Genomic DNA, 72089 nt, shown 5'->3' on the forward strand with positions numbered 1-72089 from the left:
TCTATGAGGGTACGTGGACAGCACTCTCCCCTCTCATTGCTATGCATCACCATGATCTTGTGTGTGCGTAGGAAATTTTTTAAAATTACTATGTTCCCCAACAAAATGGTGGTCCTGTTCATTGGGAGAGGTGTGGAGTACCGCAAAACGGGACTCCACGGGATACTGTTCATCTCCACCGTCGACCTCCTCCAGCCTCCATGGGCTCCTGTTCATCCAGCCTCCACCGCACGCTACTCTACCGGCTACTGTTCAACCACCCCTCCACCGTCTATTGTTCATCTAGCCCTCCACACCACGGGGTCCTGTTCAACCACCCCTCCATGGGCACCCATCCACCGTCTACTGTTCATCCAGCCCTCCACCATACCACGGGTTCCTGTTCATCCAAAGGCAACACCATTGCTCATTGTTCATCCAACCCCCCACCCCCTACAACGCTCACTGTTCATCCCAGAGGCAGCATCGATCGGCTTCAGTTAGAAGCAGTAGCGAAGGAATAGCTCGATCGGGTTCAGTTAATAGCCATCAATCGATCGCTCGGGTTCAGTAACGCGTAGCCTGCATTGCGATCGCTTGAGTTCAGTTAGAGCCCAATGCCTCGCTCGGGTTCAGTTAGAGCCAACGCCTTGCACACACGCGCGTACGTGTACGAGAGAAACGCACATCGCTCGGCCCTCGACCTCCCACCGTAACTAGGAACTCCCCGAAATTTTCCTCCCCCTCGCTTCTACCACAGTTTTTTCTATCATGGACGGCCCAAAGAATGTCATGTAGTTGCGTCTCCGGCCCACCCAGGACGAAAAGCCCATTTATGTCATGATTTTTTTGTCATAGAAGTAGGATCCCACCACATCTATGATGATACCGGGTTTTGTCACAATTATCGTCATAGAAGTGTCATATGTATGACAGAAAAAAAAATTCATTCGGCCAAAAATGTCACGGATGTGTCTTTTTTTTTGTAGTGCACCTCCATAAACGAGAAACATATCCTTGGTCCTTTTCAGGTACTTTAGGATGTTCTTGACCGCTGTCCAGTGATCCACTCCTGGATTACTTTGGTACCTCCCTGCTAGGCTAATAGCAAGGCACACATCAGGTCTGGTACACAGCATTGCATACATGATAGAGCCTATGGTTGAAGCATAGGGAACACTTTTCATTTTCTCTCTATCTTCTGCAGTGGTCGGGCATTGAGTCTTACTCAACTTCACACCTTGTAACACAGGCAAGAACCCTTTCTTAGCTTGATCCATTTTGAACTTCTTCAAAACTTTATCAAGGTATGTGCTTTGTTAAAGTCCAATTAAGCGTCTTGATCTATCTCTATAGATCTTGATGCCCAATATATAAGCAGCTTCACCGAGGTCTTTCATTGAAAAACTTTTATTCAAGTATCCTTTTATGTTGTCCAGAAATTCTATATCATTTCCAATCAACAATATGTCATCCACATATAATATTAGAAATGCTACAGAGCTCCCACTCACTTTCTTGTAAATACAGGCTTCTCCAAAAGTATGTATAAAACCATATGCTTTGATCACACTATCAAAACGTTTATTCCAACTTTGAGATGCTTGCACCAGTCCATAAATGGATCGCTGGAGCTTGCACACTTTGTTAGCTCCCTTTGGATTGATAAAACCTTCAGGTTGCATCAAATACAACTCTTCTTCCAGAAATCCATTCAGGAATGTAGTCTTTACATCCATTTACCAAATTTCATAATCATAAAATGCGGCAATTGCTAACATGATTCAGACGAACTTAAGCATCGCTACGGGTGACAAGGTCTCATCGTAGTCAACTCCTTGAACTTGTCAAAAACCTTTTGCAACAAGTTTAGCTTCGTAGACAGTAACATTACCGTCGGCATATGTCTTCTTCTTGAAGATCCATTTGTTCTTGATGGGTTGTCGATCATCGGGCAAGTCAACCAAAGTCCACACTTTGTTCTCATACATGGATCCCATCTCAGACTTCATGGCCTCAAGCCATTTTACGGAATCTGGGCTCATCATCGCTTCTTCATAGTTTGTAGGTCTGTCATGGTCAAGTAACATGACCTCCAGAACTGGATTACCGTACCACTCTGGCGCGGATCTTGCTCTGGTTGACCTACGAGGTTCGGTGGTAACTTGATCTGAAGTTTCATGATCATCATCATTAGCTTCCTCACTAATTCGTGTAGATGTCATAGGAACCGGTTTCTGTGATGAACTACTTTCCAATAAGGGAGTAGGTACAGTTACCTCATCAAGTTCTACTTTCCTCCCACTCACTTCTTTCAGAGAAACTCCTTCTCTAGAAAGGATCCATTCTTAGCAACGAATATCTTGCCTTCGGATCTGTGATAGAAGGTGTACCCAATAGTTTCCTTTGGATATCCTATGAAGACACATTTCTCCGAATTGGGTTCGAGCTTATCAGGTTGAAGCTTTTTCACATAAGCATCGCAGCCTCAAACTTTAAGAAACGACAACTTTGGCTTCTTGCCAAACCATAGTTCATAAGGTGTCGTCTCAACGGATTTTGATGGTGCCCTATTTAATGTGAATGCAGCCATCTCTAAAGCATAACCCCAAAATGATAGCGGTAAATCAGAAAGAGACATCATAGATCGCACCATATCTAGTAAAGTACGATTACGATGTTCGGACACACCATTACGATGTGGTGTTCCGGGTGACGTGAGTTGCGAAACTATTCCGCATTGTTTCAAATGTAGGCCAAACTCGTAACTCAAATATTCTCCTCCACGATCAGATCGGAGAAACTTTATTTTCTTGTTACGATGATTTTCCACTTCACTCTGAAATTCTTTGAACTTTTCAAATGTTTTAGACTTATGTTTCATTAAATAGATATACCCATATCTGCTCAAATCATCTGTGAAGGTGAGAAAATAACGATACCCGCTGCGAGCCTCAATATTCATCGGACCACATACATCAGTATGTATGATTTCCAACAATTCTGTTGCTCGCTCCATAGTTCCGGAGAATGGTGTTTTAGTCATCTTGCCCATAATCAAGTGATTCCAAAAATCCATCAGTATGGAGTTTCTTCATGCGCTTTATACCAATATGACCCAAACGGCAGTGCCACAAATAAGTTGCACTATCATTATCAACTCTGCATCTTTTGGCTTCAACATTATGAATATGTGTATCACTACTATCGAGATTCAACATGAATAGACCACTCTTTAAGGGTGCATGACCATAAAAGATATTACTCATATAAATAGAACAGCCATTATTCTCAGATTTAAATGAATAACCGTGTCGCATCAAACAAGATCTAGATATAATGTTCATGTTTAACACTGGCACCAAATAACAATTATTTAGGTCTAAAACTAATCCCGAAGGTAGATGTAGAGGTAGCATGCCGATGGCGATCACATCGACTTTGGAACCATTTCCCATGCGCATCGTCACCTTGTCCTTAGCTAGTCTTTGCTTAATCCTAGTCCCCGTTCAAGTTGCAAATATTAGCAACAGAACCAGTATCAAATACCCAGGTGCTACTGCGAGCTCTGGTAAGGTACACATCAATAACATGTACATCACATATACCTTTGTTCACTTTGCCATCCTTCTTATCCGCCAAATACTTGGGGTAGTTCCGCTTCCAGTGACCAGTCTGTTTGCAGTAGAAGCACTCAGTCTCGGGCTTAGGTCCAGACTTGGGTTTCTTCTCCTGAGCAGCAACTTGTTTGCCGTTCTTCTTGAAGTTCCCCTTCTTCTTCCCTTTGCCCTTTTTCTTGAAACTGGTGATCTTATTGACCATCAACACTTGATGATCCTTCTTGATTTCTACCTCCGCAGCCTTTAGCATCGCGAAGAGCTTGGGAATAGTCTTATTCATCCCTTGCATATCATAGTTCATCACGAAGCTTTTGTAGCTTGGTGGCAGTGATTGAATAACTCTGTCGATGACACTATCAACAGGAAGATTAACTCCCAGTTGAGTCAAGTGATTATGATACCCAGACATTTTGAGTATATGCTCACTGACAGAACTATTCTCCTCCATCTTGCAGCTATAGAACTTATTGGAGACTTCATATCTCTCAATCTGGGCATTTTCTTGAAATGTTAACCTCAACTCCTGGAACATCTCATATGCTCCATGACGTTCAAAACGTCATTGACGTCCCGGTTCTAAGCCGTAAAGCATGGCACACTGAACTATCGAGTAGTCATCAGCTTTACTCTGCCAAACGTTCTTAACGTTGTCAGCAGCATCTGCAGCAGGCCTAGCACCCAGCGGTGCTTCCAGGATGTAATTCTTCTGTGCAGCAATGAGGATAACCCTAAAGTTATGGACCCAGTCCGTGTAATTGCTACCATCATCTTTCAACTTTGCTTTCTCAAGGAACGCATTAAAATTAACCGGAACAACAACACGGGCCATCTATCTACAACAACATAGATAAGCAAAATACTATTAGGTACTAAGTTCATGATAAATTCAAGTTCAACTAATCATATTTCTTAAGAACTCCCACTTAGATAGACATCCCTCTAATCATCTAAGTGATCACGTGATCCATATCAACTAAACCATAATCGATCATCACGTGAAATGGAGTAGAGTAGTTTTCAATGGTGAACATCACTATGTAGATCATATCTACTATATGATTCACGCTCGACCTTTCGGTCTCAGTGTTCCGAGGCCATATCTTCATATGCTAGGCTCGTCAAGTTTAACCCGAGTATTCTGTGTGTGCAAAACTGTCTTGCACCCGTTGTAGATGGACGTAGAGCTTATCACACCCGATCATCATGTGGTATCTCGGCACGACGAACTTTGGCAATGGTGCATACTCAGGGAGAACACTTTTATCTTGACATTTAGTGAGAGATCATCTTATAATGCTACCGTCAAACAAAGCAGAATAAGATGCATAAAGGATAAACATCACATGCAATCAATATAAGTGATTTTGATATGGCCATCATCATCTTGTGCTTATGATCTCCATCTCCGAAGCACCGTCATGATCACCATCGTCACCGGCGCGACACCTTGATCTCCATTGTAGAATCGTTGTCGTCTCACCAACTATTGCTTCTATGACTATCACTACCACTTAGTGATAAAGTAAAGCAATTACAGGGTGATTGCATTGCATACAATAAAGCAACAACCATATGGCTCCTGCCAGTTGCCGATAACTCTGTTACAAAACATGATCATCTCATACAAAAAATATAGAGAAACTGACACCCGCCAGCCACCTGTGTGCAAAGCACGTCGGTAGAACCAGTCTCGCGTAAGCGTACGCGTAATGTCGGTCTGGGCCGCTTCATCCAACAATACCGCCGAACCAAAGTATGACATGCTGATAAGTAGTATGACTTGTATCGCCCACAACTCACTTATGTTCTACTCATGCATATAACATCAACGCATAAAACCTGGCTCGGATGCCACTGTTGGGGAACGTAGTAATTTCAAAGAAAATCCTACGCACACGCAGGATCATGGTGATGCATAGAAACGAGAGGGGAGAGTGTTGTCCACGTACCCTCATAGACCATTAAGCGGAAGCGTTATGACAACGCGGTTGATGTAGTCGTACGTCTTCACGATCGGCCGATCCTTAGTACCGAACGTATGGCACCTCCGTGTTCAGCACACGTTCAGCTCAGTGACGTCCCGCGAACTCACGATCCAGTAGAGCTCGGGGAAGAGTTTCGTCAGCACGATGGCGTGGTGACGATGTTGATGAACCTACCGCAGCAGGGCTTCGCCTAAACACCGCTATAGTATTACCGAGGTGGATTATGGTGGAGGGGGGCACCGCACACGGCTGGGAGAGATCTTTGCGATCAACTTGTGTGTCTAGAGGTGCCCCCTGCCCCCGTATATAAAGGAGCAAGGGGGAAGAGGCGGCCGTCCAGGAGGAGGCGCGCTAGGGAGGAGTCCTACTCCCACCGGGAGTAGGACTCCCTCATTTCCTAGTTGGAATAGGAGAAGGGGGAGGAGGAGGGAGAGAAGAAGGAAAGGGGGCGCCACCCCCCCCCTCCTTGTCCAATTCGGACTAGAGGGAGATGAAAGTGCGTTATATCGACTAGAGGGGGTGAATAGGTGATTTTTATGAATTCTTCACTAAGGAATTTGCAGGTGAGGAAATTCCTTAGCGAAGAACCACTAGCAGCGGAATAAGTACTCAAAAGTAAACATATCAGAGCACAAGCATAGTCATCATGATGAAATGAAGACAAGCACAGAGTACAGAAAGCGTAAACACAGGATAACACAGGATGAAGACAAACAGACTGAAGAAATTGAACTGAGGGATTTGAGAAAGTCTTCAGTCAAAGTCTTCAAACACAAATATGAACAAGCACTCAACACAGTTATGAGGAAATGAAAGAGTTGAGGAAATAGAACCAGTGAGCTTGGTGAAGACAATGATTTGGTAGACCAGTTCCAACTGCTGTCTCAGTTGTACGTCTGGTTGGAGCGGCTAGGTATTTAAACTTGAGGAGACACAGTCCTGGACACACAATCCTCACTGTATTCTCCTTGAGCTAAGGTCACATAGACCTCGCCCAATCACTCGTGGTAAGTCTTCAGGTGACTTCCGAACCTTCACAAACTTGGTCACTCGGCGATCCATAATTCCTGTTGGATGCTCTAGACCTTGACGCCTAACCGTCTGGAAGAAGCACAGTCTTCAAAGGTAACAAGCGTCGGATCCACGCAGGATCAATCTCTTCAGTGATGCTCAATCACTAGGGGTTTGTAGGTGTTTGGGTTTTGGTTTTCCACACTTGATGATTTTCACTCAAAGTCCTCGGAGGATGGGATGCTCTCAAATGACAAGTGTCAGTTCCTCTCGGAGCAGCCAACCAGCTAGTGGTTGTAGGGGGCGGCTATTTATAACCTAGGGAGCAGCCCGACATGATAAAACATAAATGCCCTTCAATGATATGACCGTTAGGTGGGTAGATATTTTGGGACAGCTGGCACAAAGCACAACAATGGTCAGAAATTTGAGTATCAAATTCCTCAGGACTATCATGTTCCTCACTATGTAGGCAATCCGCACTGGTGAATTCCTAACTCCTCAGTCAGAACAAATTCCTCAGAGACCAGAAGAACTTCGTCTCTGTCACTGAAGAATATGACTGAACTGTATGAGATTTCCAATGGCTTCACTCGAAGGGATTGGTAGGTATAGGATTTTGAGTTGAGCATCACATGGAAATTTTTCCTTAGTATTTCCTCGACCCCCTTTAACAGTACGGTGTTTCCTATGACTGAAGAAAGAGAAAATGAGACTATAAAAACAAAAGTCTTCATGCTTCATGTTCCTCGAATGAATACCAAGTCTTCAGGATTGCACCAATTTCTTCACTTTCAAAGTCTTTAGAAAGTCTTCAGAAATCCAAAGTCTTCAGTCGAGGAACCTCATTTTTAGGGGTCGACTTTCTCTGTAAATATCAAACTCCTCATAGACTTATAGACCTGTGTACACTCAGAAACACATTAGTCCCTTAACCTATAAGTCTTCAATACACCAAAATCACTAAGGGGCACTAGATGCACTTACAATCTCCCCTTTTTTGGTGATTGATGACAATATAGGTTAAGTTTTCAACGGGGATAAACATATGAAGTGTAAATACTGATATTGAGGAATTTGATTGCAAGATATAGAAGAACTCCCCCTGAAGATGTGCATGATGAGGAATTTGCTTTTGAAGCATTGCACACTTGAAGAGTAGAATCATGGAGATCTCCCCCTATATCTTGTAATTCATACACGCATTCGACATATCAAATGAAGAATTTGGAATGCATGATGAAATATGGTGACTGATGTAATTCAGCATGCGTGCATTAACATATATGAGGAATAAGCATGCAGAAAAACACATCAAAAATATTAGAGCACCATCGGGTTTAAGTTTACAACTCGATCCAATAAGGTTTTAGAAGAACGAGAGTTGTAACTTAGCAAAAAAATGCCCATATAGACAGACCCGCTTGAAGACTAACTCAAATTTCTCCCCCTTTGTCATCGAATGACCAAAAGGATCGAAAATGAGGACTAACGCCCCTGAAGAATATCAAGTTGATGAAGGAGCACCAGCGTTGTTGGGGTCGTTTGTCATGGAAGGGCCTGCGGCAGTGTCATCCAGGTCTTCATGCTCGTCGGTGTCGCGCGATGAAGAATAGGAGTTGGACACCAAAGGAGGAACCTTGACCTTCTTGTATTTCTTCGGTGGAGGTGCAGACCAGTCAAAATCTTCCTTGAGACCCATTGCCTTAAGATCTTCATCACCATACAGATGTGACAGAATGGCCCAGGTGCGACCAAAAACTTCATGGAGGTAGTAATGGTTTTTCTTCACTGCATTGTGTGTGGCAGTCATGTTGTGAAGAAATGAACCAAACTGACGCTTAACCCATTTATGGTTTCGATCCACCTTCTGGTGAAGACTAAGCAAAAGCTCACGGTTAGTCATCACACAAGTAGCAGTCGCTTGAGGAGTAGACTTGGGTGCATTGGCAGCAGAGTCATGTGTGGCAGAGTCATCATTGGTGGAATAAGATGCGGCTTTGTGAAACTGACCATCCAATGGATGAATGCCTTCATCAATGACAGCAGGAGCCTTGCCCTTTTCATCAGTTGAAGTAAAAGTCTGCTTGAGGACTTCAATCGGGGGCAAGTAGCTGAGGTGATTCTGAAAATCAGCCTTGTAGTTGAGTGAAGACCTTGTCCTGAGGAATCTCATAATCCAAGGTGCATAAGGCTTCAGATCAAACGGAGAAAGTGCAGCATTTTCCAGAGTCCTCATAAAGAAATCGTGATAGTTGATAGGAATGCTATTATGATGTTGAATAGCAGATTCTTCATGATGCCAACTATTTCCTCATCAGATGAGTCGTGGCCTTTGATGGGACTCATTGTCCTCGTCAGAATGCGATAGACAGTCCGAGGCACATATAGTAATTCCTTCACGAGGAATTTGGTTCGTGGGGCCTAACCTGGCTTCAAAGGCTTCATCAGAACTTGCATGTAGTGATTTGTAAGCTCAGGTTCACTGTAGATGGAACAAGCAGCTTCAAGGGGAGGACTGAGTGGTGAAGCACAAAGCAATTCAGTAGCTGGTGCCGTGTAGTGAGTGTTTTTAGGCATCCAGTCCAGCACCCATGAATTCACATCTTCAGAATTTCCTGTGGTGTGTAGCGTCGCATAAAATTGAAGAATGAGTTCTTCATTCCAATCACATATGTCAGTGCAGAAATTTAACAGTCCAGCGTCGTGAAGAACACTAAGGACTGGCTCGAAGCACGGCAGAGATTCCATATCCACGTGAGGAATGTGCTCATGGTAGAAGATTTTGTCGTTGTTAAACAGCATTGAGGAATAGAAAGTAGCATGGCTAGCAGTCCAGAAACGCCTTTTCCTAATGCGAGCAGAGTCATAGGGGTTGTAGCCTGTGAAGAATACGTGCTCGCCAAAGAAATCATCAGCCTTGAATTTTTGCTTCCTGGAGAATGGATCCTTTTGGCTTGGGTAGAGGAGTGTCAGTGAGTTGCATCACAACCTCAGGAATCACAATCTCAGGTTCTTCAGGCTGAGGAATTTCTGGTTCCTCTTCAGTGGCAGTCTGCGTCTTCAGATGTTCAGTAGCAGTAGTTTCTTCAGCACTAGTGGCTGGAATTTCTTCACGGACATACAAAGTGGGGTGAGTTTCTTTAGAGCCCATTTGAACAGTTTGTGCAGGGGATTGAGGTATTTGCTGTAAAGGTGTGAACAGTGGAGAGTTGGGTGCTGACTTTCCCAAAATTCATCACTTAGCACAGGTGTGGTGCAGCCAATGTCCACATCTTCATCTTCCATTTCTTCAACGCCAGCCTCTTCAGCTGTGAACTCAGGCATAGGCAAGGAAACAACTGGTGTTGAAGGGATTTGATTCGCTTCAATTTCTTCATCCATCTGCTCTGACGAAGCAGCAGAAGGATTTTCTTCATCAGATCCGCTAGGGATCACATATTCTTTATCAAAAGGAATAAGGTCCTTTGATGGCATGGTTGAGATCGGAACAACATCAATGGGATTTGCGAACGAACTTGTCATAGACTTCATTTTCTTCAGAGCTGAAGAATCTGAAGTAGCTGATGCTTTCCTTTTCTTCATAGCTGCATGCTCTGCAGCCTTGGTCTTCTTCACATCTCATGCAGATGGAAGGATCGGAGTTGGTGTAGGCGCAGGAGGAGCAGAGGAATCTGGTTGATTTTCTTCACGCACAACTGATGCAGTTGCCCTGACTTCTTCATTTTCTTCAGGCGCACCACTAGTGGATGCCCTGGCAATTTCTTCAACGGCTGGAATGCAGTCATCGGCCCTGGAACTCACATTTTCTTCAGCAGCCTGAAAGTCATCAGCGGTGCTGGCATGTTCTTTAGTTGGCTGAGCAGATGCTTCAGCCTGAGGAATTTCCTGTTGCATTGGGGCTGCAACATTTGAGGTGAAATTATCAGCAAGTCTCAAAAAACGAACCTTGGCTCCAAGGCAATCAGTGCGGTATGCGTCAAATTCATCACTGAGTTTCTTGATCTCAGTTTGAATAGTGACAAGTTCTTCAGTTGTCATAGAGACAACGTTTTTCTTCAGATAGCGCTCCTTCTTGTACTGCGCTTTCTTGATTTGCCTGACCTTCTCAAACTTCCATTTTTCTTCTTGGATGAAATGGGTCAGCATGTGACTTTGGCCAGGAGTCAACTTGAAATCAGGCATAGGAGTGTTTGGGTCCTTGTGCCAAAGATCAATATAGTCGAGGATCAACGTTGGATCCAAAAGCAGTGGCACATTTGTGCCTTTGGCGCTGGCGGCCCTGACTTGCCTATCTCTGATGATCTCAGCAAGTTCTTCATCATCAGCTTCGTCTTCTTCAGACGACACTTAGAAGGCGACCTGCTTCTTTTGAGGACTAGGGCGAGGACCTCGTCCAGCAGTGTCCTTTGTCTTCAGCGGAGAGGGTCCTGTTGAAGAATTGGGTGCAGCTGAGGAACTAGCTGAAGCTCCTGAGGCAATAGAGATGCATGTAGTCCTTTGGCACGTGGCAAGATGCACAGGTGCAGAGGACTTTGTCGGAGCAGCTGAGGACTTTGGAGGAGCTGAGGATTTTGGAGGAGCAGGAGCGGCATGAGGAATTGGCCTTGAGGGCTTTGAAGATTCTGGCCGTGAGGGCATTGCTGAGGAACTTGGCCTTGAGGGCACTGAAGGTGAAGCACTTGGCTTGCGTGTAGGCTTATTTAACATGGCCTTCTTAGGCTTGACAGAGGCCTCAGCGGTAGCAGCATCAGAGTCTTCATTGAATTTCCTCACAGCTTCTCTGGCTTGTCTAGCCAACTTGTCCTGGCTCTTGGCCCATTCATCAGGATAATCCTCACCACGCTTGAGGCTGGTGGGATCAGCTATTTGGCCAGGTGGCAATGGAGGTCTTGGGCATGGAGGATTGAGTGCGAATTTCTTCATGTATTTGGGAGTAACATATCTGTATTCCCTCCACTCTCTTGCCCATCTCCTCTCTATCCTCTGTATGTGCACCTTGCGTTGATTTTTGTCCTCTTTTCCAAACTTGGCCTCATCAGGAGTGCGGTAATCTTTGTATATGTCATCATGGATTTCAAACGCTGTGTTGACCTTTGGCTTCTTTCCTCCTTTCTGTGGCTTCTTACCATCAGCCATTTTCTTCAGTTGAGGAATTCGAACAATCGAATTCTCTGAAGAAGTATGCAATTTTTCTTCGAGGAACGCTATAAATGAGTTAAGTTGATGAGAACATAGTGATTCAGCAGCGGACATGAGTACCTGTGAATAGAGTATAGTTGCGAGGAATTTGGAGAGGTCATATGCGTTCTCAGAAGGTTTTGTAAAAAGAACAAGTTTGAGGAATTTGACCAGTCTAGTCTTGAAGAATTTCACTGAGCGTTCTTAGTCTTAGGTTCCAGAGTTGTACAGATCAGAAATCTGCACAATTGAGGAATCTTGAAGAGAAATTTGCAGCTTAGAGAAATGAATCAAGAACAGATGACATGTGAGGTGTTTTAGTGTGTGAAGATATAAAGAAAAACACCTTTGAAGATTTTATAGAAATCATTTGAATCAACTTGGGCAGTAAAAGTAACTTTTAATTACCCTGGATGAAGAACACGACGAACTGGAATGTGGAGATGTGAAGTTCGTCAGTGCATATCTTCCACGCCCTAACTCGGTGGAGGAAGACGGCTACGGCGACGGCGGAGTGAAGATTTCCGCGGCCGACGCGAGTACGGCGGCGACGAGGTCGAGGTAGTGAAGCTGTTCCTCACCGGCGACGATGAAGTAGCGGCGGCGCTAGGGTTTGAGAAGCTCGAGCTGGAGACGGAGGTCAAGCGAAGTAAAGGAAGTGAGGAAGGGAAGAGGGGGTATTTATAACCACGGTGAAAAATTGTTCGCCCAAAGAATTTGGACGAACGTGCCCCTGACCCTTCTCATTCGTATGACATGTGTCACCCACGTACTGAGAAGTGGAGATCGTGTTAGATCGTGGGTGAATAGATAAGTATATTGTGGGATGCGGAACGGTTTGAGCGGCAAAGCCGAAAATTTGGATAAGATAAGTTTCAATGTTTCGTTCGCAAATTCTTCAGCTAACAAGGACACAGTGAAGATTTTGAACGAGTTTCAAATAGAATGCACATGAAGAATTTGTGAATAGATTGGCTTGAGTTTAGCAAAGAGGGGGAAGGGTCCGATCACATTCACTTAGCAGAAAAACCAACTTGAAGAATTAGCAATAACTGAATGTTGTAGAGGACATAAACTCATATATATATATAGCCAATGAAGAAAAACGACGGAAACAGTGAAGACAATGCAAAGTTGAAGAATTTGAACAACTGAGGAATTTCAACTTTTGGTGGTGGCGTGACCCACCGTATAAGACTGATGATTTCAGACACCGCGTACAATTGTCGTAGGGTTCTGAGAATCAAATTCTTCATTAATTTCTTCACACTTAGACTGTTATTCTTCATTGATTGAAGAAAAACGTTTCTTCATGTGTTGCACATCTAAGTCATCAATTTTGCATAAGTGTTAGGATGAGTGTCCTTTTCAGAGAACATTCGAAGATTCTAGGATATTTAGCTCACACCACAACTTGCTAAATCTCTTCTCATCCAAGGGCTTTGTGAAGATATCGGCTAGCTGTTCTTCAGTCTTCACATGTTCAATAGAAACGTCGCCCTTCAACACAGGATCATGAAGAAAATGATGACGAATCTGAATGTGCTTTGTCTTCGAGTGCTGAACTGGGTTGTGAGCAATCTTGATGGCACTCTCATTGTCATAGAAGAGAGGCACATTCTTCATGTTTACGCCGTAGTCCTAGAGAGTTTGCTTCATCCATAGCAATTGAGCACAGCAAGAACCAGCGGCAATGTACTCAGCTTCAGCGGTGGATAGTGATACGCAGTTCTGTTTCTTCGAGGACCAACAGACCAAAGATCGTCCGAGGAAATGACATGTACCAGATGTTGACTTGCGGTCCACACGATCACCAACATAGTCAAAGTCAGAATATCCGATGAGATCAAAAGCCGAGCCCTTGGGGTACCATAATCCAAGTGTTGGTGTGTGAGCTAGATATCGAAGAATATGCTTCACAGCCTTATGGTGTGATTCCTTCGGTGTAGCTTGAAATCAGGCACACATGCAAACACTAAGCATAATATCTAGCCTAGATGCACATAAGTACAATAAAGAACCAATCATGGAGCGGTATACCTTATGATCGAAATCGATACCATTTTCATCAGTGCACAGATGGCCATTTGTGGGCATAGGAATTTTGACGCCTTGCAGTCTTGCATGCCGAATTTCCTCAGTACATCCTTGAGGTATTTCTCCTGAGATATGAATATGCCATTGCTTTGTTGACGAATTTGAAGACCTAAGAAGAATTTCAATTCTCCCATCATAGACATTTGATATTCTTCACTCATCATATAGGCAAATTCATAACTATAACGTTGGTCAGTACAGCCAAAGATAATATCATCAACATATATTTGGCACAAACAATTCACGATCATAAGATTTAGTGAAAATAGTAGGGTTGAGTGAACCGGGTTTGAAGCCTTTCTTCATAAGGAATTCCTTCAAAGTATCATACCACGCCTGTGGGGCCTGCTTGAGGCCATAGAGGGCCTTATTGAGTCTGAAGACTTTGTCGGGATGCTTTGGATCTTCAAGACCTGGGGGTTGAGCAACATATACTTCTTCCTCAAGCTTACCATTGAGGAATGCACGTTTCACATCCATTTGATATAGAGTGATATCATGATGGTTAGCATAACCAAGTAATATGTGAATAGCCTCAAGTCTAGCAACAGGTGCAAAAGTTTCATCGAAATCAATTCCTTCAACCTGTGTGTAGCCTTGAGCTACAAGTCGTGCCTCATTCCTTACCACGAGGCCATTTTCGTCTTGCTTGTTGCGATAGATCCATTTTGTGCCAATGATATTGTGCTTGCGAGGATCTGGACGTTTGACCAGTTCCCAGACGTTGTTGAGCTCGAACTGATGTAATTCTTCTTGCATGGCCTAAATCTACTCAGGCTCCAGAAATGCTTCATCTACCTTAGTGGGCTCTGTGATAGAGACAAAAGCATAGTGCCCACAAAATTTAGATAAATGTGAAGCTTTTGAGCGTGTGAGAGGACCTAGTGCTTTGATGTCATTGATGACCTTTTCAACTTGCACTTCTTTTGCAATGCGAGGATGAGCTAGTTGTTGTTGAGGAATTTGACCAGCATTTTCTTCAGCACCATTTTCTTCAGTATTTTCTTCAGGTGCATTAGCTCGACGTTCTTCATGTTCTGGAATGAATTCTTCAACAGATTCTTTAGTAGGAATGACATCCTCAGTAGCCTTGAACTTGATAGTTTCCTCAGGTGCTAGTTCATCTATCACAGAAGGTAGGTGCTCTCTTTGTGAGCCATTAGTTTCATCGAACTGCACATCTACAGTTTCAACAACCTTGTGAAGAACGTTGTTGAAGACTCTGTAGGTGTGCGAGTCCTTTCCGTAACCAAGCATGAAACCTTCATGTGCTTTCGGTGCAAATTTTGAGTTGTGATGAGGATCTCTAATCCAACATTTAGCACCGAAGACTTTGAAATAACTTACATTGGGTTTCCTGTCAGTGAGGAGTTCATAGGCAGTCTTTTTGAAGAATTTGTGAAGATATACTATGTTGATGATGTGGCACGCAGTATCAATTGCATGAATCCAGAAACGACGAGGTGTCTTGTATTCATCAAGCATAGTGCGAGCCATCTCAACAAGAGTTATGTTCTTACGCTCCATGATGCCATTCTGCTGAGGAGTATAAGGAGAAGATAACTCATGAGTGATACCAAGTTCATCAAGATAGTCATCAAGACCAGAATTCTTAAACTCAGTTCCATTGTCACTTCTGATGTTCTTGATCTTCACACCAAAGTTGGTTGAAGCCCTCGAGGAAAATCATTTGAAGACTTCCTGCACTTCATGTCTGTAAGTGACAATGTGTACCCATGTGTAACAAGAGTAATCATCAACAATAACAAAGCCATATAGAGATGCATCATTTGTAACAGCAGAATAATGGTTAGGGCCAAAAAGATCCATATGAAGCAATTCAAATGGTCGAGTGGTAGTCATGATTGTCTTCGCTGGATGCTTGGCCTTGGTCATCTTTCCAGCTCCACAGGCTCCGCATAAGTGATCCTTGAGGGATTTGACATTCTCAATGCCAATGACATGCTTCTTCTTCGCAAGCGTGTGCAAATTCCTCATGCCTGCATGACCAAGTCATCGATGCCAGAGCTAGCCTTCTAAAGCTTTTGCAAGTAGGCACACGGCTGGTTGTGGTCATGTAGAGAAATCAACAATATACAAGTCTCCTCTCCTAAAGCCTTCGAAGACTTTGGAATTGTCAGCTTCCATGATCACAACACAACGATACTTGCCAAAGACAACTACCATATCAAGATCGCAAAGCATTGAGACAGACATGAGGTTGTATCCTAAGGACTCGACAAGCATGACTTTGTCCATGTGTCGATCCTTTGAGATCGCAACCTTACCTAGACCCAATACCTGACTTTTGCCTTTGTCAGCGAAGATGATATGCTTCAGATGCGACAGAGATAATGGACCATCCATCAATAGATTCTTGTCACCAGTCATGTGATTTGTACATCCACTATCGAGGACCCACTCAGTGGCTTTGGGTTAATCATCCTGCAGATGAATTAGTGCAACTTACGAACTCATATACTTCATCAGTGAAGAATATGACATCAAATCATCAGATCAATTTCATCAAGCGATAGAACAGATAAAGCAGTATGAGGACATGAGAAATGAAAGTTCATTTCTTCATGGTTAGCCTGCGTCCTATCAGGCACATTCAGGTCTCCAGCAAATTCTTCAGACGATTACGTACGTCCGGAGACCTGACCTTGCAGAAGAGATTAGTTCTTTTTCTTCACCACCTCATGGTCTGTGATGTCAGTTGCACCAAGTGCTTGAAGCTCATTTGAGATGTCAGTGAGGCGATCAAATGTTTGTTGAACATTTTCATTGCCGAGTCTTTTGAAGCGATTGAAGAGATTGCGAAGAACATCAACTCGAGAGTCACGCTGTGTTGATACTCCTTCATTGACTTTGGACAGCCTATCCCACATAATCTTAGCAGTTTCCAAAGCACTCACTCTTCCATACTGTCCTTTGCTCAGATGGCCACATATGATATTCTTCGCTTGAGAGTCGAGTTGCTTGAATCTCTTCACATCAGCAGCATTCAGAGAAGGTGTGACTGAGGGAGCACCATTTTCCACAACATACCAGAGATCATTATCAATTGCCTCAAGATGCATTCGCATCTTATTCTTCCAGTAGGGGTAGTCTGTCCCATCGAAGGTAGGACACCCAGTAGAGACCTTGATCATACTCGTGGTCGACATAACTAAAACTCCAGGCGGTTAAACCAAAATCACACAGAACAAGGGAGTACCTTGCTTTGATACCAATTGAAAGTGCGTTATATCGACTAGAGGGGGGTGAATAGGCGATTTTTATGAATTCTTCACTGAGGAATTTGCAGGTGAGGAAATTCCTTAGCGAAGAACCACTAGCAGCGGAATAAGTACTCAAAAGTAAACATATCAGAGCACAAGCATAGTCATCATGATGAAATGAAGACAAGCACAGAGTACAGAAAGCGTAAACACAGGATAACACAGGATGAAGACAAACAGACTGAAGAAATTGAACTGAGGGATTTGAGAAAGTCTTCAGTCAAAGTCTTCAAACACAGATATGAACAAGCACTCAACACAGTTATGAGGAAATGAAAGAGTTGAGGAAATAGAACCAGTGAGCTTGGTGAAGACAATGATTTGGTAGACCAGTTCCAACTGTTGTCTCAGTTGTACGTCTGGTTGGAGCGGCTAGGTATTTAAACCTGAGGACACACAGTCCCGGACACACAGTCATCACCGTATTCTCCTTGAGATAAGGTCACATAGACCTCTCCCAATCATTCGTGGTAAGTCTTCAGGTGACTTCCGAACCTTCACAAACTTGGTCACTCGGCGATCCACAATTCCTCTTGGATGCTTTAGACCTTGACGCCTAACCGTCTGGAAGAAGCACAATCTTCAAAGGTAACAAGCGTCGGATCCACGCAGGATCAATCTCTTCAGTGATGCTCAATCACTAGGGGTTTGTAGGTGTTTGGGTTTGGATTTTGGTTTTCCACACTTGATGATTTTCACTCAAAGTCCTCGGAGGATGGGATGCTCTCAAATGACAATTGTCAGTTTCTCTCGGAGCAGCCAACCAGCTAGTGGTTGTAGGGGGCGGCTATTTATAGCCTAGGGCGCAGCCCGACATGATAAGACATAAATGCCCTTCAATGATATGACCGTTAGGTGGGTGGATATTTTGGGACAGCTGGCACAAAGCACAGCAACAGTCGGAAATTTGAGTATCAAATTCCTCAGGGCTATCATGTTCCTCACTATGTAGGCAATCCGCACTGGCGAATTCCTAACTCCTCAGTCAGAACAAATTCCTCAGAGACCAGAAGAACTCCATCTTTGTCACTGAAGAATATGACTGAACTATATGAGATTTCTAATGGCTTCACTCGAAGGGATTGGTAGGTGTAGGATTTTGAGTTGAGCATCACATGGAAATTTTTCCTTAGTATTTCCTCGACCCCCTTTAACAGTACGGTGTTTCCTATGACTCAAGAAAGAGAAAATGAAACTATAAAAACAAAAGTCTGCATGCTTCATGTTCCTCGAATGAATACCAAGTCTTCAGGATTGCACCAATTTCTTCACTTTCAAAGTCTTCAGAAAGTCTTCAGAAATCCAAAGTCTTCAGTCGAGGAACCTCATTTTTAGGGTTCGACTTTCTCTGTAAATATCAAACTCATCATAGACTTATAGACCTGTGTACACTCAGAAACACAGTAGTCCCTTAACCTATAAGTCTTCAATACACCAAAATCACTAAGGGGCACTAGATGCACTTACAGGAGAGGGGGAGCGGCCTACCCTGGCCGCCCCTCCTCTTCTCCACTAAGGCCCATCTTGGCCCATTAAACCTCCGAGGGGTTCCGGTAACCCCCGGTACTCCGGTAAAATCCCGATTTCACCCGGAACACTTCCGATATCCAAATATAGGCTTCCAATATATCAATCTTTATGTCTCGACCATTTCGAGACTCCTCGTCATGTACGTGATCACATCCGGGAGTCCGAACTTCCTTCGGTACATCACAACACATAAACTCATAATATAACCGTCATCGAACTTTAAGCGTGCGGACCCTACGGGTTTGAGAACTATGTAGACATGACCGAGACATGTCTCCGGTCAATAACCAATAGCGGAACTTGGATGCTCATATTGCTTCCTACATATTCTACGAAGATCTTTATCGGTCAAACCGCACAACACTATACGTTGTTCTCTTTGTCATCGGTATGTTACTTGCCCGAGATTCGATTGTCGGTATCCAATACCTAGTTCAATATCGTTACCGGCAAGTCTCTTTACTCGTTTCGTAATACATCACCTCGTAACTAACTCATTAGTTATCATGCTTGCAAGGCTTATAGTGATGTGTATTACCGAGAGGGCCCAGAGATACCTCTCTGAGAATCGGAGTGACAAATCCTAATCTTGATCTATGCCAACTCAACAAGTACCATCGGAGACACCTGTAGAGCACCTTTATAATCACCCAGTTACGTTGTGACGTTTGGTAGCACACAATGTGTTCCTCCGGTATTCGGGATTTGCATAATCTCATAGTCATAAGAACATGTATAAGTCATGAAGAAAGCAATAGCAGTAAACAAACGATCAAGTGCTAAGCTAACGGAATGGGTCAAGTCAATCACATCATTATCCTAATGATGTGATCCCATTGATCAAATAACAACTCATGTCTATGGTTAGGAAACTTAACCATCTTTGATCAATGAGCTAGTCAAGTAGAGGCATACTAGTGACACTATGTTTGTCTATGTATTCACACATGTATTATGTTTCCGGTTAATACAATTCTAGCATGAATAATAAACATTTATCATGAAATAAGGAAATAAATGATAACTTTATTATTGCCTCTAGGGCATATTTCCTTCACTTAGACCATGAGAATATCACAGAGTCGGATACCGGATTGTTACTTTGGGGATGCCAAACTTTACTCCATAACTGGCTAATAATAAAGGCAACTTTCAGATACACCAGAAAAGTATGGCGTGGTGTTCGATATGTTAAGATCGAGATTTTCCCATCCGGCGATGGAGAGATACATTCCAGGCCCACTCGATATTACGATGTCCAGCATTGCCTAGCCAGTTATAGTGACTAAGTTGTTAGTCATGGGGATATTGGAATATGAAAACAAGAAAAGAGTATAGACCCGTAACGAGGATAAGTATGTATAGTTATCAAGGTGTTGATTGCGGTGAAACCGTAAAAGTCTCACATTTGGTTTTGTAGTGTAACGTGAAGCAAAGAGAGTTGTGTGTGGTAACAAAAGGTTCGCTCAATAATGATCGTCGTTGATATATGATTGTCCAAAACCCGCTAATAATTATTGGCCAGAAGGTGGTCTGGACATGTCCACATATTACCGAACCTATAGGATCACATGTTTAACGACTAGCAACGTGTAGGAGTACTATGATATGATGGAGAATGAGAAGGGTTCCGAAAGAGTTTCAGATGATCCTAGAGGTGTTTCGGAGGTTCCGGAAGGTCCTCGTATGTATCGGGAGCTTACGAAAGGTTCCGGAAACTTATGGAGTGTATTTGAGTTCCCATTGGGGCACCCTCAGATTGTGTGGGGGCAAGAAGCCCAAAGGGGCCCAAGTCGACCGGTCCCCTAGCTTGGAGCGCAAACCAACCTGAGAGGGCTCCCTAAAATAAACAAAGAGGGGTCCTAGGAGGACTCCATCTCCTGGTCAGCCGACCCCCTCCCTCCTTGCATATTTAGGTGGGGATGGGCACACCAATGGATACCCAAGCCTATGGCCCACCCCCTTGCATATTGATGCCCCCTTTCTCCTCGGTCTAGGTTAGATCTAGATCGGTTTGCTGCTAGGCTGCTTCTCGCTCTAGTTCTTCGTTTAGAAATGCCTATGGGTAGCAAAATTCCAACATTGCAAATGCAGCCTAAGAGGGTGAAGAATACCACCCGTAGGTGCGAAAGTCCCCTTCTACTCCCGAGCTCATCTGAGCTCGGGATGAACAGTGGATTCCCCAAAAAATAAAAATAAAGATTTTTTTTCTTTTGATGCAAACTTAGACAAATGTTCTCACTGCTTGCAAATTTTTGTCCCGTAACCATATTCATAGAAGTCTTGGCAAAAAAATCAGCACTCTAAAATGCTTTCAGAAATAGCATTTTGGGAGCATCGATATTTTTTACCACGACTTCCAGAAATGCCATCTTATGATAAATTTGTGTAAGTATGGAAAACATTTGTCAAAGTTTGCACCAAAAAATTCGGACTTTTTGGATTCTTTTTACTATTTTTTGATTTTACTATTTATTAGAGAGCACTTGAGCTCGAGAGTACCTGTATTTTCTAAAGAGATGATGATCCATTGATTATTGGTGCCGAAGAATGGCACGGGAAGCTGAGGCACTTCTTGGAGGAGGTTGCATGCTGGCAGTCGGGCTCGGCAGGGCCGCAGTGGAGTGGGTAGGAGGAGATGATTGCATCTATAGTCCTCGTACTCGCTGGCGACGTCTAGTTTAGTCCTGGAACTTGTGTATTGCACCGATACGGTCCCGGTACATGAAAATACGTTGTCAATACAGTCCCTGAGCTTGAAACGCCAGTCCTGGCTCTACACGTGCACTACGTACAGCGTACTCTGCTGTATGCCACGTCAGCCTGGGCCCCGTATGTCAGGATGGACCCACCAGTCAGCTCTAGCCCCACACGGGAGTGGATAAGGCGATGTAGTTGTTTCGTCCTGGGGCAAAAAATCCCCAATTCCGCTCCCGCAATCCCTAGATTCTCATCACCCAACTCCGCCGATGGGCGGCGCGAGCGTCACCTCCACCACCCTGTCCGCCATCTCAGAGAGCGAAGATGGTGGCACCTTCTCTGCGGCGCTCGTCCCCGGAGATGGATCGAGTCGCAGCTTGCTGGTGTTGGCTTATCCGCAGGAGGTTTGGCGTCGGGGCGAGCCGTGTCTTCGGCCGGAAAGGAGCCATGTCATGCTAACGTGCACTCCATCCATGAATGCATTTGAGGCTCGCTACCGCGGGCTCGTCCTATTGGCCACTGCTGTAGGAGCCGGTGAGGAGGCTATGACACCGGCCGCTCTGCTGGCCACCATCCAGGAGCACTTTGACGTGCTGCCGTCGGACGTGAGCATCGAGGTTGCTTGCCCCCCTCATGACCTGTGGTTGTTGTTCTCAACGGAGGATAAGTTCACGGTGGTGCTCCAATCGTCGATGAAGTTGAGGTGTTGTCACCGGTGGATCAAGTTTGAGCGCTGGGTAAGAGAGATTCGTGACACTCTAGTTGCTCTGGAGTACAAGTGCAAGCTCAGTTTCGAAGGCCTTCCCGATCAGGCGTGGTCGATGTAGTTAGTGAAAGGCCTGCTGAAGGACTTGGGCGGAGAGCTGATAGAGATCATACCGCCGAAGAATCGACGCGAGCTGGAGGTAATGGCGTGGCTTCGTGACCCGTCTAAAGTTGGCAAAGTGGTGGGCGTGGAGATACCCGAGCCTAAGCTGGCATTGTGCACAGATCCTCCTCCACAGTCGCTTGAAGAGTTCGTCGAGCGTGAAATGGCATCGGCGTACGGTCCTTCATCACTGAGGAAGAAGAAAACACCGGTGTATCATGTGATTTGTCACATGAAGGAGGTGACTGATCGTGGTCCGCTGCTCGTCGAAGGCCTGCCGGATGCATGGCTACCGAACGAAGGGGAGGACCTAACTCGCAAGCACCGATTCAGCACTGTGCTTGGCCAAATCGATGGCACTATCTTTGATTTCTGAGGTGTAAAGGAGTCTAAACCACTATCTATGTCTCAAATGTAGTCTGTGAACCACTATCTATTTTAAGTGTGTATTTTGTGAACATGGTATGTAATATTCAGTAATTGTGAGACTATGTAATATTGAGTAATTGCAAGACTATGTAAGACTATCTATGTATGGTTGAGATGATCTTCTAATATGGTTGTACCTGCTATGTTATTATGTCTTGTGTGAATTATGAGATGATCATTATCGTACAACGCTCATCAGACAACTAGATTGCATACATGATCTGGAGTACACACTCTGTTGTATCTTACAAGTACATTCCATACTAAAAGTTACTGATCTGGTGGTATCTTGATAACCCACAAGTATACGGGATCGCAACAGTTTTCGATAAGTAAGAGTGTCGAACCCAACGAGGAGCTAAAGGTAGAACAAATATTCCCTCAAGTTCTATCTACCACCGATACAACTCTACGCACGCTTGACGTTCGCTTTACCTAGAACAAGTATGAAACTAGAAGTACTTTGTAGGTGTTGTTGGATAGGTTTGCAAGATAATAAAGATTACGTAAATGAAAAGTAGGGGCTGTTTAGATAAAAGAAACAATAAAGTAAATATAGCGATTGTGGAAAAGTGGTGGTAGGAGTTGTGAAATTGCCCCTAAGCAATTGACTACTTTACTAGACCGATAGCAAGTATTATATGGGAGAGGCCACTGCTAGCATGTCATCCCTGACTTGGAATTCTATGCACTTATGATTGGAACTATTAGCAAGCATCCGTAACTACTAATGTTCATTAAGGTAAAACCCAACCATAGCATTAAGATATATTGGTCCCCCTTCAATCCCGTATGCATCAATTTCTATGCTAGGTTGAAGCTTCTGTCACTCTTGCCCTCCAATACATAGTCCTATCAACATACAACTAACCCTATGGTGTGATCCACGCGCGCAATCATATGATGGGCACCAAAGGACAGCAACATAACCACAAGCAAATTAAATCAATCATAGCAATTCATCAACCACCTATAGGACAGCGAAAATCTACTCAGACATCATAGGATGGCAACACATCATTGGATAATAATATGAAGCATAAAGCACCATGTTCAAGTAGAGGGTACAGAGGGTTGCGGGAGAGTGGACCTCTTTAGATAAAGGGGGGAAGGTGATGGAGATGTTGGTGAAGATGGCGGAGGTGTTGGTGTAGATCGCGGTGATGATGATGGCCCCCGGTGGCACTCCGGTGCCACCGGAAGCGAGGGGGAGAGAGCCCCCCTCCTTCTTATTCTTCCTTGACCTCCTCCCTAGATGGGAGAAGGGTTTCCCCTCTGGTCCATGGCCTCCATGGCGTGGGAGGGGCGAGAGCCCCTCCGAGATTGGATCTATCTCTCTCTGTTTCTGCGTTCTCAGATTCTTCCCTTTCACTGTTTCTTATATTCCCGGAGATCCGTAACTCCGATTGGGCTGAAATTTTAACATGATCTCTATCCGGATATTAGATATCTTGCGGCGAAAGAAGGGCTCCAACCGCCTTACAGGGTGGCCACGAGGGTCAGGGGCGCGCCTGACACCCTGGGGCACGCCCCCCTACCTCGTGCCCCCCTCGGGCACCGTCTCGCGATGATTCCACTTCCCAAAATTCATAAATATTCCAAAATAAATCTTCGTCAGTTTTTATTCCGTTTGGACTCCGTTTGGTATGGGTTTTCTGCGAAACAAAAAACATGCAACAAACAGGAACTGGCACTGGGCACTGGATCAATATGTTAGTCCAAAAAATAGTATAAAAAGTAGCCAAAAAGTATATGAAAGTTGAATAATATTGGCATGGAACAAACAAAAATTATAGATACGACGGAGACGTATCAGCATCCCCAAGCTTAATTCATGCTCGTCCTCGAGTAGGTAAATGATAAAAAGATATTTTTTTATGTGGAATGCTACCTAGCATAATCTTGATCACATATCTAATCATGGCATGAATATTAAGGCACGAGTGATTCAAAGCAATAGTCTATCATTTGACATAAAAACAATAATACTTCAAGCCTACTAATAAAGCAATCATGTATTTTCAAAATAACGTGGCCAAAGAAAGTTATCCCTACAAAATCATATAGTCTGGCTATGCTCCATCTTCACCACACAAAATATTCGCATCATGCACAACCCCGATGACAAGCCAAGCTTTCATACTTTTGACGTTCTCAAACCTTTTCAACTTTCATGCAATACATGAGCATGAGCCATGGACATAGCACTATAGGTGGAATAGAATATGATGGTGGAGAAGACAAAAAGGAGTAGTCTCACATCAACTAGGCGTATCAACGGGCTATGGAGATGCCCATCAATAGATATCAATGTGAGTGAGTAGGGATTGCCATGCAACGGATGCACTAGAGCTATAAGTGTATGAAAGCTCTAACTGAAACTAAGTGGGTGTGCATCCAACTTGCTTGCTCATGAAGACCTCGGGCATTTGAGGAAGCCCATCACCGAAATATACAAGCCAAGTTCTATAATGAAAATTCCCACTAGTATATGAAAGTGATAACTCAAGAGACTCTCTATATGAAGAACATGATGCTACTTTAAAGCACAAGTGTGGAAAAAGGATAGTAGCACTACCCCTTCTCTCTTTTTCTCTCATTTTTATGTTTTTTTTTATTTTTTGGTGGGCTTCTTTGGCCTCTTTTTTTAATTTGGGCTTCTTTGGCCTCTTTTTTTTGTAAAGTCCGGAGTCTCATCCCGACTTGTGGGGGAATCATAGTCTCTATCATCCTTTCCTCACTGGGGCAATGCTCTAATATTGATGATCATCACACTTTTATTACTTACAACTCGATATCTAGAACAAAGATATGACTCTATATGAATGCCTTCGACGGTGTACCGGGATGTGCAATGATCTAGCGTAGCAATTGTTGGGTTTCGTAGTAATTTCAAAAAAAATCCTACACACACGCAAGATCATGGTGATGCATAGCAACGAGAGGGGAGAGTGTGATCTACGTACCCTTGTAGATCGACAACGGAAGCGTTAGCACAACGTGGTTGATGTAGTCGTACGTCTTCACGGCCCGACCGATCAAGCACCGAAACTACGGCACCTCCGAGTTCTAGCACACGTTCAGCTCGATGACGATCCCCGGACTCCGATCCAGCAAAGTGTCGGGGAAGAGTTCCGTCAGCACGATGGCGTGGTGACGATCTTGATGTACTACCGTCGCAGGGCTTCGCCTAAGCACCGTTATAATATTATCGAGGACTATGGTGGAAGGGGGCACCGCACACGGCTAAGAATATGATCACGTGGATCAACTTGTGTCTATGCGGTGCCCCCTGCCCCCGTATATAAAGCAGCAAGGGGGAGGCCGGCCGGCCCTTGTGGGCGCGCCAAGGAGGAGTAGGATTCCTACTCCTAGTTGGAGTAGGTTTCCACCTTTCCTAGTCCAACTAGGAGAAGGGGGGAAAGGGGGAAAGAGGGGAAGGAAGGGAGAGAGGGGCCGCGCCCCAAATCCCTTGTCCAATTCGGACTGGGCTTGGGAGGGGCGCGCGCCACCTCCTGGTCCTTCCCACTAAGGCCCATTGCTTCTTCCTCGTATTCCCGTAACTCCCCGGTACCTCCGAAAATACCCGAATCACTCGGAACCTTTCCGATGTCCGAATATAGTCGTCCAATATATCGATCTTTACGTCTTGACCATTTCGAGACTCCTCGTCATGTCCCCGATCTCATCCGGGACTCTGAACTCCTTCGTTACATCAAAACTCATAAACTCATAATATAACTGTCATCGAAACCTTAAGCGTGCGGACCCTACGGGTTCGAGAACAATGTAGACATGACCGAGACACGTCTCCGGTCAATAACCAATAGCGGAACCTGGATGCTCATATTGGCTCCTACATATTCTACGAAGATCTTTATCGGTCAGACCGCATAACAACATACGTTGTTCCCTTTGTCATCGGTATGTTACTTGCCCGAGATTCGATCGTCGATATCTTAATACCTAGTTCAATCTCGTTACCGACAAGTCTCTTTACTCGTTCCGAAATACATCATCTCGCAACTAACTCATTAGTTGCAATGCTTGCAAGGCTTAGGTGATGTGCATTACCGAGAGGGCCCAGAGATACCTCTCCGACAATCGAAGTGACAAATCCTAATCTCGAAATACGCCAACCCAACATGTACCTTTGGAGACACCTGTAGAGCTCCTTTATAATCACCCAGTTACGTTGTGACGTTTGGTAGCACACAAAGTGTTCCTCCGGTAAACGGGAGTTGCATAATCTCATAGTTATAGGAATATGTATAAGTCATGAAGAAAGCAATAGCAACATACTAAACGATCGAGTGCTAAGCTAATGGAATGTGTCAAGTCAATCACATCATTCTCCTAATGATGTGATCCCATTAATCAAATAACAACTCTTTGTCTATGGTTAGGAAACATAACCATCTTTGATTAACGAGCTAGTCAAGTAGAGGCATACTAGTGACACTCTTTTTGTCTATGTATTCACACATGTATTATGTTTCCGGTTAATACAATTCTAGCATGAATAATAAACATTTATCATGAAATAAGGAAATAAATAATAACTTTATTATTGCCTCTAGGGCATATTTCCTTCAGTCTCCCACTTGCACTAGAGTCAATAATCTAGTTCACATCGCCATGTGATCTAACATCAATAGTTCACATCTTTATGTGGTTAACACCCATAGTTCACATTGATATGTGACCAACACCCAAAGGGTTTACTAGAGTCAGTAATCTAGTTCACATTGCTATGTGATTAACACCCAAAGAGTACTAAGGTGTGATCATGTTTTGCCTGTGAGAGAAGTTTAGTCAACGGGTCTGCCATATTCAGATCCGTAAGTATTTTGCAATTTTCTATGTCTACAATGCTCTGCACAGAGCTACTTTAGCTAATTGCTCCCACTTTCAATATGTATCTAGATGAAGACTAAGGGTCATCCAGATCAGTGCCAAAACTTGTATCGACGTAACCCTTTTACGACGAACCTTTTGTCACCTCCATAATCGAGAAACATATCCTTATTCCACCAAGGATAATTTTGACCGTTGTCCAGTGATCTACTCCTAGATCACTATTGTACTCTCTTGCCAAAATTAGTGTAGGGTATACAATAGGTCTGGTACATAGCATGGCATACTTTATAGAACATATGGCCAAGGCATAGGGAATGATTTTCATTCTTATTCTATTTTCTGCCGTGGTCGGGCTTTGAGTCTTACTCAACTTCACACTTTGTAACACAGGCAAGAATTCTTTCTTTGACTGTTCCATTTTGAACTACTTCAAAATCTTGTCAAGGTATGTACTCATTGAAAAAACTTATCAAGCATCTTGATCTATCTCTATAGATCTTGATGCTCAATATGTAAGCAGCTTCACCGAGGTCTTTCTTTGAAAAACTTCTTTCAAAACACTCCTTTATGCTTTGCAGAATAATTCTACATTATTTCCGATCAACAATATGTCATTCACATATACTTATCAGAAATGTTGTAGTGCTCCCACTCAATTTCTTGTAAATACAGGCTTCACCGCAAGTCTGTATAAAACTATATGCTTTGATCAACTTATCAAAACGTATATTCCAACTCCGAGATGCTTGCACCAGTCCATAGATGGATCGCTGGAGCTTGCATATTTTGTTAGCACCTTTAGGATTGACAAAACCTTCTGATTGCATCATACACAACTCTTCTTTAAATCCATCAAGGAATATAGTTTTGTTTATCCATTTGCCAGATTTCATAAAAATGCGGCAATTGCTAACATGATTTGGACAGACTTAAGCATCGCTACGAGTGAGAAAATTTCATCGTAGTCAACACCTTGAACTTTGTCAAAAACCTTTTTCGACAAGTCTAGCTTTGTAGATAGTATCACTACTATCAGCGTCCGTCTTCCTCTTGAAGATCCATTTATTTTCTATGGCTTGCCGATCATCGGGAAAATCCATCAAAGTCCGTACTTTGTTCTCATACATGGATCATATCTCAGATTTCATGGCCTCAAACCATTTCGCGGAATCTGGGCTCATCATCGCTTCCTCATAGTTCGCAAGTTCGTCATGGTCTAGTAACATGACTTCCAGAACAGGATTACCGTACCACTCTGGTGCGGATCTCACTCTGGTTTACCTACGAGATTCGGTAGTAACTTGATCTGAACTTACATGATCATCATCATTAGCTTCCTCACTAATTGGTGTGGTAGTCACAAGAACATATTTCTGTGATGAACTACTTTCCAATAAGGGAGAAGGTACAATTACCTTATCAAGTTTTCTACTTTCCTCCCACTCACTTCTTTCGAGAGAAGCTCCTTCTCTAGAAAGTTTTCGAATTTAGCAACAAAAGTCTTGCCTTCGGATCTGTGATAGAAGGTGTATCCAATAGTTTCCTTTGGATATCCTATGAAGATGCACTTCTCCGATTTAGGTTTGAGCTTATCAAGTTGAAACTTTTTCACATAAGCATTGCAACCTCAAACTTTAAGAAATGACAGCTTAGGTTTCTTGCTAAACCATAGTTCATACGGTGTCATCTCAAACGGATTTAGATGGTGCCCTATTTAACATGAATGTAGCTGTCTCTAATGCATAACCCCAAAACAATAGCGGTAAATCTGTAAGAGACATCATAGATCGCACCATATCAAATAAAGTATGATTACGATGTTCGAACACACCATTACACTGTGGTGTTCTAGGTGGCGTGAGTAGTGAAACTATTTCACATTGTTTTAACTGAAGACCAAACTCGTAATTCAAATACTCTTCTCCATGATCAGATCGTAGAAACTTTATTTTCTTGTTACGATGATTTTCCACTTCACTCTGAAATTCTTTGAACTTTTCAAATGTTTCAGACTTATGTTTCATCAAGTAGATATACTCACATCTGCTCAAATTATTTGTGAAGGTCAGAAAATAACGATACCTGCCGCGAGCCTCAACACTCATCGGATCACATACATCAGTATGTATTATTTCCAATAAGTCAGTTGCTCGCTCCATTGTTCCGGAGAACGGAGTCTTAGTCATCTTGCCCATAAGGTATGGTTCGCAAGCATCAAGTGATTCATAATCAAGTGATTCCAAAATCCCATCAGCATGGAGTTTCTTCATGTGCTTTACACCAATATGACCTAAACGGCAGTGCCACAAATAAGTTGCACTATCATTATTAACTTTGCATCTTTTGTCTTCAATATTATGAATATGTGTATCACTACGATCGAGATCCAATGAACCATTTTCATTGGGTGTGTAACCATATAAGGTTTTATTCATGTAAACAGAACAACAATTATTCTCTAACTTAAATGAATAACCGTATTGCAATAAACATGATCAAATCATATTCATGCTCAACGCAAACACCAAATAACACTTATTTAGGTTCAACACTAATCCCGAAAGTATAGGGAGTGTGTGATGGTGATCATATCAATCTTGGAACTACTTCCAACACACATCGTCACTTCACCCCTAACTAGTTTCTGTTCATTCTGCAACTCCCGTTTCGAGTTACTACTCTTAGCAACTGAACCAGTATCAAATACCGAGGGGTTGCTACGAACACTAGTAAAATACACATTAATAATCTGTATATCAAATATACCTTTGTTCACTTTGCCATCCTTCTTATCCGCCAAATACTTGGGGCAGTTCCGCTTCCAGTGACCGGTCCCTTTGCAGTAGAAGCACTTAGTCTAGGCTTAGGACCAGACTTGGGCTTCTTCACTTGAGCAGCAACTTGCTTGCCATTCTTCTTGAAGTTCCCCTTCTTCCCTTTGCCCTTTTATTGAAACTAGTGGTCTTGTCTACCATCAACACTTGATGCTCTTTCTTGATTTCTACCTTCATCGATTTCATCATCATGAAAAGCTTGGGAGTCGTTTTCGTCATCCCTTGCATACTATAGTTCATCACGAAGTTCTACTAACTTGGTGATGGTGACTAGAGAATTTTGTCAATCACTATCTTATCTGGAAGATTAACTCCCACTTGATTCAAGCGATTGTAGTACCCAGACAATTTGAGCACATGCTCACTAGTTGAGCGATTCTCCTCCATCTTTTGGCTATAGAACTTGTTGGAGACTTCATATCTCTCAAGTCGGGTATTTGCTTGAAATATTAACTTCAACTCCTGGAACATCTCATATGGTCCATGACGTTCAAAACGTCTTTTGAAGTCCCGATTCTAAGCCGTTAAGCATGGTGCACTAAACTATTAAGTAGTCATCATATTGAGCTAGCCAAACGTTCATAACGTCTGCATCTGCTCCTGCAATAGGTCTGTCACCTAGCGGTGCATCAAGGACATAATTCTTCTATGCAGCAATGAGGATAAACCTCAGATCACGGATCCAATCCGCATCATTGCTACTAACATCTTTCAACACAATTTTCTCTAGGAACGTATCAAAATAAACACAGGGAAGCAACAATGCGAGCTATTGATCTACAACATGATTTGCAAAATACTACCAGGACTAAGTTCATGATAAATTTAAGTTCAATTAATCATATTACTTAAGAACTCCCACTTAGATAGACATCCCTCTAATCCTCTAAGTGATCACGTGATCCAAATCAACTAAACCATGTCCGTTCATCACGTGAGATGGAGTAGTTTCATTGGTGAACATCACTATGTTGATCATATCTACTATATGATTCACGCTCGACCTTTCGGTCTCCGTGTTCCGAGGCCATATCTGTATATGCTTGGCTCATCAAGTATAACCTGAGTATTCTGCGTGTGCAACTGTTTTGCACCCGTTGTATTTGAACGTAGAGCCTATCACACCCGATCATCACGTGGTGTCTCAGCACGAAGAACTTTCGCAACGGTGCATACTCAGGGACAACACTTCTTGATAATTAGTGAGAGATCATCTTATAATGCTACCGTCAATCAAAGCAAGATAAGATGCATAAAAGATAAACATCACATGCAATCAATATAAGTGATATGATATGGCCATCATCATCTTGTGCTTGTGATCCCATCTTCGAAGCACCGTCGTGATCACCATCATCACCGGCGTGACACCTTGATCTCCATCGTAGCATCGTTGTCGTCTCGCCAATCTTATGCTTCCACGACTATCGCTACCGCTTAGTGATAAAGTAAAGCATTACAGCGCGATTGCATTGCATACAATAAAGCGACAACCATATGGCTCCTGCCAGTTGCCGATAACTCGGTTACAAAACATGATCATCTCATACAATAAAATTTAGCATCATGTCTTGACCATATCACATCACAACATGCCCTGCAAAAACAAGTTAGACGTCCTCTACTTTGTTGTTGCAAGTTTTACGTGGCTGCTACGGGCTTAAGCAAGAACCAATCTTACCTACGCATCAAAACCACAACGATAGTTTGTCAAGTTGGTGTTGTTTTAACCTTCACAAGGACCGGGCGTAGCCACACTTGGTTCAACTAAAGTTGGAGAACCGATCTCGCATAAGCGTACGCGTAATGTCGGTCGGGGTCGCTTCGTCCAACAATACTGCCGAACCAAAGTATGACATGCTGGTAAGCAGTATGACTTATATCGCTCACAACTCACTTGTGTTCTACTCGTGCATATAACATCAACACATAAAACCTAGGATCTGATACCACTGTTGGGTTTCGTAGTAATTTCAAAAAAATTCCTACGCACACACAAGATCATGGTGATGCATAGCAACGAGAGGGGAGAGTGTGATCTACGTACCCTTGTAGATCGACAATGGAAGCATTAGCACAACGTGGTTGATGTAGTCGTACGTCTTCACGGCCCGACCGATCAAGCACCGAAACTACGGCACCTCCGAGTTCTAGCACACGTTCAGCTCGATGACGATCCCCGGACTCCGATCCAGCAAAGTGTCGGGGAAGAGTTCCGTCAGCACGACGGCGTGGTGACGATCTTGATGTACTACCGTCGCAGGGCTTCGCCTAAGCACCGCTATAATATTATCGAGGACTATGGTGGAAGGGGGCACCGCACACGGATAAGAATATGATCACGTGGATCAACTTGTGTCTATGGGGTGCCCCCTGCCCCCGTATATAAAGGAGCAAGGGGGAGGCCGGCCAGCCCTTATGGGCGCGCCAAGGAGGAGTAGGATTCCTACTCCTAGTTGGAGTAGGTTTCCACCTTTCCTAGTCCAACTAGGAGAAGGGGGGAAAGGGGGAAAGAGGGGAAGGAAGGGAGAGAGGGGCCGCGCCCCAAATCCCTTGTCCAATTCGGACTGGGCTTGGGAGGGGCGCGCGCCACCTCCTGGTCCTTCCCACTAAGGCCCATTGCTTCTTCCTCGTATTCCCGTAACTTCCCGGTACCTCCGAAAATACCCGAATCACTCGGAACCTTTCCGATGTCCGAATATAGTCGTCCAATATATCGATCTTTACGTCTCGACCATTTCGAGACTGCTCGTCATGTCCCCGATCTCATCCGGGACTCCGAACTCCTTCGGTACATCAAAACTCATAAACTCATAATATAACTGTCATCGAAACCTTAAGCGTGCGGACCCTACGGGTTCGAGAACAATATAGACATGACCGAGACACGTCTCCGGTCAATAACCAATAGCGGAACCTGGATGCTCATATTGGCTCCTACATATTCTATGAAGATCTTTATCGGTCAGACCGCATAACAACATACGTTGTTCCCTTTGTCATCGGTATGTTACTTGCCCGAGATTCGATCGTTGGTATCTTAATACCTAGTTCAATCTCGTTACCGACAAGTCTCTTTACTCATTCCGTAATACATCATCTCACAACTAACTCATTAGTTGCAATGCTTGCAAGGCTTAGGTGATGTGCATTACCGAGAGTGCCCAGAGATACCTCTCCGACAATCGGAGTGACAAATCCTAATCTCGAAATACTCCAACCCAACATGCACTTTGGAGACACCTGTAGAGCTCCTTTATAATCACCCAGTTACGTTGTGACGTTTGGTAGCACACAAAGTGTTCCTCCGGTAAACGGGAGTTGCATAATCTCATAGTCATAGGAACATGTATAAGTCATGAAGAAAGCAATAGCAACATACTAAACGATCGAGTGCTAAGCTAACGAAATGGGTCAAGTCAATCACATCATTCTCCTAATGATGTGATCCCGTTAATCAAATAACAACTCTTTGTCTATGGTTAGGAAACATAACCATCTTTGATTAACGAGCTAGTCAAGTAGAGGCATACTAGTGACACTCTGTTTGTCTATGTATTCACACATGTATTATGTTTCCGGTTAATACAATTCTAGCATGAATAATAAACATTTATCATGAAATAAGGAAATAAATATTAACTTTATTATTGCCTCTGGGGCATATTTCCTTCAGCAATGACATCAAAAAACGGACAAGCCATGAAAACATCATGCTAGCTATCTTACGATGATGCAAAGCAATATGACAATGAATGCTCAAGTCATGTATATGATGATGATGGAAGTTGCATGGCAATATATCTCGGAATGGCTATGGAAATGCCATGATAGGTAGGTATGGTGGCTGTTTTGAGGAAGGTATATGGTGGGTTTATGGTACCGGCGAAAGTTGCGCGGTACTGGAGAGGCTAGCAATGATGGAAGGGTGAGAGTGCGTACAATCCATGGACTCAACATTAATCATAAAGAACTCACATACTTATTGCAAAAATCCATTAGTCATCAAAACAAAGTACTACGTGCATGCTCCTAGGGGGATAGATTGGTAGGAAAAGACCATCGCTCGTCCCCGACCGCCACTCATAAGGAAGACAATCAATAAATAAATCATGCTCCGACTTCGTTACATAACGGTTCACCATACGTGCATGCTACGGGAATCACAAACCTCAACACAAGTATTTCTACAATCCAAAACTACCCACTAGCATGACTCTAATATCACCATCTTTATATCGCAAAACTATTGCAAGGAATCAAACATATCATATTCAGTGATCTACAAGTTTTATGTAGGATTTTATGACTAACCATGTGAATGACCAGTTTCGGTCATCTCTCTAAATAGATATAAGTGAAGCAAGAGAGTTTAATTCTTTCTACAAAAGATATGCCCACGCTCTAACAAGTATAAGTGAAGCAAAAGAGCATTCTACAAATGGCGGTTGTATATGTAAAGAGAAATAGGTAATCCAAGCTTCAAATGATATAAGTGAAGCACATGAAGCATTCTATAAAGCCATACTCAAAAGATATAAGTGAAGTGCAATGAGCATTCTATAAATCAACCAAGGACTATCTCATACCAGCATGGTGCATAAAAGAAAAATGAAAACTAAATGCAAAAGACGCTCCAAGATTGCACATATCGCATGAACGAAACGAATCCGAAAACATACCGATACTTGTTGAAGAAAGAGGGGATGCCTTCCCAGCATCCCCAAGCTTAGACGCTTGAGTCTCCTTAAATATTTACTTGGGGTGCCTCGGGCATCCCCAAGCTTGAGCTCTTGCCTCTCTTCCTTCTTCTCACATCGAGACCTTCTTGATCATCGAACACTTCATCCACACAAAACTTCAACAGAAAACTCGGTAAGATCCGTTAGTATAATAAAGCAAATCACTACTCTAAGTACTGTTGCAAACCAATTCATATTTTGTTTTTGCATTGTGTTTACTATAATATAACTTTTCCATGGCTTAATCCACTGATATAAATTGTTAGTTTCATCAAAACAAGCACACTATGCATCAAAAATAGAATATGTCTAAAACAGAATAGTCTGTAATAATCTGAACATTCACCATACTTCTGATACTTGAAACATTCTGCCAAAATTAGGAAAAATAAACAATTTGTATAGGAAGACAGTGCAAAAAGAATCAGAACCATTTGACGTTCCAGCTAAAAATGTAAAATTGCGCACTACAGCCAAAGTTTCTGTCCTGCACCGTACAAACCATCAAGCAAATGTAAACATCCTAAAGGCAAACCTTGGCACATTATTTTTATAATACAAGGATAATTATTTTTATTGAAAAGTTTCTGTAATCAAGATTCACAAAGTTTCCGTGAGCATGAACAAAGTTCAAGGCTAGCTCCCACTTCAACAATGCTTGTCTTTCTCACTTTCGCTTTCCTTTTTGAAAAAGTTTTGGGTTCCCCTCTTTATTTTTGTTGTTTTTAAACTATATAAAAGCACTCAACAGAAATAAATGACTCTCTAAAACTTCCGGGTTGTCTCCCTGGCAGCGCTTTCTTTAAAGCCATTAAGCTACGCATATAGTGCTCAAGTAATGAATCCACCCGGATCCCAAGGTATATCAAAGCCAATTTTAATTAACAATGATTTATAATTTAGTAGTGAGCACAAAGTAACATATATCATGCAATAACGAAGTCTAACTCTCTTCCTATGCATCGGCATGTCATAAAAGAACAATTCATGCACACAAAGTAAAGGCCAATGCATAGTATAAACAGTTTCTTGCAATTTTATCATATTGAAAACATAGAGAGGTGGAGATATAGTTCCTCTCTCATAATAATTGCAAGTAGGAGCAGCAAGCACATGCATATTATATTCATCAAAATCATCATGTGCAACGGTAAAAGGCAACCCATCAATATAATCCTTAATAAGTGCAAACTTCTCCGATATAGTGTAGTCGGGAGAATTCAAAAAGATAATAGGACTATCATGCGTGGGTGCAATAGCAACAATTTCATGTTTAACATAAGGAACTATAGCAAGTTCATCTCCATAATCATAATTCATATTGGCATCTTGGCCACAAGCATAGCAAGCATCATCAAAAAGGGATATTTCAAGAGAATCAATGGGATCATAACAATCATCCTTCGATAAGCACGAAGGGGGATTAAACAATGTATGAGTTGAAGAGTTACTCTCATTAGAAGGTGGGCACGGGTAGCTAATCCGCTCTTCCTCCTTTTGTTCTTCGCTCTCCTCATCATCTCTTTCATCCAATGAGCTCATAGTTTCATCAATTTCTTCTTCCATAGATTCCTGCAAAATAGTAGTCTCTTCTTGGACAGCGGAGACTTTCTTAATAAGCGCATTAATTTCGTAATTGTATTCATAATTCTCATAACAATATTTCAGGATAGCTAAATTTTCAGGTCTATAAATAGCATCATCAAAATCTTCAAACTCTTTAAACATAGATTCAATTTCATAAGCACCCATAACAGCAACAAATTCTTCTATTTGTTCCACATCATAGTAATCATATATACCATTAGCATAAGAAGCTAAGGTTTCATTATCATTAAATTCACATGAAAAGGGAAGGTGTGGAGCCTTCACCTTAGAGCAACAAGTATAATCATATCTCAAGCATAGTTGCCTAGCATACCAATTCAATATATGAATTTGATCCCATAATAGTTTCCCTTTTTGTGTCAGGCGGTAATCCCTAAAGTATTGACGTTGATCCAATGTTACTCCCATTACATAATTGAATGGGGTTTTCTCAGGATTATTAAAGTAGTACATAATATCTTTCACATAACCAGCATCGAGGGTTTTAGGAGGTTCCCCATCTCCATGAGCAGAAAGTACACCTGATTTTTTTGGTATTTTGTGTTCCATATCCATAACTAAAGATAAAGAACAACTAAGAATAGAAAATAAAAATTACTTAGTGATAAAGCAAACAAGCACACACGAGAATATTCACCCCACGCTATTGCTCCCCGCAACGGCGCCAGAAAAAGGTCTTGATAACCCAAAAGTATAGGGGGTCGCAACAGTTTTCGATAAGTAAGAGTGTCGAACCCAACGAGGAGCTAAAGGTAGAACAAATATTCCCTCAAGTTCTATCGACCACCGATACAACTCTACGCATGCTTGACGTTCGCTTTACCTAGAACTAGTATGAAACTAGAAGTACTTTGTAGGTGTTGTTGGATAGGTTTGCAAGATAATAAAGATTACGTAAATGAAAAATAGGGGCTGTTTAGATAAAAGAAACAATAAAGTAAATATAGCGAGTGTGGAAAAGTGGTGGTAGGAGTTGTGAAATTGCCCATAAGCAATTGACTACTTTACTAGACCGATAGCAAGTATTATGTGGGAGAGGCCACTGCTAGCATGTCATCCCTGACTTGGAATTCTATGCACTTATGATTGGAACTATTAGCAAGAATCTGCAACTACTAATGTTCATTAAGGTAAAACCCAACCATAGCATTAAGATATATTGGTCCCCCTTCAATCCCGTATGCATCAATTTCTATGCTAGGTTGAAGCTTCTGTCACTCTTGCCCTCCAATACATAGTCCTATCAACATACAACTAACCCTATGGTGTGATCCACGCGCGCAATCATATGATGGGCACCAAAGGACAACAACATAACCACAAGCAAATTAAATCAATCATAGCAATTTATCAACCACCGATAGGACAACGAAAATCTACTCAGACATCATAGGATGGCAACACATCATTGGATAATAATATGAAGCATAAAGCACCATGTTCAAGTAGAGGGTATAGCGGGTTGCGGGAGAGTGGACCGCTCTAGATAGAGGGGGGAAGGTGATGGAGATGTTGGTGAAGATGGCGGAGGTGTTGGTGTAGATCGCGGTGATGATGATGGCCCCCGGTGGCACTCCGGTGCCACCAGAAGCGAAGGGGAGAGAGCCCCCCTCCTTCTTCTTCTTCCTTGACCTCCTCCCTAGATGGGAGAAGGGTTTCCCCTCTGGTCCATGGCCTCCATGGCATGGGAGGGGTGAGAGCCCCTCCGAGATTGGATCTGTCTCTCTGTCTCTCTCTGTTTCTGCGTTCTCAGATTCTTCCCTTTCACCGTTTCTTATATTCCCGGAGATCCGTAACTTCGATTGGGCTGAAATTTTAACACGATCTTTATCCGGATATTAGTTTTCTTGCGGCGAAAGAAGGGCTCCAACCGCCTTACGGAGTGGCCATGAGGGTCAGGGGCGCGCCTGACACCCTGGGGCACGCCCCCCTACCTCGTGCCCCCCTCGGGCACCGTCTCGTGATGATTCCACTTCCCAAAATTCATAAATATTCCAAAATAAATCTCCGCCAGTTTTTATTCCGTTTAGACTCTGTTTGGTATGGGTTTTCTGCGAAACAAAAAACATGCAACAAACAGGAACTGGCACTGGGCACTGGATCAATATGTTAGTCCCAAAAATAGTATAAAAAGTTGCCAAAAAGTATATGAAAGTTGAATAATATTGGCATGGAACAATCAAAAATTATAGATACGATGGAGACGTATCATGGTAACAACACAAAATATTGTATTACATGATCTGGAGCATGATCATGAACAGAACATGTTCTTTAACATGTCACATCTGATCATAAGCAGAACACAAAATAAAACCATCGACTTTCCTCCAGCTTGATCTGCATGTCTCCTGTCCTACCTTAGTTCATCAAACATGTTCACTTTTCTAGGTTTTTTAAATCCTCTCATGTTGTTACTTGAAGTTGGTGCACTTGAAGTTCCACTTCTCTTCATTTGTGTAGGTTTGGACTAACATGCAGTCATCATATGTTCCTCTGCCATTGCTTCTCTTGTTTGTTGGGTTTCCTTCTTGTTTCTCTCATGCAAACATGCCTCAACTCTTGTTTCTTCCTCTTGATTTCTGTTGTGCTTCCAAGCTTCCTGTCTTGATGCCTCCTGTGTTTGGAGAAATAATTGCCTTCTTTCCAACTCTTCATCTTGATTTATAAGGAACATTGCCTCCTTTGCATCATATGCAGTCCTACAAAGTCTCTTCTTCTCCTTAGCTATCCTCCTCTTCTCTTCTGCTCTTTTTCTTTTTGCCTCTTCTGCTATTCTTTTCTTTTCCTCCATAGCTTCTCTTCTTTTGTCTGCCATGGCTAGTTTTTCCTCTAGGGCCTTCCTTTTCTTTTCCTCACTATCTTTTTTCTTCATTTCAGCAGCAAGTCTTTTCTATTCTAGTACAGCTTTCTTTCTCTCCTCGGTAGCATTTTCTTGGCAAGTAGTTCATCTTTCCTCCTTTGAGCGGATAAATTAATTTTCTCTTCCTCCTCCTTTAATTTTGCCATTGCTGCATCATACTTGGCTTGATCTGCTATTTCCCTTCTCTTTGCTGCAGCCCTAAGTCTGGCAAGTGATATCACTTCTCTTTTCCTGTGAACATCTCCTCCTTTGGTTGTTGTGCTATGTTGAACTGGAGGCTGTGAGAGGGATTGCTCCTGTATGAAAGCACTCTGAGGCAGGGGCCCTTGCACAACTTCTTGTACCAGCCTAGACTCTCTCTGCATTAGTGTTAAGGTAGTTGTTAGTGTGTGCAAATTATGTATACAGAGTATTAGCTTGTCCAAACAGTTCAACATACCTCCTGTGTCAGTGAAGCTATTATCTGTGGCTCATACAATGGTGGGACTTGGTTTGTCACACCAGCTGTTTGAAGATTAATCTCCTGCTGACAAGTAACACATAAGTATTTGGAAATCATTCAATGCTATGAGAAGTACACGCATTACTATTTTGGAAGATGACACATTACCTGAGTAAGGGCCATAGTTTCTTTATCAGAAGATGACACATCTGGCTCTGCTCTAACTCTATTTTTTTTCTCTTTTCTTTGGTTTAAGTCCCAACTTTCAGTCCAAACAGCCATTTATGTTATGGCCAGGACCACCACAATAGCCACGTTGTATGACAACACTTGCCCTTGTGATTTGCACTCCTCTTTTTCCTTGCTTCTCTTCTAGTTGTTGTTTTCTGTTTTTTGCCCTTCTTCCTTTCTTCTTCTGCATTGGTGGTGGTAAGATTTTTCTGCCTTTCATCTTTGCCCACTCACTGACATCTTTACAAGGCATAATTATGTGCTCATATGCTTTGCAATAAGTTGCAATGGAGTAACATGAGTTGACCCTAGACTCAGGTGGAATTTTGTCATACCTAAGAGCAGAAACCCCATGACAACAAGGTATACCTGACAAATCCCATCTTTTACAACTGTGCATTTCCCTCCTTGTGTCTACATTGAAATCAACTCCTCTATCATTCATTACAAACAGTCATTTGCCAGTTGGTGCAGCTTGACAAGTTCTAGAAAATTCTACACTCTTCTCCAGTTTCTTTCTTATCTTTGGACATATAGCACCATGCCACTTCAAACTATGATGCTGCTTTGCATAATTCCTTCCCATATTCTGCCCTTTGATCCTTTGGATCATGCTTATGATTGGCATTTCCCTAGCCTCCAAAATATATCTGTTGAACACCTCACAATTGTTATTTAACAGCACATCACACTTGGGGAAATCATTCTGGTAAGCCCTAACCCAGATTTTTGGGTCCAACTCTGCAAGCCAATCATGGGCCTCCTGGCTGAGCACTAACATCTGGTTCATATTTTCCCTAAATCTACCCTCTGTAGTACTCCTAGCACACTTCCATAGTTGATTTTTCAAAGATTCTCCTTTGAAGTTCTTGTTGAAATTCTGCCACAAATGCCTCAGACAAAATCTGTGAGGTGATAGAGGAAACAACTCTTTAACAGCCTTCATTAAACCCTGCATGAAACATGTTAAACAGAATTATAGAATATATCACAAAAATATAGCACCCAATAATTACTTGACAGAAACATATCACAAAATATATCACAGAATATATCACAATAATTATTTGACATAAATATATCACAGAATAGCATACAATAGTTATTTGACAGAAATGTATCACGGAAATATATCACAGAATATATCACAGAAATCTATCATAGAAATTATTTGACAGAAATATATACAGAATATATCATAGAAATTATTTGGCAGAAATATAGCACAGAAATATAGCACACAATAATTTGACAGAAATTAAAGACATACTTTTTGCTTGTCTGACATGATTGTCCATAACTCAGTGTTCGCAATTCCTAAATCTTCCTTCAATGCAGTTAGAAACCACCTCCAAGCTTTGGTGTCCTCACTCTGCACCACTGCATGAGTAATAGGAATAATGCAATCATTGGGGTCCATTCCTACTGCACTTAATAGAAAACCTCCATACCGTGTCTTTAAGTGGCAACCATCAAGGAAAATGATTGGCCTGCAAGCAGATAAGAACCCCCTCTTGCATGCATCAAAAGAAAAGTAGCACTTCTAAAATTGTCACTCTTCTGAAAGTCCAAGAAGGAAAGTACTTCCAGGGTTTGATGTCCTCAGCTCATTTGCATAGTCCCACAGCAAGTTGTATTGTGCAATCTCATCTCCATATATGATATCATATGCAATCTTCCTAGCTCTCCCCAGCTTGCCCCTTTTAATTGTCATGTTCCAATCATCTTGCACAAAAGCTGCAAAAGCCTTCAACGACAATTTCTCACATGCCCTGATTTTGTCCACATATTTGTGAGCAATGTACCTAGCTGTAAAGGCTGTAACTTGCCACTTTTTCTCACAAGTATGTTCCCCATTAAATGTTTTCACCATTACAGAATTTGTTCTATTATCCCAAGATGCATACAGATACCAGGGGCAACCCTTTTCACACTTTGCAGCAAGCCTGGTTTTGTCATTCTTGATATTAACTCTCTCTCTCTCTCTTTGCAACTATACTCTCTCACAGCTTTCCTCAAGAGCTCAACCGAAGAGAACAATTGCCCTGCATGGAACTTAGGTTCATGCATGTCTGCTGTTGTGAAAGACTTGAAATTGAATTTCATTTCATCCTCATCTGAATCTGAGCATTTAATTCCTCATCTTCTGAGTTGCAATCCTCAACCACCTTCTTCCCTTTCTTGTCATGCATTGGTTGCAACTGCTCCTGCAACAGATCATCATCTCCATCCTCCAAGTCATAGTCACTATCCACAATCTCAGGTACATAATCACTGTTTGAGGAATCTGAGTCTGCATATTGTTCTTCCTCCTCTTCTGTTTTCTTTCCCCTTGGTCTCAACTTCACAAAGAACTGCTAAGTGCTCTCAATTTCAACACTTTCATCCACAACACCACAAGAAACATTGCTTTCACAGGGATCTTTGTTCTCACTTGCATTCATTTCCTTCTTCCTTAGGCTGAAAACAGGAGGGATTTGTGCTACTGGATTAGCCACAACATCATCCCATTCTGCTCCTCCTGCGGAAATGTGGCTATCTAAATGATCCAGGTATATCATTTGAAAGTGGTGCCCTAGATTTATCTTTAGATACATACAATCCACATCAGTATCATTAGCCAAAAGCCTAGCACCACCTTCAATAAGCTGACACCCAGGGGGCAACCAATAGATATCAATTCTACCTGACATTTCATAACCCAATTTCTCAATTATTTCTTCAAACATTCTAAAATAGGCGTTGTCCTTATGACAGTAATCAAAGCAAACCTTATGGCCATTCAGATAGCATCTATTCTACCCACTCCCAAAGAAAAAACCTCCATGAATCACCTCAACAGTGAAAAATCCACTTTCTTTCTCTGAAAACATTAAGAACATCAATAATTTCAAATTAGTGCACTCAACATACTGAAACCCTAGAATAATTTCGGCAATTTTGCATCCAGTCGACATATTCATAGAAATAGCATGGGCAAAACGTCATAATCACAGCAAAGAAACATTTTTTTTTCACCCCGAATGTACATCAAATCGACCTAGTGACACTGGGTACTGACGTACCGTACGCCGGAGCCGCCTCACCATCGGGCCGCCGTCGCGAGCCATGCATCGCCACCAAACAGCGCCGACTCCTTTCAGCGGCCGTCCAACTAGCTTCAGTCGCCGCACGCACTACGAACAGAGGGCGCCCGATACGCCGATCATCCGCCGCCGCACCCCATCGCCGCTAGGTTTTGCTCTGTTTCGCACTCCTCTGTTTAGTGGTGGGGGAGAACAGGGGGATCGAGACGAGAAGACAGAAACATAGGGGGCAATTTGCGAAATAACGGGTGGGCCTCAAGCTAACTGGTGGGTCCTACCTGACATGTGAGGCCCAGGCTGACGTGGCATTTAGCGAAGTGTGTTGTACGTAGTGCACGTGTAGGCCAGGTCTGGCATTTCAATCTCAGGGACTGTATTGAGAACGTATTTTCATGTATCAGGACCGTATCGATGCAACACGCAAGTTTCAGGACTGAAGTGGATGTAGCCAGCAAGTATGAGGACTATAGATGCAATTATCTCTGGGTAGGAGTCTAGAACTAGGAGAGGGCAGTTCGGTTGAGCAAGAGACATCGTTGGACCCCGTTCAGATCCGGATTACAGGACTCGTCAAGCGCGCACGCAAGAGCTCCGGACAAAATTTGAAATAACACCACCACACATTAGCTAAAATAAAATATTCATATCACCTCTTTCAAATAGCTAGCACGCTAATATTGTTTGTTGTTAGTAGAAACAGGCTATCCAATTTCACTTGTCGCGAAAATAAACAATAAGAAAACAGCTCTAACTCCCCAAATAGAAACCCTTCCCTGGCCTAAGACTTCAGCACTCTTCTACTCTATCAACAGAGCATCCGGGAACGCTTCCTCGACTTCACTCAGCCTGCTGTCAACCGTGTCAGCCTCGAGGGCGTCGATCTCGTACCGCACTTCCTCCATATGCTCGTTTATGCTAGTCACTGCCTCTTGAATGCCCTGTATTGCCTCCTTCAGAGCGGCATCGTACTCTGCGTCCGCCTCTGCGTCCTCGGTGATCTCCGTAAGGTTTGCACACACATGCTGGGACGTGCTGCTTGACCTGCAGTGCTCATGGTTTACCAGGCGTTCCGAAGGACGGCCAGCCTTCTTCAACACCTGAATCCTAGCTGTCTGATCCAACCAACCAGAAACATAATGAACAAGCTGACAAATGACTGGGGGAATATTCGACTAAAAAAGTGCAGCAAAAACAGTATGCAAGATGATGATAACAACAGAGGTTGCATTTGTCGCAAAACATAGTATAAATTTAAATCCAGGTAATGCCGATAGAGAAGAATGTATTAATAAAGCACTAACATCAGTAAAGCAGGCGAAGTACTATCGAAGAACGAGATCGGAGTGGTGATCATGCTATTAGAGCAGATACTATCATGCGCAAACCAACTTATCCCTGTGAGACAACTGAATGGATGCATAGATGGATGTCGCTGTTCAAACAATGATTGCAAATGAAAATTGACAAGTCTTATCGGTTTGAGGTGCTAATTCAATTTTCCCTAATGATAAAGGTAAAAGAAGGACCTGCATATGGTGTTCGTTGACTTGGATAATATACTGCGGAATGCCATATGGTGGGCCTTGGAGAACACAAAGACCCAACAAAGTACATTATCCTTATCAAGGACATGTACAATAAAGTTGTGAGAAGTGTTCGAACGAGTGATGACGACACCGATGCCTTTCTGATTAAAATAGGACTGCACCAAGGGTCAGCTCCCTTATCTTTTTGCGTTGGTGATGATGGATGAGCTCAGAAGGGATATACAAGGAGATATCGCGTGGTGTATCCTCTTTGCGGACGATGTGGTGCCAGTCAACGATAGCCGGACAGGGGTTAATAGAAAGTTTTGTGGAGACAGACTTTAGAATTGAAAGGTTTTAGGCTTAGTAGAACTAAAGCTGAGTACATGAGGTACAGTTTCAGTACTACAGGCACGAGGAGGTAAACCTTGATGAGCAGGTGGTACCTCAAAAGGACACCTTTAGATATTTGGGATCAAATTTGTAGAAGGATGGTGGTATCGATGAAGATGTAAGCCATCGAATCAAAGATGCATGGCTGAAGTGGCGCCAAGCTTCTGGCTTCCTCTGTGAGACTGACAAGAGAGTGGCACTAAAGGTAAAAGGTGGGTTCTATAGGACGGGGATTCAACTTACGATATTGTATGGCGCTGAATGGTGGCCAACTAAAAGACGACATTTCCAACAATTAGGTGTAGCGGAGATGCGCGTGTTGAGATGGATATGTGGTCACACAAGAAAGGATTGGGTCCGGAATAATGATATACTCCCTCCGTCCCGAATTAGTTGACTCAGATTTGTCTAGATGCGGCTGTATCTAGACACGTTTTAGTGTTGGATACATCCGTATCTAGACAAATCTAAGACAACTAATTTGGGACGGAGGTAATACATGATAGAGTTGGGGTAACACCAATTGAAGAGAAGCTTGTCCAACAGTGTCTAAGATGGTTCGGGCATATACAATGCAGGCCTCCAAAAGCGCCAGAGCATAGCGGACGGTCAAAAGTGCTGATAATGTCAAGAGAGGTCGGTGTAGACCAAACTTGACATGGGAGGAGTCCGTAAAGAGAGATCTGAAGGACTGGAATATCACCAAAGAACTAGCCATGGACAGGGGTGCGTGGAATTAGCTATCCACATGCCAGAACCATGACTTGGTTTCGAGATCTTATGGGTTTCAGCTCTAGCCTACCCAACTTGTTTTGGACTCTAAGGCTTTGATGTTGTTGTTGAAAAGGTAAACTTGACATGTAGTAAAACGATTAGAATGACAGCACAGAAGAGCCAACTTTAATCTCTCATCTGTCCAGTTGCATCTCCATAATTAACTTCCTCAGGTCAGAACAAAATAATGTCACCATAATCAAATAAAACATAAATTTGGTATACTGGTGTTTTTATACAGCTTTTTATGAACATCGAATTATATTGGAGTCCATACAGCAATACAGGAGTTATTGAAAGCATACCAGCTGCAACTTATCTCTCTCACATGCTTGCACATCCTTCAATAAGTTGGCAAGATCTCCACGACAAAAAATTGGCTTTGAGAGGAGGAACACCATTTCAAGAATCTGTAGTAAGCAATATTAGATATCTCAGCTTTTATGATAAAAATGTATGAGTAAAGCATTTAACCTGTGTTGAGCAATCATTAAATTCCGCTGTAACATTCCCACATAGTTGTTGATAAGCACATTCACCTCCATTAGCCATATATTCAGAAAACCCACTGCAAAACTTTCATAGTTTAAGTGATCAAATTCATGAACTTAAATAGGAAGGTAGTTTTCATGCAATGATCTTCAGATATAATATTTACAACACACTATCCAAAGCTAAGCTAAGCATGCACAGCTAGCACAGGTGTATTTTACAGCCAGAGCAACAACCACAGTTCTTAACCATACATGATTATAAACCAGCATCTTGCAAAACAATTAGAATTTCTAATTGCCCAGCATACGCCAACAATGGTTTATAGAATAGTCGTCAGCGGTGTGCATTGGCAGACAGAACTCCACTATTGATGTTAAGATACTGCTATCAGGACATATGAAGATTATCTTTTCGTTATCTTGCTTAAGTCCAAAGACAGAGATATTTTCTTTTGTAGCATTACTGTATGATCACAAAAATGAGGCCTAATCTAGATTTCCAACAGAAGAGAGCCTACTGCAAACAGAGTGATGGACATGGTTATCGCAAAACCAGTTTTTCTTTTAGCTACAAAAAGTATCTCGGATTTTCATCACACAACATTTTCCAACTCTCCCTCCCCACTCCCACTTGTAGGATGAGCCGTAGACAATGGGAACAGTGCAAAACGTATAAATACAACTATACAACACTCGTGGCAGAGTCATTTAAACTGTTCAAGAGAGCATCCGATATGATCTTGAAAAGAAAAGAAATAATTGTATCAAACTATTCCAGCACCTAACCTCTATTCGCTTGTTTTCTTTCTTGATTGATGGGGAAAATTCTCGCTTAAATCTAACAAATATCTTGCCCACCCATGCATACGTGTGTGTTTCCCCTCGACGCCAGATTTGATCCGTCCCCAACCACCCCGGCGCCGAGGAAGACGCTCTCTATGCCATGGACCGCTACCCCGGCCGGGCCCTCGCGCAGCGTGCCACGCGCGGCCCGCGCTCCTGCTTCGGGGTGCTCGAGTGCAGGTCTAGGGTTGAGGGGGGTCGAGGGAGGGTGGGGGCAGGGCAGCAGTACCTTCGGAGCTTGGAGTAAGCCTCGGCGCGGCGCTGCTGCACGGCGAGGAACCCACGGAGCAGATCAGCCACCCTGGCAGCGCTCTGCCCGGCGCTGCTGGCCGCCGCGTCCATGACGTCCCCGGCGGTCGATTTCACTTCCGCCATCTGGTCGCCGTTTCTTTGCCTCTGGTCTTTTGCGCTTCTTTCCTGATATTCTTTTTCATGGAACTTCTTTTGAAGTTTTCTTCTCTCCGCTCTTTATTTTATTTTCCTTTACTACTTATCACATCACGCTGGTTTTTAAAAACTTTCTTTCTTATTTTTTTATGAAAATGAATGTCTTCTACTCCCTCTGTTTCACAATATAAGAATACACTAGTGTAGGTTAAAAATGCTCTTATATTGTGATATGGAGGGAGTAATAAATATTATAAATAAAAAGAAACCTGCCAGGACTCAAAGGTGACAAGAAATGTTTATCTCCTAGGATTTCCAGCTGCGAATACACAAAGCCAACTTATTATGAAATAAGATGCAAAACAGCAAGACCAAAATATCTTATAAACAGAGTATTCACTCCATCTAGATATATAAGGCTTAATTCGCATTTCAAATTTACTTTGATCGTCAACAAGATCAAAATTATACAGTTACCATACAAACTTATATCACTAGAAACTCCTTTGAAATATGGCTTCAACATACATTTATGGCATACATCTCATATAGCATGATTTTGTTAATGCTCAAAATAAACCTCAAAATAAGAGCAGATATATGTGCTATGTGCTCCAAAGCTTTCTTTTCCTCATCCTCCTCCAGCCACTAGAGACGGCGGCCTATCTAACCTAGCTCCCCGTCGAAACCAAGGGCCTCCTACCCCTCTGTCTGTCACTCCTGTGATGGGAGAGGGTGGTGACCCCACGACTTCGGTCCAATGGAGGCGGAGTTAGGAGTAAAGGTAGGGGTATGTCTCCGATCAGTGGTGGCAAGACGATGGCGGAGGCATCGACATGGAATAAAGTCCCCCGCCTCATCCTCGGTTTGACGGCGCTTCTTCGTATCGTTGAGAGGAGTGCGGAAGATTATGTGTCCCCAGATCCGATTATTTCTCTCATGTAGGTTTGTCTCAGTCACGCTATCTGTGGCTATACGTTTTGTGTTCAAGCTCAAGTTTCGATCGATGATAGTTGGCCAGTCTCAAGCTCGTCAGGGAACGTGTGAGATTTGTATCCCCCTACCCCATATGGACGGACTTAGGACGTTGTACAGGCCATCTCCGACGTTTTCTTCTTCGGGATGGAATCTGCTAAGTGGGTCGCTTTCGATGATGAGGTCTATATCAATGAGTTCCCAAACGTTGGTTCTACATGCTCATGGATTTCAACGAATTTTCTCCGCCAAAATGGAGGCCGAAAAAGTGGCATGAGAAATAAGTCTTCGACACCCCAAAAAACTTATGTATTTTTTGTAAGGGTGTTTTTTAAAAGTTTATGTGCTACTTAATATATGGATCCTATGAATGCGTCGGCGCTCCCTTACCGAGGTCACCCAAGCGCGAATGCTCAAGAATTGCCATGACAAAATATATATATTTGTCATGTTATAAAGAAGAAAAAATACCATACCATCAGAAAAGATTGTCAGGAATTTGTCATACGGTGGCATAGTAATTGTCATGCGTTTTCGGGACTTGCCATGCTGCTTCATGAAGAATTGCCGACTTAAAAAAATAAAATGTTAACTTCTAAAAGTGCTAGTTATCGACTAGAGGGAGGGTGAATAGGCGATTTTTATGAAAGTTTTCAAAACATGGAAGTTTCGAAGACAAACGATAGAAATGGACCTATTAACATGCAGTGGAAGGTAGACTACACTAGGCAAGCTTTTCTCAGTAAGCTGAAACTCATGTGTGTTGAGCCTTTCAAGTATGTCAGACGGATCGAGCGTCTTGAAGTCAGGGCGTTCTTGAATCATCAAGTTAGGGTGTCAAATGAGCTGTCAAGAGATCTTAGGAGCGTCTTGACGATTTCATGCTTGGTGATCTTAGTGGTGGCGAGTGCTTGAAGCTTATTTGTGATATCAGTGAGGCGATCAACCGTGAGCTGAACATTCTTATTATCGTTTCTCTTGAAGCGGTTGAAGAGGTTGCGAAGAACATTTATCCTTTGATCTCTTTGGGTTAAAACGCCTTCGTTGACCTTGGAGAGCCAGTCCCAGACTAGTTTTGATGTTTCCAGAGCACTCACATGGCCATACTGTCCTTTGGTCAGATGACCACAGATTATGTTCTTGGCAGTAGAATCAAGTTGAACGAACTTCTTGACATCAGCAGCGGTGACACCTTCACCAGCCTTGGGAACGCCATTCTTGACGACATACCAGAGATCGACATCAATGGCTTCAAGCACACCTTCACCAGCCTTGGCATCTTATTCTTTCAGTAGGGATATTCAGTTCCATCGAAGACGGGAAACACAGCGGAGACTTTGATTATCCCTGCAGTCGACATAGCTAAAACTCCAGGTGGTTAAACCGAATCACACAGAACAAGGGAGTACCTTGCTCTGATACCAATTGAAAGTGCTAGTTATTGACTAGAAGGGGGTTGAATAGGCGATTTTTATAAAAGTCTTCAAAATATGGAAGTGTCAAAGACAAACGATAGAAATGAACCTATTAACATGCAGCGGAAGGTAGACTACACTAGGCAAGCCATAGTCAAGTATTCAAAGAAGTGAAAGCATGAAGACTATTAACAGCTAGGCAGTATGGATCAGGATGGAAGATAGTATGAAGCCAATCAGAACAAACAGTCACACAGTAAAGACAAACAGATAACGCAAGCAAGCAATGACTTCACAAGGACCAACTGTAAATAAGAGAGGGGATGGATAGAAACAGTTGCTTGGTGAAGACAAGGGATTTGTTGGACCAGTTCCAGTTGCTGTGACAACTGTACGTCTGGTTAGGGAGGCTGGGATTTAACTCAGAAAACCGTGTCTTCACCTTATTCCCCTTGAGCTAAGGACACACAGTCCTCGCCCAATCACTCAGGTAAGTCTTCAAGGTAGACTTCCAAACCTTCATAGACTTCATTCACCGGTGATCCACAATGACTCTTGGATGTTCAGAACGCGACGCCTAACCGGCTGGAGGATTCACAGTCCTCAAGTGTAACAAGTCTTCAGATCACACAGACAGGAAGACTTCAATGATGCCTAACACTCTTTGGCTCTGGGTGTTTAAGGCTTTGTCCTCGCAAGGATTTCTCTCTCAAAGGCTTCGAGATGGGTTGCTCTCAAACGACAAAAGTCGTGCACTAACTCTGAGCAGCCACCAATTTATGGTGTAGGGGGTGGGCTATTTATAGCCACTAGGCAACCCGACCTGATTTGTTCGAAATGACCCTGGGTCACTAAGGAACTGACACGTGTTCCAACGGTCAGATTTCAAACACACGTGACAACTTAACTTGGGCTACAAGTAAAGCTGACTTATCCAGCTCTGGATAAAATTTGCTCTCATTGTCTTCGCTCAAAGACTTAGGATTTGGTTGAGCATCACTTTAGTCATTCTGACTATGTTCACTTGGACCCCACTTAACGGTACGGTGGTTTCTATGACTCAACAAAGAAGAAAATGAAACTGCGAAACAACTATGTCTTCGCGCTCCATAGTCTTCATGCGATGTCTTCTCATGTCATAGTCTTCAATGTGAATATCTTCACATACGACCATAGTCTTCAATGTCTTCACACATTTTTAGGGTCATCTCCGGTAGGTAAACCGAATCAATGAGGGACTACTACTTGTGTTATCCTGCAATTCTCACAAACACATTAGTCCCTCAACCAGGTTTGTCGTCAATACTCCAAAACCAACTAGGGGTGGCACTAGATGCACTTACAACTTCGTTTTGATTTGTCATGCTGGCAAAAGAAAAATTGTCATGCTACATCTAAGGGAATTTGATAGAGGTGAGGGTGTCCCGATCTTTCGATGAGATGATAACTATCGATTTGGTGGAGACGACTTTGACGATCCGACTACAAACGTGCATGACGTTGTGCCTTAGCAATCGCTAAACCAATCTCCTGAGGTTACTGACGATGCCGGAAACACGACCAGCCTGACCACGAAGGTCTATTCCAGCAAGCAATCGAAGAACGAGCAAGAATATGATAAAGCAATCTGAATATTGCAAATATATATGAAGTATTGATAATGGTGGGGATCTGTAAGCAGTCTTGGTCTGGTCGTTGGACACAAACGAAGTACAAGAAGTTGCAATGGCTAACTTTTAACTAAACAAATCCTAAGGAAAAAGTTACTAGATGTATCTACTTATATAGGAGCAAGGGGTGGCGGCCAAGGAGGTGAGAGGACATTCCAAGGCAGCATAAAACCAACCCTAGGTCGTACAAGGCTCATGGGCCCAAGTGGAGGTGATGCAACACCTTTGGACTTGTTGTTTGACTCGGATTCTACTGCAGCGTCAGATTGTTTCGTCGATATCTCAATGCTCCGGACGAATTTGAAGGTGAATCCAATTGGATTGGAAAGAGCACGAAATCTACTTTCCAACAAAAAAAATATCACCCAATTCGGAGTCCGTATGAAAAAATGTTGGCGTTTTGAGTCAGGTATGTCTGTGTAGTCCGAATCTGAATCAAAACATGGGAGACTTGGACTCTTATCTTCTCTTGGCCCAAAAGTGATGTGAGAGGACTTTTTGAACATAACCTAAACTTCTCATTTTCCCTTATCTTCATATGTGGATTGTACAAATGTCCCATACACCTACGATTAGACAGACAAAAGTGTGTGAAGTATTTTTGTTCTGGATGACATAAATAGATTATTGAATAGTTTGCACTAGAAATCACCTGACAATTATGCATGTATGCAATATCTTTGATCGTATCCAAAATAGTCATGTCTTCATCAAAACTGGTGAAAATTGTCATATTGTAGAAACAGAATTTGGCACCCCAGATGTGTTCGCTCAAATTGTCATCTTGAGTGAATCGTTTAGTGCCGTCAGCTGTAATTCGCTCAGATGGGTGCATATAAGCGGACAATGATTGTCACGTATCTTGGTTTGAGATTCATGCACTGGCGTACAACATGTTCGCTCAAAAGAAACTTGGCCTTTTCGCAGATAAAAAAGTTGAGCCTTAAAATACAAATTAGGGAAGTAAATGAAATGGCTAATAAAGATCGATCCACTAGGAAAGTGGGGAAGGAGGCATAGGGAGCACACATTTGCAGGAATTGTTTCTTTAGGAGAGAAAGGGAAGAGGAGAAATACACATGTTGCATTGGATTTCACAAAGAAAGTGAAAGCTTAAGGTTTGAGCAAATATTTAAAATCATCCAAAATGTGAAGGAAGGATTCCTATAAGAATTCCATTCCTATGAAATTCCTGCAAAATTTCTTGTTCCAAACGGGGCCTAAAAGATAAGATTTTTTTTATCATAAACGACTATTCTAGTTGTCTAGCCGATGCCAAAATTGTAGCTCCAGATAAGCTTTCAAAATTTTGAATATTATTGTATTATACATATTTTTGTTGGATGCTTAATACTACCTCTATATATGAACACTTTTATATTGGTTTACGGAGGAGTATAAGGCATTTTTGCAGTTCTTGAATAATAGAAGCATCTTATATTTTGATACTATAGATTGTACTCCCTCCGTCTCAAAATTTTTGTCTTAGATTTGTTTAAATATGAATGTATCAAGTCATGTTTTAGTATTAGATACATATGTATCTAGACTAATCTAAGACAAAAATTTTAGGACGAAGGGAGTATAAATATTTGCTGGTCGTTTATTACTATTTATTTGAAATTATGCTTTGACGGCCCCATCTCTAGATAGTACGGAGTAATAGTTTACTATTCTCTCCGTTCTTAAATGGAAGTGTTTGTAGAGATTCACTATCGATCACATACAACTGAATATATATGGTCCATAGTGGAATTTCTCCAAAGACAAAGACAGGAACAGATGGAGTAATTCGCAGCCATATCAGAGTTTATACATTTTTTACATTACTCGTTAGCACCATCTCTAGAGACTGAGCGACTACGTTGATTTACATTGAGGAAATTTTATCACCATCTCTAGAGACGGAGCGACTACGTTGATTTACATCGAGGAAATTTTATCGTATTCCCTCCGGAATAGGATAAGACTTGAGCGACTACGTTGATTTGATTTTTCTTTTTTCTTCGCCTGCATACAGATTTAGCATCTGAACTTACAAACGAACTCACATCGCAATCACGAGTGGCATACACGTGAGGGGCTTCATACAATCATACTCCCCATGAAACAGTCGATCCCAAGATCGAACCTGGTGTGGGCTGGTTGGCTAGCGCCAGAACCAACAAGGCGTTCCCGATTACAATAAATTGTGTGCAAACCTTGATAGAATTGACAACAAATGTTGTATACATATGGCGTGTGATCGAAAGATAACGACGCGCAATGACGCGTCACGACTTACAGAAACTTGTTGGATAAAGACTTTGGGCCAGATAACTGATAACACGCAGCTTAGTGAATCATGACCTATTACATCAGGCACACTTTATATCAGAAAATTGCTATGTGCTCTTATAGGTAAGAATACTCTAACGAAATTTATGACTTACTTGTATCTTACAAAAGCATATTTGTCACTCACATGGAACAATAGTTCATTGTGATTAAATTGAAGATTTTATGCAGGCGTCATCTTCGTAATAGTTTGTGAGGAGCACTAGGATAAGCTCGAGATAACAAAACATGTACCTCTATTACTTTTAATTATCAGGCACCTATTCATTGTTCCACCACAATGTTTAAACTAGGTAAGGAACAGGTTATATTCCACAAGCCATATTTCTATGTACTCACACAGACTTCAGTAGTGTGCATAATTCCTAAAAACACGTAAAAATTAAACATATGATAATATGTCATACATATAAGAGTGTTGCGACTATTTCTGCTATCCAATTACCGCTCCTAGTTTTATTCTACCTTTCCAATTAAACATACTGATAACACACAAATTAAACAGATGATAATATATCATACATATAAGAGTGTGACTATCCAATACCGCTCCTAGTTCTATTCTACCTTTCCAATTAAACATACTGATAACACACATATAAGAGTGTGCTGCAGCCTGCTCCTAGTTCAATTCTACTACTAAACCCAAAAAAACATCACACACAGAAAAGTGAAGAACATAAGAGTGTGCTAACCAGTTGTAAAGCAACTTAGTCACCTCACCTTGAACTGTATCTTTTCTTCCCTCCTCTTCCTTTTGCTGCAGTCCTCCACATCAAAGATATGAGCACTTGTCTTCCTGTGAGGGTTCAATCAAGCCAGCCCCTCCCACCCTTCCAACAGCCCTACCTCTCCGATAACAACAAGCCTCCCCCTACTTCCAACTACTAGCTAGCCCACAGGCAAAAGATTAGTCAACGGCCAAAGTCTAAATCGCTGCTAAAAGGTCTCATGTTTAGTACTTACGACCATGGCCTCAGACCAACACAACTAAAATTGGACTGCACGACAAGATAGACAAAAAACGCATTTGAGAATGCAACCTCTTTTCTAAAATTGCAACATTGATATTTTCCAAGATCTGCCAAAGATTCTTCTTAACCAACTTTATCACACGGTAATCATAAACTTGGCCAAAATAAACAAATGCTTACTTTGTAAACAAAGCAGTATTCAACTTTTTGTTCAGAAATAAATCCACACGACATTTCTGGTCAGAAACGTATCACCGTGACAAGAAAATTAGGATAGCAAAAAAAATGGCACTTTTTTTAGTAACACAAATTAGGTTTCAACAAATGCCAAAAATAATGACTGAAAATTCTTGTATAAAATGCAGTAAAAATTCCACGGTGCTTTAAATCAATAGAAAGTCTTTTACAATAGGGTCACAAGACAACTAGTAACTTTTCAAAAATTTAAATAATTGTACATAGATTTGTTCAATTTTGAAAACATAGGATTGAGGAAATCAAAGTTCTTATGAAAACTTTGACCGCTAGAGTAAGCAACTTGCGAGAAGCAGCCTAAAACAGCATGTTTATAAGTGCGACGCAGGAACACGTAGAATCATCTGGCCACAGAAAAATAGTTATAAGCATCCTGTCAAATAGCAATATGGATAAAGATAAGTGAAATAGCTCTTAAAACAAAATTTGATTATGCAAAAGAAGAAAATGTACTGTTAAATAAATGCATAACTCATAGTATAGGGTTTGCAGTAATTAAAATAAGCATTTCTTTATGTAAGCACTGAAACCTGCATATAAGCTATGTATAATGTGCATATGCATGTGAAACAATGTTTGTGAGATGAAAAAAATGATAAGGCCTGCCAAAAATTATTTGCTTGCAAACTGAGACCCATTCAAACCTACCAAGGATACTGCGAGGCCATAGCCTTGAATCTTTTGGCCAATTTCAAAGATCGAATAAGGCAAACAAAACATAAACCAAGCATCATTAAACTAAAACAGAGCCCATATTTTTCAACACCTTCGCTCTAGCCCCAACCTATTAGTATTTAAGCATATTAGTTTTATTTCTCAAACCTCAACGTCGATCAATGTTAGCTTGGCTAGCTCTTCTGCAACAAATGTAATACATGTGAAAGGACCATCACTAAAACTAAGAAGCAATTTGTCGGGAAGTACTGATTCCTTACTTAACAGATGACCTACAATTTCAAAAGGCTAATAGAAGGCATTAACTTCATTTTGTAGTTCAGGTTGTCATATTGGACCGCAGTAAGGCAGCAAATTAGACAAATGCATTCAGGCACAACCTAGATCTCATCAGAATGCACATTAGAGAACTTAGAACTATCATATGCTTAAGAGTATTTCAGCTTATGCTAAGAAAAAATGGTTTGAAAAAACAAAAAAGATAGAATAAGTAAATAAAAATGCAAGACTAATACCGGTGTAAAACTGTAAATGCAAAGCTAACTTCTTAACGGATAAGAAAAATAAGGAAAGTAATTTCTTGACGTAAATCAGATATCAGAAGTTCAGAACTATATGTAGCTTCTACAGTTAGGACACATTGACCAACCAAATCTTACCTAATGACCCATGTAATTTCTTCCTGGACCTCCCGGTGGACCACCATACCCGCCACCACCCCCATAGCCTCCCATATAACTGCCAGGCATTCCAGGTACACCGCCACCACCAAGAGCTCCAGAAGACCCTGAATTTGGCATCCCTGAACTATTAGGACCAACTCCAAGGATGTTATTCAGACCCAACCCTCCCCCTTGGGTGGCCAAGAAAGCTGTTAAAGCCTGGCCCAGTGCAGGATTCATCCCTGGACCACCAGGTACAGACCCAGGCATTGAAGCCAGGCTCGCTGGAGATGCCATCCCATAACCAGCACCAACACTACCAGGCAGAGAATGGCTACTAGCACCATAGCCAGCAGCGCCCTTCCTCCCACTTGTAGTTGTGGCACCATATCCTCCTCCTTTGTTGGGTTTTGGCCCATCAATTGCCTTCTGGCAGTGCAGCATAACACCCTCAAATGACTTGTGCGGCTCCTGGAGCGCCTTCTTGGCGCTCTCAAGGGTCCTGTAAACAAACAGAGCAAAACCCTTTGGCTTCCCGGTTGCCTTGTCGAGCCCAAGAGGACCCTCCTCAATTTCACCATACTTTGAAAAGAACTGCAGCAGTTTCTGTGGGTCGATATCTGCGCCAACATTGCTAACAAAAATCTTCCGCTGTGTGTACTCAGAAACTGGCGGTAGTATCAAGGCTGCTGGAGCCGGAGCTGGAGCTGTAGCCAACATAGGATTGTTGGCCGCACCGCCAGGTGGGACAGGGCCCAAAGAAGCGAGCTGGCAGGAGGTAGTGCGGTTGCCGATCTTCTTCTGGGGCTCCAGCAGGGCCGCGCGGGCGCCAGAAAGGCGGCTGAAGAGGATGAACCCGTAGCCCTTGCACTTGCCCGTGTTACGGTCTGAGACGAGCTTGAGATCCTCGATCTCACCATAAGGGCGGAAAGCCTCGGTGAGGATGTCCACGGTGGTGTCCCATCCGAGGCCGTGGACGAAGATCTTCCGCTGGGCTGGATCCGCGTCGGCCGCTCGGCGGACGGACTCGAGCACGTCGCGGTGGCGGACGGCGGCGTCGCGGAGGAGCTCGACGAGCTGCTCCTTGGGGAACACCTCCAGAAGCGCCTGGATCGAGGCGGGGTCGCTGTCCCCCTCCTCCGCCTGCTGTTGTTCTTCCTCCTCGACCTCCTCCTCCTCCTCCTCCTCTTCCACCTCCTCTTCCACCTCCTCCCACTCGTCCTCCTCGCCGCCCACCTCCTGCTTCACCGCCGCGCCCCCAGCGATGGACCCGCTCTCCTGGGCCACGGTTTGGGAGGAAGTGGGGTAGTACTCGGCTAGGGTTTCGGGCTGGGGGAGAGGAGCTGCCGGCTCGGCGATCTTTGCGGCAGCTGGAGCCTTAGCTGCGGGGGAGTTTGCTGCCAAGGTGAATTTCGGCTCGAGCTTCCGCTTCTTGCCCATGGCGACGGCGAGGTGGGGAGATTGGAGGCGAAGGCGAGCTAGGGTTCGACGGTTTGGGACAAGGGATGGGTCGGATATGGGATGGTTGGGTGACAAGGCGACGATTCCTACCGCCACGCGGTCGTGTGGATAGTTCACGGCACCGTTATATGGGTGTTATTTTTTTGAGGGGCTGGGTCTTTTCCTTTCATTTATTATGGGCGAGGACGGATGGGCCAAGCAATCCCTGTCGTCTCCCGAGCCTAGGGTCTTTTTGATTCATAGGATGAAATTATCGTAGGAATAGGAATTTTGTAGAAGATGAGATGACATGTATCTCAAATCCTATGAATAGGAATATGAAATGAGATGTCATTTGGTTGACACCAAAGGAATTTTTTCATTGAGTCTAGGCTCCAGGGCAAGGACCCTCTCCTTAAAAAAAAGAGTTTTCTGAAAAAAGAGTTTTTTTGCGGGTAAAAAAAGAGCTTTGTTCATTATTATTTTTGCAATTAGGGTGTTTTTCTTTTGCAAAAGAAACTTTTGATCTAGTCATAACCAGTCATAGCAATACAAGGAACACTAGAAGTAAAAAAATCACAACCAAGTCTGTGGACCACCTAACGACGACTACAAGCACTGAAGCAAGTCGAAGGCGCGTTGCTGTCATCACCCCTCCCTCATTGGAGCCGGGCAAACCTTTTTGTAGTAGATAGTCAGGGAAGAATCGTCGTGACAACCTCACAGGACCAGTGTGCCGGAGCAACAACCATCACCAATGAAAGAGAATAGATCGGAAGGGAGAATAGATCGAAAGGATCAAACTTGTAACCACACGATCGAATACTAGATCCAGACAAATCCACCGAAGACCGACACCGATTGGATCTTGTGCTATCCGACGGAGACACACCTCCACACGTCTTCTGACGATGCTAGACGCACTATCGAAATAAGGATCGGACATGGGAGACATTATTCATACTCTACTGAGAGACATCGTCGCCGCCACACGGTCTCAATCAAGACGTTGTACCTAACAAGAACACGAGTGTGGTCCCTCCCATCGGTGGTGGGGGAGTGAGGCCTATGACACCTCCACAAAGGCCATTAAAGGCATGGCAGACAGGAGACGACGCCAACGGGGTGAGGGGATAACCTAATCGTTTGTGAGTCGCCTTATGGGGAGGAGGAAACATGTTGTTGGCAAACAAAAAATGGCACATGTTATGCTGATTGTTTGTGAAATCCTATACAAGCAGGGTGCTACACACCATTGTTTTGAGAAAATACATATTTTGCTGACATGTTGGTCCTTCAATAGGAGGAACAACCCCCAAAAAATGCTAAAACACTTTTTTTATGACTTACTCGGAGACATTAGTGCCAGAGTTATACAAGATTTGCTAGGATGTGGGGAGATTGCACATGGCTTTGTCCATGCATACAATTGCTATTGCTATTTTTTCAGTTAAATCAAGACTTTATTCATTAGAAATAATCAGTACATCGTTTGTGAGGATCACTACAATTTCATTGATAGGCTCTTCAAACCAATCCTTAGCCTACCCCAACTTGTTTGGGACTAAAGGCTTTGTTGTTGTCGTCGTTGTTGTTGCTCTTCAAACCAATCCGAAGTCACAGAAAATCTAGCTAATCTAGCAAGTTCATGAGCTACTTTGTTTGCCTCTCTATTACAGTGTTCGAATCTGGTCACGACAAAATCACATGCATAGTGAAAACAGTCATCAAATATTGTCGCCGCTGCACCCGCTGATTGTCCTCCGTCCTGCATGGTCTCAATCACCTTCAGATTGTCTGAGTTGATGATTAGGCGATTACATCCCGCCCTTTGTGCCAATGTTACGCCAAATTTGAGGGCTAAAGCTTCTGCCATTAGAACATCCGTACAATATTTGATCTTTCCATTTCCTCTCGCAATAAACCTACCTTTGTCGTCTCTCAAGACTACACCTATCGTACCCTTCAGCATGTCATGATCAAAAGAAGTGACGTGGTTTTGTCACGGTAGATGCCCTTGTGAAAGGACTTAGGTGCGGATCCATCGCAACCTAGGTTAGCTTGAGGGGTTGAACGGGACAAAGGGCGCAAGGTTTACCCAGGTTCGGCCCCTCACAATGAGGCAAAAGCCTACGTCCTACTCTGTGTTGTATTGATTAGGTATCGATTACAAGGGGGCGGAATCGCTTGACCTAGCTATCGATCAATTGTTTCTTGAGTTAACCAACCGCAGGATCTCACCTTTATATACACAGGTCGAGCCCCAGGGCTTACAAGAGTCCAAGCTGGATCACACAACGTGACCAACTCGGTTTCTAAGTCGCCTTGCCTTACTAAACAAGTCACCATCGGGCGGCTCACACCTCCGGGTTTTGGGCTTTTAACAGGCCCGCCTCTTAAACCGCCTCTAGTCTTCATGTTTCTTCATGCCCATCTAAGCATTTCATTCTTGAGTCGCTAACAGTGTAACCCGGCCCCTCCTGGGCGGGTCACACTAATATGTCTCCAACGTATCTATACTTTTTTATTGTTCCATGCTATTATATTATCTGTTTTTGGATGTTTTATATGCATTAATATGCTATTTTATATTATTTTGGGGACTAACCTATTAACCTAGAGCCCAGTGTCAGTTCCTATTTTTCTCCTGTTTTTGAGTTCGCAGAAAAGGAATACCAAACGGAATAAAACCTTCAGAATGATTTTTCTTGGATCAGAAGACAAGCAGGAGACTTGGAAATGAAGTTGGAGGAGCCACAAGGCGGCCACAAGGACGGAGGGCGCGCCAGGGGGTAGGGCGCACCCCCCACCTTGTGGGCCCCTCATGCACCTCCTGACCTAATTATTTCGCATATATATACCCATATATCCCCAAACCAACAGAGGCATCCACGAAAGCACTTCTCCACCGCCACAACCTTCTGTACCCGTGAGATCCCATCTAGGAACCTTTTTTGGCGTCCTACCGGAGTGGGATTCGGTCACAGAGGGCTTCTACATCAACTCTATTGCCCTTTCGATGAAGCATGAGTAGTTTACCACAGACCTACGGGTCCATAGATAGTAGCTAGATGGCTTGTTCTCTCTCTTTGATTCTCAACACCATGTTCTCCTCGATGTTCTTGGAGATCTATTCGATGTAATACTCTTTTACGGTGTGTTTGCCGAGATCCGATGAATTGTGAATTAATGATCAGCTTATCTATGAATATTATTTGAATCTCCTTTGAATTCTTTTATGCATGATTTGATATCTTTGTAATTCTCTTCGAACTATCGGTTTGGTTTGGCCAACTAGATTGGTTTTTCTTCCAATGGGAGAAGTGCTTAGCTTTAGATTCAATCTTGCGGTGTTCTTTCCCAGTGACAGTAGGGGCAGCAAGACATGTATTGTATTGTATTGTTGCCACCGAGGATAAATAAAGAGGTTTTCATCATATTACTTGAGTTAATTCCTCTACATCATGTCATCTTGCTTAATGCGTTACTCCATTCTTTATGAACTTAATACTCTAGATGCATGCTGGATAGCGGTCGATGTGTGGAGTAATAGTAATAGATGCAGAATCATTTCGGTCTACTTGACACGGACGTGATGCCTATATTCATGATCATTGCCTTAGATCTCGTCATAACTTTGCGATTTTCTATCAATTGCTCGGCAGTAATCTGTTTACCCACCGTATTATTTGCTATCATGAGAGAAGCCTCTGGTGAAACCTATGGCCCCCGGGTCTATCTTCCATCATATAAGTTTCTAATCTACAATATTAGTTTTTGATTTACTACTTTGCAATCTTTACTTTTCGATCTATAAACCAAAAATACCAAAAATATTTACTTTATTGTTTATCTATCTCTATCATATCTCACTTTTGCAAGTAACCGTGAAGGTATTGACAACCCCTTTATCACGTTGGGTGCAAGTTGTCTGATTGTTTGTGCAGGTATTCGGTGACTTGTGCGTTGTCTCCTACTGGATTGATACCTTGGTTCTCAAACTGAGGGAAATACTTATCTCTACTTTGCTGCATCACCCTTTCCTCTTCAAGGGAAAAACCAATGCATGCTTAAGAAGTAGCACACACCGCGGGATTATATCCCCAACATTAGGCCCCAGATTGATTTGAACTTGTCCGTGTCAATCTTCACTACTTCTGGTTGGCGAGTCTTCTTTCCAATGCTCAACTTTGAACAAATCGTTGTAACCCGTCGTGACGTCATGCGATATGAATCAGAAAAATCTTATGACATCACAACGGATCTTTATACATTAATTGGTCATTCGAGAATCGAGGCGCCTCCAACGTTGAGATAATCATGACGTCTCCTTGATTTCCGCGCCTGCCATTTTACTGTTCCACTCTTTCCCTTATAAATAGGCATAGGGGGGGTCCTTTCTCACTTTTACCCCTTTTGCCTCCACTTCTTCTTCCTCCTCGCAACCTCCGCCGCACAAGAGCTCCGCCGCTCCGACCATTCTTCACCAGCGACTCCGATGAAGGCCACTGCATCAACCTAACCGGACCAGATAACTGTGGCGCACCCCCGCTCTTCTTTAACCTCGTCAGGTATTCCTCCTTTTCTACTTCATCTCCACATTAGGTCATTGTAGTTCATGTAGTTCATCATCCTATCATCGTGGTTCTCTCAAGTTCATCCACTTTCTGTTTTCTAGAACTTAGTTCAATCCAAAAATGAAGTAAACGTGGGGCAGTAACAGTTTTAGCCCTTATCTTGCATCTCGTGTAGATCCCCTTTTCTTCGGAATCCAAGCACGACTTGCCACCTTTTCCACTACTGTACCTTAGGTTTAGCAATTGTTCTTCATTTCTTGAACTGTCATAGATCCAAAATTATGGGCATGATCTGTGAAACTTGTTTATCCCAACACTTAATAGGATTTTGACAATCTCGAATCCATACACCACTGACCCGCCATTCTTTATACTGGCGGCTTAATAATAACCTTGTAACCCGCTAGCACCTGGCCAGTTCACCCATAAATTATGCCCCGCCAGCACCTGGCCAACTTACCCATGAATTGTGACCCGCCAGCACTTGAACTGCTGTCATTTAATCAATTCGAAATTCGCCTTGCCCTCTGGAATAGAGTGGCTCATAACATCTTCATATTTCCTCATGATGTTATTATAATCTTCTATATGGTTTAATATCGCATTGTTAACCCGTCATACCCTTATTCGTTAATCACAGCCTGTCTCTTCAACTCATCATGGCAAAATCACCTACCACCTGTGATTGGATTGCCTCCCGAGTCATCGAAGACATACTCACTGATTATGTGACCATGCACTACAAAAAAATACACTTCTGTGATGATACGTGTTTGTCACAATAGGTCACGTTTTCTGTCATGCATGTACGTCCATGACGATTCTACGACAGAATCAAGATAGTCATACTTGTGCTGTCGTAGAAGTGTTCCGTGACATTACCAAAATTATTATCACAAAAGTGTTCACTTCCATGACGATAAATGTCGCATCATGGAAGTGCTTTCGTCAAGGGTGACTAACACGTGACATCCACCATAACGGGTCGCCGTTAAGCTATCGGGTCTGGTTTTGGATCCGATAAGCCGCTAACAGCCACGACCAATGACGATTTTCCACGTGTAAAATTCTCTTTGGCTGACGGAACCACATGTCAGCTCCACGTTGGCACAAGTGTCACTTATCCAATGGGTGAGATGCGCTGATACGCCCATTTTGCGTCATGCTTTTATATCGATATTTATTGCATTATGGGTTGTTATTACACATTATGTCACAACACTTATGCCTATTCTCTCTTATTTTACAAGGTTTACATGAAGAGGGAGAATGCCGGCAGCTGGAATTCTGGGCTGGAAAAGGAGCAAATATTAGAGACCTATTCTGCACAACTCCAAAAGTCTTGAAACTTCACGGGAGCATGTTTCAGAATATATAAAAAATATTGGGCAAAGGAAGCACCAGAGGGGGCCACCCACCATCCACGAGGGTGGGGGGCGTGCCCCGCCCCTTGGGCGCGCCCCCCTACCTCGTGGGCCCCCTGACATGCCTCCGGTGCCCATCTTCTGGTATATGAGGTCTTTCGTCCGAGAAAAAATCATAAGCAAGCTTACGGGACGAAACTCTACCGCGACGAGGCGGAACCTTGGCGGAACCAATCTAAGGCTCCAGCGGAGCTGTTTTGCCGAGGAAACTTCCCTCCGGGAGGGGGAAATCATCACCATCATCATCACCATCGATCCTCTCATCGGGAGGGGGTCAATCTCCATCAACATCTTCACCAGCACCATCTCATCTCAAACCCTAGTTCATCTCTTGTATCCAATCTTTGTCTCAAAACCTCGGATTGGTACATGTGGGTTGCTAGTAGTGTTGATTACTCCTTGTAGTTGATGTTGGGGAACGTAGCAGAAATTCAAAAATTTCCTATGTGTCACCAAGATCTATCTATGGAGAGACCAGCAACGAGTAGAAAGAGAGTGCATCTACATACCCTTGTAGATCGCTAAGCGGAAGCGTTCAAGTGAACGGGGTTGATGGAGTCGTACTCGTCGTGATTCAAATCACCGATGATCCTAGTGCCGAACGGACGGCACCTCCGCGTTCAACACACGTACAGCCCGGTGACGTCTCCCACGCCTTGATCCAGCAAGGAGAGAGGGAGAGGTTGAGGAAGACTCCATCCAACAGCAGCACAACAGCGTGGTGGTGATGGAGGAGCGTGGCAATCCAGCAGGGCTTCGCCAAGCACCACGGGAGAGGAGGACGACTTGGGAGAGGGGGAGGGCTGCGCCAGAACTTCGTCTGTAGCTCACATGCGCCTCCCCACTATATATAGGGGTGGAGGGGCTGGTTTCTTGCCCTCCAAGTCCATTGGGGCGTTGGCCAAGGTGGGAGGAAAGAAATCTCATTATTTCCTTCCCCACCGATTGTTATCCCCCCTTTTTAGGGATCTTGATCTTATCCCTTCGGGATATGATCTTATTCCTTTTAAGGGGGGATCTTGGTGCGCCTTGACCAGGGGTGTGGGGCCTTGCCCCCACTACCCACGTTCATGTGGGTCCCCCCATGCAGGTGGGCCCCACTCCGGAACCTTCTAGAACCTTCCCGGTACAATACCGAAAAATCCCGAACATTTTCCGGTGGCCAAAATAGGACTTCCCATATATAAATCTTTACCTCCGGACCATTCCGGAACTCCTCGTGACGTCCGAGATCTCATCCGGGACTCCGAACAACATTCGGTAACCACATACAAACTTCCTTTATAACCCTAGCGTCATCGAACCTTAAGTGTGTAGACCCTACGGGTTCGGGAGACATGTAGACATGACCGAGACGTTCTCCGGTTAATAACCAACAGCGGGATCTGGATACCCATGATGGCTCCCACATGTTCCACGATGATCTCATCGGATGAACCACGATGTCAAGGACTTAATCAATCCCGTATTCAATTCCCTTTGTCTATCGGTATGTTACTTGCCCGAGATTCGATCGTCGGTATCCAATACCTTGTTCAATCTCGTTACCGGCAAGTCACTTTACTCGTTCCGTAACACATCATCCCGTGATCAACTTCTTGGTCACATTGCGCATATGATGATGTCCTACCGAGTGGGCCCAGAGATACCTCTCCGTTTACACGGAGTGACAAATCCCAGTCTCGATCCGCATAAAACAATAGATACTTTCGGAGATACCTGTAGTGCACCTTTATAGTCACCCAGTTACGTTGTGACGTTTGATACACCCAAAGCACTCCTACGGTATCCAGGAGTTACACGCTCTCATGGTCGAAGGAAGAGATACTTGACATTGGCAAAGCTCTAGCAAATGAACTACACGATCTTTTGTGCTAGTCTTAGGATTGGGTATTGTCCATCACATCATTCTCCTAATGATGTGATCCCGTTATCAACGACATCCAATGTCCATAGCCAGGAAACCATGACTATCTGTTGATCACAACGAGCTAGTCAACTAGAGGCTCACTAGGGACATATTGTGGTCTATGTATTCACACGTGTATTACGATTTCCGGATAATACAGTTATAGCATGAATAAAAGACAATTATCATGAACAAGGAAATATAATAATAATACTTTTATTATTGCCTCTAGGGCATATTTCCAACAGTCTCCCACTTGCACTAGAGTCAATAATCTAGTTCACATCGCCATGTGATTAACACTCACAGGTCACATCGCCATGTGACTAACACCCAAGAGTTTACTAGAATCAGTAGTCTAGTTCACATCACTATGTGATTAATACTCAATGAGTTTTAGGTTTGATCATGTTGCTTGTGAGAGAGGTTTTAGTCAACGGGTCCGAACCTTTTAGATCCGTGTGTGTTTTACAAATCTCTATGTCATCTCCTAGATGTAGCTACCACGCTCTATTTGGAGCTAATCCAAATAACTGTTCTACTTGGAGCTATTCTAAATTGTTGCTCCATTATATGTATCCGGTATCTCTACTCAGAGCTATCCGGATAGGTGTCAAGCTTGCATCGACGTAACCCTTTACGACGAACTCTTTTACCACCTCCATAATCGAGAAAAATTCCTTAGTCCACTAATTTCTAAGGATAACTTTGACCGCTGTCCTGTGATCCATTCTTGGATCACTCTTGTACCCCTTGACTGACTCATGGCAAGGCACACTTCAGGTGCAGTACTCAGCATGGCATACTGTAGAGCCTACGTCTAAAGTATAGGGGACGACCTTCGTCCTTTCTCTCTTTTCTGCCGTGGTCGAGCTTTAAGTCCTAACTTCGTACCTTACAACTCAGGCAAGAACTCCTTCTTTGACTGGTCCATCTTGAACACCTTCAAGATCATGTCAAGGCATGTGCTCATTTGAAAGTATTATTAAGCATTTTGATCTATCCTTATAGATCTTGATGCTCAATGTTCAAGTAGCTTAATCCAGGCTTTCCATTGAAAAACACTTTCAAAATAACCCTATATGCTTTCCAGAAATTCTACGTCATTTCTGATCAACAATATGTCAACAACATATACTCATCAGAAATTCTATAGTGCTCCCACTCACTTCTTTGGAAATACAAGTTTCTCGTAAACTTTGTACAAACCCAAAATCTTTGATCATCATCAAAGCACACATTCCAACTCCGAGATGCTCACTCCAGTCCTTAGAAGGATTGCTGGAGCTTTGCATACTTATTAGCATCTTTTGGGATTGACAAAACCTTTCGGTTGTATCACATACAACCTTTCCTCAAGTATAATGTCGAGGAAACAATGTTTTGACATCCTATCTGCAAGATTTCATCAATCATGCAGTAACTGCTAATCCAATTCCAACAGACTCTTAGCATTGCTACGAGTGAGAAAACCTCACCGTAATCAACTCCTTGAACTTGTCGGAAAATATCTTAACGACAAGTCGAGCTTTCTTAATGGTAATTCTTACCATCATTGTCTGTCTTCCTTTTAAAATCCATCCGTACCCAATGGCCTTACGACCATCAAGTATTTCTTCCAAAGTCATGGATCCGTTCTCGGATTTTATGGCCTCGAGCCATTTATCGGAATCCGGGCCCACCATTGCTTCTCCATAGCTCATAGGTTCATTGTTGTCCAGCAACATGACTTCCAAGACAGGATTACGTACCACTTTGATGTAGTACGTATCCTTGTCATCCCACGAGGTTTGGTAGTGACTTGATCCGAAGTTTCATGATCAACATCACAAGCTTCCACTTCAATTGGTGTAGGTGCCACAGGAACAACTTCCTGTGCCCTGCCACACACTAGTTGAAGAGACGGTTCAATAACCTCATCAAGTTTCCACCATCCTCCCACTCAATTCTTTCGAGAGAAACTTTTCCTCGAGAAAGGACCCAATTCAAGAAACAATCCATATTGCTTTCAGATCTTAATTAGGAGGTATACCCAACTGTTTTGGGTGTCCTATGAAGATGCATTTATCCGCTTTGGGTTCTAGCTTATCAGCCTGAAACTTTTTCACATAAGCGTCACAGCCCCAAACTTTTAAGAAACGACAACTTAGGTTTCTCTAAACCATAATTCATACGGTGTCATCTCAACGGAATTACGTGGTGCCCTATTTAAAGTGAATGTGGTTGTCTCTAATGCCTAACCCATGAACGATAGTGGTAATTCGATAAGAGACATCATGGTATGCATCATATCCAATAGGGTGCAGTTATGATGTTCGGACACACCATCACACTATGGTGTTCCAGGCGGTATTAATTGCGAAACAATTTCCACAATGTCTTAATTGTGTGCCAAAACTCATAACTCAGATACTCATCTCTATGATCTTATCATAGACATTTTATCCTCTTGTCACGATGATCTTCAACTTTACTCTGAAATTACTTGAACCATTCAATAATTCAGACTTGTATTTCATCAAGTAAATATATTCAACATCTACTCGAATCATTTGTGAAGTAAGAACATAATGATATTCACTGCATGCCTCAGCACTCATTGGACTACACACATCAAAATGTGTTACTTCCAACAAGTTGCTATCTTGTTCCATCTTACTGAAACCGAGGCTTTTCAGTCATCTTGCCCATGTGGTATGATTTGCATATCTCAAGTGATTCAAAATCAAGTGAGTTCAAACGGTCCATTTGCATGGAGTTTCTTCATGCATATATACCAATAGACATGGTCCGCATGTCTCAAACTTTTCAAAAATGAGTGAGTCCAAAGATCCATCAACATGGAGCTTCTTCATGCATTTTATACCGATATGACTTACGTGGCAGTGCCACAAATAGGTGGTACTATCATTACTATCTTTTGGCATGAACATGTGTATCACTACGATCGAGATTTCAATGAACCATTCATTTTAGGTGCAAGACCATTGAAGGTATTATTCAAATAAATAGAGTAACCATTATTCTCTTTAAATGAATAACTGTATTGCGATAGACATAATCCAATCATGTCTATGCTCAACGCAAACACCAAATCTCGATGGTAGAGGGAGCGTGCGATGCTTGATCATATCAACATTGGAAACACTTCCAACACATATCGTCAGCTCACCTTTAGCTAGTCTCCGTTTATGCCGTAGCTTTTATTTCGAGTTACTAACACTTAGCAACCGAACCGGTATCCAATACCCTGGTGCTACTAGGAGTACTAGTAAAGTACACATTAACATAATGTATATCCAATATACTTCTATCGACCTTGCCAGCCTTCTCATCTACCAAGTATCTAGGGTAATCCTGCTCCAGTGGTTGTTCCCCTTATTACAGAAGCACTTAGTCTCGGGTTTGGGTTCAACCTTGGGTTTCTTCACTAGAGCAGCAGCTGATTTGCCGTTTCATGAAGTATCCCTTCTTGCCCTTGCCCTTCTTGAAACTAGTGGTTTCACCAACCATCAACAATTGATGCTCCTTCTTGATTTCTACTTTCGCGGTGTCAAACATCGTGAATACCTCAAGGATCATCTTATTTATCCCTGATATGTTATAGTTCATCACGAAGCTCTAGCAGCTCGGTGGCAATGACTTTGGAGAAACATCACTATCTCATTTGGAAGATCAACTCCCACTCAATTCAAGTGATTGTTGCACTCAGACAATCTGAGCACAAGCTCAATGATTGAGATTTTCTCCCTTAGCTTGCAGGCTAAGAGAATCGTCGGAGGTCTTATACCTCTTGACGTGAGCACGAGCCTGAAATCCCAATTTCAGCCCTCGAAACATCTCATATGTTCCGCGATGTTTCGAAAATGTCTTTGGTGCCTCTACTTAAACCATTTAACTGAACTATCACGTAGTTATCAAAACATGTATGTTCGATGTTCGAAACATCCACAAACGACGTTTGGGGTTCAGCACACTGAGCAGTGCATTAAGGACATAAGCTTTCTACTGTCCGCATAATCGCTACTGTCAACTTTCAACTATATTTTCTCTAGGACCATATCTAAACAGTGGAACTAAAGCGCGAGCTACGACATAATTTGCAAAAGGTCTTTTGACTATGTTCAGGATAATTAAGTTCATCTTATGAACTCCCACTCAGATAGACATCCCTCTGGTCATCTAAGTGATTACATGATCCGAGTCAACTAGGCCGTGTCCGATCATCACGTGAGACGGACTAGTCATCATCGGTGAACATCTTCATGTTGATTGTATCTACTATACGACTCATGCTCGACCTTTCGGTCTCCGTGTTCCGAGGCCATGTCTGTACATGCTAGGCTCGTCAAGTTAACCCTAAGTGTTTTCGCTGTGTAAAACTGTCTTACACCCGTTGTATGTGAACGTAAGAATCCATCACACCCGATCATCACGTGGTGCTTAGAAGCGACGAACTGTAGCAACGGTGCACAGTTAGGGGAGAACACTTCTTGAAATTGTTGTAAGGGATCATCTTATTTACTACCGTCGTTCTAAGCAAACAAGATGCATAATCATAATAAACATCACATGCAATTATATAGTTGTGACATGATATGGCCAATATCATATAGCTCCATTGATCTTCATCTTCGGGGCTCCATGATCATCTTGTCACCGGCTTGACACCATGATCTCCATCATCATGATCTCCATCATCGTGTCTTCATGAAGTTGTCACGCCAACGACTACTTCTACTTCTATGGCTAACGCGTTTAGCAATAAAGTAAAGTAATTTACATGGCGTTGTTAAATGACACGCAGGTCATACAATAAATAAAGACAACTCCTATGGCTCCTGCCGGTTGTCATACTAATCGACATGCAAGTCGTGAATCCTATTACAAGAACATGATCAATCTCATACATCACATATCATTCATCACATTCTTCTTGGCCATATCACATCACAAAGCATACCCTGCAAAAACAAGTTAGACGTCCTCTAATTGTTGTTTGCATGTTTTACGTGGCTGCTATGGGTTTCTAGCAAGAACGTTTCTTACCTACGCAAAACCACAACGTGATATGTCAATTGCTATTTACCCTTCATAAGGACCCTTTTCATCGAATCCGTTCCGACTAAAGTGGGAGAGACTGGCACCCGCTAGCCACCTTATGCACCAAGTGCATGTCAATCGGTGGAACCTGTCTCACGTAAGAGTACGTGTAAGGTCGGTCCGGGCCGCTTCATCCCACAATACGTCGAAACAAGATTGGACTAGTAACGGTAAGCATATTGAACAAAATCAACACCCACAACTACTTTGTGTTCTACTCGTGCAAAGAATCTACGCAATAGACCTAGCTCATGATGCCACTGTTGGGGAACATAGCAGAAATTCAAAATTTTCCTACGTGTCACCAAGATCTATCTATGGAGAGACCAGCAACGAGTAGAAAGAGAGTGCATCTACATACCCTTGTAGATCGCTAAGCGGAAGCGTTCAAGTGAACGGGGTTGATGGAGTCGTACTCGTCGTGATTCAAATCACCGATGATCCTAGTGCCGAACGGACGACACCTCCGCGTTCAACACACGTACAACCCGGTGACGTCTCCCACGCCTTGATCCAGCAAGGAGAGAGGGACAGGTTGAGGAAGACTCCATCCAACAGCAACACAACGGCGTGGTGGTGATGGAGGAGCGTGGCAATCCAGCAGGGCTTCGCCAAGCACCACGGGAGAGGAGGACGACTTGGGAGAGGGGGAGGGCTGCGCCAGAACTTCGTCTGTAGCTCACATGCGCCTCCCCACTATATATAGGGGTGGAGGGGCTGGTTTCTTGCCCTCCAAGTCCATTGGGGCGTTGGCCAAGGTGGGAGGAAAGAAATCTCATTATTTCCTTCCCCACCGATTGTTATCCCCCCTTTTTAGGGATCTTGATCTTATCCCTTCGGGATATGATCTTATTCCTTTTAAGGGGGGATCTTGGTGCGCCTTGACCAGGGGTGTGGGGCCTTGCC

The 72089-nt window shown here is 43.0% G+C and overlaps 3 protein-coding genes across 4 annotated transcripts; all 3 read right to left on the bottom strand.

Moving 5' to 3' along the window:
* Positions 1 to 39007: 39007 nt before the first annotated feature.
* LOC123058263 (uncharacterized) lies at positions 39008 to 40429 on the bottom strand. Its single transcript, XM_044481048.1, has 3 exons — positions 40202 to 40429; positions 40031 to 40114; positions 39008 to 39950 (listed from the first exon to the last, which is right to left on the bottom strand). Exons 1-3 carry the CDS (start codon positions 40313 to 40315, stop codon positions 39627 to 39629), a joined length of 522 nt encoding a protein of 173 aa, XP_044336983.1. The 5' UTR covers positions 40316 to 40429; the 3' UTR covers positions 39008 to 39626.
* Positions 40430 to 43978: 3549 nt separating this feature from the next.
* On the bottom strand, positions 43979 to 47853 carry LOC123061042 (uncharacterized). The gene is made up of 4 exons (XM_044483943.1): positions 47610 to 47853; positions 46518 to 46611; positions 46349 to 46453; positions 43979 to 44462 (listed from the first exon to the last, which is right to left on the bottom strand). The coding sequence occupies exons 1-4, from the start codon at positions 47753 to 47755 to the stop codon at positions 44148 to 44150; spliced, it is 660 nt and encodes a 219-aa protein (XP_044339878.1). The 5' UTR covers positions 47756 to 47853; the 3' UTR covers positions 43979 to 44147.
* Positions 47854 to 55498: 7645 nt separating this feature from the next.
* On the bottom strand, positions 55499 to 58310 carry LOC123061043 (RNA-binding protein P). Of its 2 annotated transcripts, none has more exons than XM_044483944.1 (2): positions 56728 to 58310; positions 55499 to 55737 (listed from the first exon to the last, which is right to left on the bottom strand). In XM_044483944.1, the coding sequence occupies exon 1, from the start codon at positions 58168 to 58170 to the stop codon at positions 56728 to 56730; it is 1443 nt and encodes a 480-aa protein (XP_044339879.1). In that variant the 5' UTR covers positions 58171 to 58310; the 3' UTR covers positions 55499 to 55737. The 2 variants fall into 2 exon arrangements, with proteins under 2 accessions (XP_044339879.1, XP_044339880.1); XM_044483945.1 differs by having other exon boundaries at positions 55499 to 55766.
* Positions 58311 to 72089: the final 13779 nt, after the last annotated feature.

Source organism: Triticum aestivum, chromosome 3A (assembly GCF_018294505.1).
Source record: "Triticum aestivum cultivar Chinese Spring chromosome 3A, IWGSC CS RefSeq v2.1, whole genome shotgun sequence".
Taxonomy (NCBI): Eukaryota; Viridiplantae; Streptophyta; class Magnoliopsida; order Poales; family Poaceae; genus Triticum; species Triticum aestivum.

Coding starts and splice junctions, on each gene's coding strand:
- LOC123058263 (XM_044481048.1), bottom strand. CDS start 40,315: ATGGCTGTTTGGACTGAAAGTTGGGACTTAAACCAAAGAAAAGAGAAA. Junction 40,115..40,201: donor AAACTATGGCCCTTACTCAG/GTAATGTGTCAT, acceptor ACTTGTCAGCAG/GAGATTAATCTTCAAACAGC. Junction 39,951..40,030: donor TAGCTTCACTGACACAGGAG/GTATGTTGAACT, acceptor ACACTAATGCAG/AGAGAGTCTAGGCTGGTACA.
- LOC123061042 (XM_044483943.1), bottom strand. CDS start 47,755: ATGGCGGAAGTGAAATCGACCGCCGGGGACGTCATGGACGCGGCGGCC. Junction 46,612..47,609: donor GCTTACTCCAAGCTCCGAAG/GTACTGCTGCCC, acceptor AAAGTTTTGCAG/TGGGTTTTCTGAATATATGG. Junction 44,463..46,348: donor AGAGAGATAAGTTGCAGCTG/GTATGCTTTCAA, acceptor TGGTTGGATCAG/ACAGCTAGGATTCAGGTGTT.
- LOC123061043 (XM_044483944.1), bottom strand. CDS start 58,170: ATGGGCAAGAAGCGGAAGCTCGAGCCGAAATTCACCTTGGCAGCAAAC.